The following is a 70,787-nucleotide window of genomic DNA, read 5'->3' as shown; positions in this document are numbered from 1 at the left end:
AGAAACAATCAACCTTGATCACTCCCCTACCCAACTCCCGTTGGAGAAACATGAGCAAGCAGGCAATATGAACCGATTCATTTATTGTCAATAAAACCCTTACTCATCTAATCTCTTAGGCTAAGTGAGTAAATCTCTAGCATTGATTGATTCAAGCATTTCATCTACCTCTCGGTGGTAAAACACCTTAGATCTAATCTCACCCTCTTGGTTTGTTGACAGCATTAAGAACACCAATCTAGAAGGCAATTTATAAAACATAAACAATCAAACTAAGACATCCTAACCGATCAAGAACACAAAATCATCTATCCCATCCCTTGAAACTTTACTTCACTACTCGTAAATAATTGCAAGAAACATAAAAGCATATATGAACGAAAATTGCATTGTATTAAAAGATAGAGTAGAGAATAAAGAGTACAAAGTAGAAATCTAAAGAAATGACAAAAAGATATAAAATAAATCCTAACAAAAATTGAAAAGTGTTATGAGTCGCTCAGTACTCTCACAGAAGCTCTCGCTCTATGGTTTGAGGGTCTGCAGCGTGCTAGGGCTAGAGGAAGAAGAGGGGGGTTTATATATGGAAACCCATTAACCCTAGCTTCCAGTCCTGCCCGAGTGTCTGCTCGATGGGGTGCACGAGGATGTGCTCGGGTTACTCTTCGGGTTGTTCTTCCTTCTCTCGGATCCTCCTCGATCATGTTGGGGTTCAGACTGTTCTTCCAGCTCGATGGCTCCTTCGGGTAAATGCTAGGATTTGTCCTTGTTTCTCCCCATTTTAGGTTCTAAAGCACATGTTTTCATCCAAATTATGCAAATGCAAGAATGCAACACCCTAAATGGCCTAAAAGTGAATTGCTACAGTTAATGACCGAAAAATGCTAAGGTAAAGGTATAAAAAATGCAAAATATGGACAAAAAAGGATGCTAAAAACATGTAAATGAGAGAGTTATCAGACCCCCAAACTTAAATCTTGAGTTTTAGAGAGAGAAGAAGTAAGATGAAAGAAGTTTAAAAGTTTTTAGGACTTATCGGTATAAAGGATACCTTTGGGACTTCCTCCCAAGTGAGCTTGTTTTAAGTCACTAAGCTTGACCCTTCATGCTCTTTAAACATGGGATTTAGGAGGGAAAGGTTCTGGAGTCCTTTCCACTTTAGTAAACTGATTCAATAGATTCTCAAAGTCTTTTCCAGGTTCCACAGCAAATGTAGTGTTGACTTCTTCAAGATGCTTGACTTTTCTCTGCTTTGTCTTAGTGGAAAAAACTTGACCGTCAATGGTTGGCCTTTTAATCCCTTTCTTGACATCAAATTCCATCTTGAAATGCTCTCCGTGCTCAATTCTGATCTTGCCTTGTTTCACCTCAATCACTGCACTTACTGTTGCCAAGAATGGTCTCCCTAGGATCAGTGGATCATCTGGTTCCTTATCCATGTCAAGGATCATAAAATCAGTAGGGACTTCCACTCTTCCTATCCTGAGAGGCAAATTTTCCAAGATCCCAATTGGATGTCTGATTGTTCTATCAGCTAGAACCAAATACAGACTACTCGGTTTAAAACTGCTAAAACCAAACTTGTTGGCAACTGACAATGGCATAATACTGACTGAGGCTCCTAGGTCATACAAGCAATTTGTCCTATCGAGCATGGCAAAGTAAAAGAGCCAGGATCTTCCAATTTCTCCTCGATTCACAGCTCAGGATCTAAGCATACTCCAATCCTGAGAATTTCATACCCAATCTCCTTGACAGCTTCCTTAACCTCAATCTCCAGCTGAACTGCCTCCTTGTAGATTTCCTCTTGAAGTTCGTGTGGTGGTAGAAGTTTAGGAGGTGGAGCTTTACGCTTGGCCATACGTTCTGCAAGCGCCTCCAGTTGGATGTCAAGAGCAGCATTGAACCTTTCCTCTAGTTCCCCTTCTGCTGCTACAAGTAATTGAGGTTGATCTGTCATCTGAACATCTACTCGATGTATCATCTGATCACCATCATCGGGTAAGTCATTGGGTTCTGCCTCGGGTGGTTCATCGATTTGTGATTCTTGAACAACTGCTCAATCAGTCTCCTCGGGTAAAGGCTCGGTTCGTACTCGGATATGTAGTACTGATACTCATTCATCCCATAATGATCCATAGCCTCCCCATCTTGAACATCACTGCCCTTAGTGAGGTAATCCTCATAATCATCATCAAGGAAAATGGTCTGGGCAGTGGCATAATCCTTTGGGTTCTGAACAGCTTTACCTGTAAGCTGGTTGATCTTTGGAGCTGGTTTGTTGTTGTGGTGGCCTTCTAGGTACCTCAGTTTAGTATTGAGCGAATCGTACTTGGCCGTCAAGTCATTGTAGCCAGAATCGATCTTGTTGCTCATCTCCGCTAATCGCTTTGCGGTGTCCATAGCAGCGGATGCTTGATTTTGAATCATCTGCTGAATTAGGCCGCGTAGGTCAGCGTCTTGGGATTGGTGCTGTGGGCCTTGTTGTTGTTGGAATCCAGGTGGTGCAATTGGTTAGTTATAATTGCCAGAATATAGCTGCTTAGGGGCATAGCCTTGATTGTATTGAACAAAAGGCTTTGGCTGGTTTCCCTTAACGGCGGATGGGTAGGTTTGGTCATGAGGATTGGCAACATTCGGATTACGGTAAGACAAATTCGGATTCGGCTTGTAGTTGTTGTACCCTTTGTTGTAACCTCCTTGATTGTTGATTTAGTTCACATCCTCTATTTGAAAATTTTCCCCATCTTGTTGTATAAACTGATCTTCCTCTGATAATGCATGAACATGCTGCTGCTGGCTGAGTAGTTTATCGAGCTTGTCATTGAGGGCTTTCATGTCCCTCTTGTACTTGGCATCTTCCTCGTCTGTAGATCGCACAGTACGATCGATTCCTCATTATAATGCTCATCAGATTGAGCCAAGTTCTCCACTAGGTCCCAACCTTCATCAACATCCTTGTTGAGGAAGTTACCATTGCTTGCGGTGTCCAGCAACATCCGTATATTGGGGACCACTCCTCTGTAAATTGTACTTAGCAATGAAGCATTGTTGAATCTATGATGAGGGCATCTGGTGGTGTATCCCTTGAAACGTTCCCAAGCTTCAGTGAACGTCTCATTGTTCTTCTGAACAAAGCTGAAAATGTCATTTTGCAGCCTTGCAGTTCTGGAGTTGGAGAAGAATTTGGGTAGAAACGCTTTCTTGCATGCTTCCCAAGTGGTGATGGACTCCTTGGGGAGTGATTTCTCCCAGAGGTGCGCTTTGTCTCCCAAGGAAAATGGAAAAAACCGGAGTTTGAATCCATCCTCACTAACTCCATTTATCTTGGTGAGGCTACAGAGCCTATCAGATTCATCCAGATGGTCCAATGGGTCCTCCATTGGCAGTCCATGAAACTTGTTGCTCTGTATCATCTGGATAAGACTACTCTTGATCTCAAAATTGTTGTTCTGGACAGCAGGTAGCACGATGCCATTCCTTTGAGTATGAGTAGATGGAGCATCCTCTGCTCCTATGTTGGTCCTTGCTTGAGGAGCTGGTGGACCGTTTTGATTGTTCATTGTCTCCTTAATTTTTGCTGGTTGCGGTTGCTGGACTTGTTGTGGATGAAGTAACATGGGTCTGTCGATGTTGTCGATAAATGGACCTAGGTTTTGGTTACCCTTGGATCGTGTTTGCATGCACAAGTAGGTGACCGAGTGTGTACATGAGGGTCAACCCGATCCAGGTGATCGAGTGACGGGTCGGGTGGGTGCTCGGGTTGTACCTGAAATGCAAAACGAACAAAAACGAAAGCAAACAAGTCAGATTCCAAACCAATGTAGATTAGAGAACTTGATCTAGCAAGTGCTGAAATCCTAAACGTAGCAAAATTAAATTCAACCAAATGGCAACGGCGCCAAATTGGTAACAGGATTTTTCACCCAGGGTATCAATTCCATATGCAGTTGTAGTACAAAGTGTTATCAATCCAAATGGTTGTTATGCTAGCAGATAGGATGCAATTAGAAGCAAGCAAGTCAAGCCAAGCGATAAATGGTTTTTTCTAACAATCCTAAAATATTAAAAGAAAAGAATATAAACAAGGAACCACACGACCTAAGCAGGTGATCGAGTAAACAAAGAAGGTATGAACAACTCGAGGGGTTACTCGAAGCAGGTGATCGTGTATCTGTGCGGGTAATGGATCAAGTGATGAATAAAAATGCAAACAATTAAAATACGAAAGCTTCTAAGGATGGGGTAATCGAATCCTAAGTGTTCCTGACCAATACAGATATCTTACATGCCTCAAGCAAATATTCCCTAGACAATGAATCTCTAAAATCTTGTTAAAACATCTCGTGATAGAAACAATCAACATTGATCACTCCCCTACCCAACTCCCGTTGGAGAAACATGACCAAGCAGGCAATATGAACCGATTAATTATTGTCAATAAACCCCTTACTCATCTAATCTCTTAGGCTAAGTGAGTAAATCTCTAGCATTGGTTGATTCAAGCATTTCATCTACACCTCTCGGTGGTAAAACACCTTAGATCTAATCTCACCCTCTCGGTTTGTTGACAACATTAAGAACACCAATCTAGAAGGGAATTTATAAAACATAAATAATCAAACTAAGACATCCTAACCGATCAAGAACACAAAATCATCTATCCCATCCCTAGAAACTTTACTTCACTACTCGGAAATCATTGCAAGAAACATAAAAGCATATATGAAAGAAAATTGCATTGTATTAAAAGATAGAGTAGAGAATAAAGAGTACAAAGTAGAAATCTAAAGAAATGACAAAAAGATATAAAGTAAATCCTAACAAAAAGTGAAAAGTGTTTTGAGTCGCTCACTTCTCTCACAGAAGCTCTCGCTCTCTGGTTTGAGGGTCTGCGGCGTGCTAGGGCGAGAGGAAGAAGAGGGGGGTTTATATATGGAAACCCATTAACCCTAGCTTCCAGTCCTGCCCGAGGGTCTGCTCGATGGGGTGCACGAGGATGTGCTCGGGTTACTCTTCGGGTAGGTCTTGGGTTGTTCTTCCTTCTCTCGGATCCTCCTCGATCGTGTTGGGGTTCGGACTGTTCTTCCAGCTCGATGGCTCCTTCGGGTACATGCTCGGATTTTTCCTTCTTTCTCCCCATTTTAGGCTCTAAAGTACCTGTTTTCATCTAAATTATGCAAATGCAAGAATGCAACACCCTAAATGGCCTAAAGTGAATTCCTACAGTTAATGACCTAAAAATACTAAGGTAAGGGTATAGACAATGCAAAATATGGACAAAAAATGATGTTAAAACATGTAAATGAGAGAGTTATCAACCCTCTTCACAGACACTCCTCCTTCGTCTAACTCACGGGAGCGGGAGAGCTTTCTCACAGAGGATTCGTTTACATGGCGCTTGGTTGTCACAAGCTCCACGAATTCATTCTCGGAAGCACCTTCTTTGGATCCAGATTAAGAGCCAGATTCGGAATCCTTTTCTGTTGTGGCAGCGAGAGTCACAACCTTCTCGGGTTCAGATTCAGAATAACTTTCGCGATCCTTCTCCGTTGTGGCGGCGAGAGAAGGCTTCGTCACAACCTTCTTGGATTCAGATTCAGAATCACTTTTGGAATTCTTCTCTTTTGTGGCGGCGAGAGAAGGCTTCATCACAACCTTCTCGGTTTTAGATTCGGAATCACTTTCAGAATCCTTCTTCGTTTCAGCGGCAAGAACAGACTTCATCATAACCTTCGCAGGGTCAGATTCGGAATCACTTTTGGAATCATTCTCCGTTGTGGTGGCGACAGAAGGCTACGTCATAACCCTCTTGTCCTTCTCCTTTGTGGTGGTGACAGAAGGCTTCGTCACAACCTTCTCGGGTTCAAATTCGGAAACGCTTTCGGAATCCTTCTCTGTTGTGGTGGCGAGAGATGGCTTCGACACAACCTTCTCGGTTGTTTAGAATCACTTTTGGAATCCTTCTCCGTTGCTGCAGCAAGAGAAGGCTTCGTCACAACCTTCTCGGTTCAGATTCGGAATCACTTTTTGAATCCTTCTCCATTGTGGCGGCGACAGAAGACTTCGTCACAACCCTCTCGTCCTTCTCCTTTGTGGCAGTGATAGAAGGCTTCGTCATAACCTTCTTGGAAACTTGCTTCTCCATTGCGGTGGCCAGAGCAGGCTTCATCACTGCTGATGGTTCTTTAGAAGACACTTCATTCTCTTCCTCCTACGAGGAAACTTCTTCGCCGCTTACAGAAACCATCGGCGGTTCATCTTGTCATTTCCTTGACATCGTGCAATTAATTGTTTAAGCGACTATCTCTCTCTCACAAGTGCCTTTTAAGATTTTTCTTTATGGCTTTACAACTTCTTCTTGAGATTAAGGCTTCGTCACAACCTTCTCGTCCTTCTCCTTTGTGGTGGCGATAGAAGGCTTTGTCACAATCAACTCGGATCTCAATTTGGAATCATTTTCGGAATCCGATCCCGATTCGGAATAACTTTTAGAATCCGATCCTGATTCGGAATTGGAAACTTGCTTCTCCTTTGTGGTGGCCAGAGCAGACTTCATCACGACTGATGGTTATTTAGAAGATACTCCATTCTCTTCCTCCGACGAAGAAACGTCTTCGCCGCTTACAGAAATCATCGGCGATTCATCTTCTCATTTCTTTGACATCGTGCGATTAAGTGTTTATGATATGTCTATATTTTGCATCTCCTTAGCATGTATTTTTCATGCATTTAGCTAGGATAACTAGTTGTGTTGCATCATTTTAGAACCTCTTTTATACACTTTGCATGTTTAGGAAGTTTTTGCATTATCCTTGCATACATTGTGCATTTTGGAGTATTTCAGGTATCTAGGAGACATCGGGAACACTCAATCGAGCCACTCTCAAGTCACCATTCGGAAACACTCAATCGAGCCACTCTCAAGTCACCACTCGAGCCACCACTCGAGCCATCAATCGAGCCACCGGTCGAGAGATTCTGTTTTTTACGTCTTCATCACAGTTGTAGATAATTGAGTCAGCTTTCCAATGCCGGTTATTTCAAGCCAATCGGAGGTGTGGTTCAAGAGTTATCATCGTTTTAGTGGATGTCTATACACCCAGCTCGAGCCAACCTCCCCGCGTCACCACTCGAGCCACTCTCGATTCACCACTCGAGCCACCACTCGAGCCATCACTCGAGCCACTCCTACTCACACTATTCGAGCCACTTTCATATACCAATCGAGCCACTGGACGCACACCGACTCGTTCGGACATGTTAGGAAGACGTGCTGTTTCACACGCTTCAGGAGATTCCCGAACCGACGCTCTATCTTGTCGTTTTCAGTTTTAGAGATTCACATGTTTTTACTATATATACATTTTGTTAAGTCTTGGTTTGGGACATCTTATCTTTTATCTCGTTTTCGTTTTGGTCTTTTCCTAAAGGTTTTACCTAGCCACCATATACGTTCTAAGACTTTGTAATCCGACAGCTTGGAGATTATTGAGTATTTGAATTTGATTTCTTTTACAAGTTGTTCATCTTATTTTTATCTACCTAATAATGCTTATTTCAATGTTTTCTGGATTTGTATCTTTGGTGATGATTTCCGGATCTGAGTAGTGTCATAGTTCTTGAGGAAGGGATAGATTAGGAGGAGGATCTTAGGATGTAGAGTGTTTGAGATTTGATTGTATGATTCCCTTTTGCACTAGAGTTAGAAATACTAGTTTCTCTCTGATCAATTGGAACTGGGTTTTAGACATCTCCGCACCCAAAAGGTGTTCGATGAAATGTCTGACCATCTAGTGCCAGAGACTTACGTTCCTAGCCTAAGAGATTAGTTGTCTTGGATGTTTGTTGACGTGAATGAACTTGTTTTTCATGCCATGTTTGATCATGTTTCTCTAGCGAGAGCTAGGTTTGGAAGTGGTTGAGTTTGAGTAGCTTCTGTCAAGAGATTGGATTAGCTTAGAAGTGATGTTCATTGTTTAGGGATGGTTTGCTTGTGGCACGTTAAATACTCTATTGACTAGGATACTCCATCGACATCAATTACTCTCATCCTTAGGACCTCTTTCTTTTTGATTGATATTACATTCAATAGACTGTTTTGTTTGTTCATGCTTAGAATCGTTTTCTGTTTTCATTCATTTTCGCTTCTTGTCATACATTCTCGTTTCTAGTCTTGTAGCTCATTTTTCGTTTTGCATTCTGATCATCCTAGGATTGTTAGATAAAAAAACTCTCTTTGGATTGGCTTAACTTGTGATTTCTTGATTGTATCTCAATTGTTAGCAACATCCCAACTGGATTGACACCTTAAGTATTACAACTGCATAAGGTTAATTGAACCTACTAGGATAGACGCACAAAAATCCTTGTATAAATTTGGCGCCGTTGCTATTTGGGATTCGTTTTGCTACATATAAGATTTCAAGTCTTGCAAGATTACGTTCTATTACACTTATCATTCTGAGTACTGACTTGTTTTGGTTGTCTGCTTGTTTGTTTTGCATCGCAGGAACCTTTTGATTGCAACGTTGCATGCACACCAGATCAAGAAGACATCAGAACCTCCTTCATGTTATCGACGATATCAGCCGATTACAAAGACCACGACAAGCTCGTCAACTCACTGATCATCCCGCACCCGTCACAATGGAACAACCAAATGGACCACATCCAGGACCGCGAAACATTGGTGTTGTGGATGCACCGAACACTCATACTCAGCATGCTGGAATCGTCTCTCCCACCATGCAGAACAACAACTTCGAAATCAAAGGCAGTCTGATCTCCATGATCCAGGGAAACAAGTTTCATGGGTTGCCTATGGAGGATCCACTGGACCATTTGGACGAGTTTGACTGTCTGTGTAGTCTCACCAAGATCAACGGCGTGAGTGAGGATGGGTTCAAGTTGCGCCTCTTCCCGTTCTCCATGGGAGACAAAGCTCATCAATGGGAGAAAAACCTTCCCAATGGATCAATCACAACTTGGGATGGTTGCAAGAAAGTATTCTTGGCCAAGTTCTTCTCCAACTCCAGAACAGCCCGTCTCAGGAATGAGATTTCTAGCTTTACTCAGTAGAGCTCAGAATCATTCTGTGAATCCTGGGAGCGTTTCAAGGGTTACCACAGCCAGTGTCCACACCATGGTTTCAGCAACGAGTCACTGATGAGCACTCTCTACCGTGGTGTACTACCAAAGATACATATGCTGCTTGACACTGCTTCTAACGGTAATTTCCAGAACAAAGACGTTGATGAAGGATGGCAACTGGTTGAGAATCTCGCCCAGTCTGACGGCAACTACAATGAGGATTATGACCGCACAGTTCGCGGCGACGCTGGGTCTGAGGAGAAGTACAAGAAAGACCTAAATATTGTCAATGAGAAACTTGACGTATCTTGCTAAGCCAGTAGAGAGGCGTCCACTTCGTATCTGAGGATGACCATTTCCATGTTCCAGATGGGGAGGGTGAGCAGACTGAGGAGATCAACTATGTCCAGAATAAGGGTGGGTACAACAATGGTTACAACCAATACAAGGCAAACCCCAATTTGTCTTACCGAAGTAACAATGTTGCCAATCCACAAGATCAGGTGTACCCGCCTCAACAACAACAACAAGGTCAATAAAAACCTTATGTGCCTTACAATCCGGGATTCGTTCCTAAACAACAGTTCCAGCAGGGTTATCAGGCTCCCTCAGGGCCACCACCAGGATTCCACCCTCAAAAAGTTCAGCCTACTACAGCCTCAGATCAAGAAATAAAGCAAATGATGCAACAACTTCTTCAGGGCCAAGCTAGCGGTTCTATGGATACCGCTAAGAAGTTTGCTGACCTTAGTCAAAGGATGGAATGTTCATATAATGATCTGAACGTCAAATTTGAAGCTTTGAATTCGAAGATAAGGTATACGGAAGGTCAATCCGCTTCCACTTTTGCACCAAAGCCTGGCCAATTCCCTGGAAAAGCAGTTCAAAACCCCAAGGAATATGCTACTATCCATGCTATCACCACCCAAGCTGTAGATGTACGGCTCACTAAGGACAATGAGAGTTTAGATGGGAAGGATTTTCTTCAAGATGAAGTTCAGATAAAGGATCCCGTCAAGGTTCTCAAGAATCCAATTGAGTCAGCCAAGCAATCTGATCCTCAAGCTACTAACGAACCCGTTGCTCCCAAGGATAAGCCTGTGAGATTCATTCCTCCATCATACAAGCCACCTCTACCATTTCCAGTGAGGTTTAAGAAGCAGCTTACTAATAAGTATAAAATTCTGTTCGAAAAACAAGTCAAGGAGATTGAATTGAGGATGCCATTTCTGGATGCATTCGCACTTGTTCCTCACTACCAGAAATTCCTCAACGACAGTGATGGAGAGATCAAAAGAAGTTCAAGCCATGTCGGTACTAAGTCTTGAGTGCAGTGCAATCATTCAGAAGAAGATTGTACCCAAGCAGCTCAAAGATCCTGGATCATTCACTCTATCTTGCTCCCTTGGACTTATGTCTTTTGATAGGTGTCTATGTGATCTTGGCGCTTCAGTTAATCTTATCCCACTCTCTGTGGCTAAGAGGTTGGGTTTTATAAGGTTTAAAGGTTGCAACATCTCCATCATCCTTGCAGATAGAACAATGATACTTCCAAATGGTATTTTAGAAGACTTACCCGTCAGGATCAGGGACGTGGAAGTGCTAACCGACTTTGTGGTTCTGGAGATGGATGAAGAACCAAAAGATCCTCTGATCTTAGGAAGACCGTTCCTGGCGACAGCTGGAGCCATCATTGATGTCAGAAATGGCAAGATTGACCTCAATCTGGGCGACGACTTCACTATGAAGTTTGACATCAAGGATACCTTGAAGAAGCCAACGATAGGAGGACAAGTCTTCTACATTGAAGAGATGGATAAATTGGCTGATGAGTTGTTGGAGGAATTAGTTGAGGAGGATCATCTCAAAACTGCTTTGACCAAGGGTGGAGAAGAAGGGTTTCTGCATGAGGAGACCACTTGTTACAAGAATCTGCTAGACTCCCACAGAGAAACGGATGGACCAGAGGAATTTGAGCAGCTATCTGACGCAGAGGAGGTATCTGCAGTTGAGACAGAGAGTTCAGAACGTGATATCTCCGACTCGACTGACGTCAAGACCCGACTCGAGACACCGATGTCCCGCTCGATCGAGTCGCACCCCTCCCACTCAACTGTGCTCATTCCAGACTCCCATACTGACGAATGGTCGGAACTGAAAGCTCCAAAGGTAGAACTCAAAACTCTCCCTTCCGGGCTCAGGTACGTTTTTCTGGGAACCAATTCTACTTATCCTGTCATAGTGAATGCTAGGTTGAGTGATGATAAATTGGGGTTGCTAGTGACTGAGCTTAAGAAGTATAGGAAGGCTATAGGGTATTCATTAGATGATATCAAGGGTATTTCGCCTAGCCTTTGCATGCAAAGAATCAATCTTGAAAATGAATCTTATGCTAGTATTGAACCCCAAAGAAGATTGAACCCTAATCTGAAAGAGGTAGTGAAGAAGGAAATCCTAAAACTGCTTGATGCTGGAGTTATATATCCAATCTCTGATAGTACTTGGGTATCTCCAGTGCATTGTGTACCTAAGAAGGGAGGCATAACTGTGATCAAAAATGAAAAAAATGAGTTAATCCCAACTAGAACCATCACAGGACATAGGATGTGCATTGATTATAGGAAGTTGAATGCCGTTTCCAGGAAGGATCATTTTCCTCTGCCTTTCATTGATCAAATGTTAGAGAGACTAGCTAGTCATCCCTACTACTGTTTCCTTGATGGGTATAGTGGATTCTTTCAAATCCCTATCCACCCAAATGATCAGGAAAAGACAACCTTTACTTGTCCTTATGGCACTTTTGCCTATAGACGCATGCCATTTGGTGTGTGCAATGCTCCTGCCACCTTTCAGAGGTGTATGACTTCGATTTTCTCGGATTTGATTGAGGAGTCAGTGGAAGTGATTATGGATGACTTCTCTGTATACGGTTCAACTTTCTCCTCTTGTTTGTTAAATTTGTGCAGGGTATTGACGCGATGCGAGGAGACGAACCTGGTGCTGAACTGGGAGAAGTGCCACTTCATGGTTGAAGAAGGGATCGTTCTGGGACACAAGATTTCTGAGAAAGGAATTGAGGTTGACAAGGCAAAGATTGAGGTCATGGTTCAGCTTCAACCGCCTAAGACAGTGAAGGACATCAGAATTTTTCTGGGACATGCTGGGTTTTACAGAAGATTCATCAAAGACTTCTCAAAAATTGCAAGACCATTGACAAGGTTGTTGTGCAAGGAGGTTGAGTTCAAATTTGATGCAGCATGTTTGGAAGCTTTCAGCAGGATCAAGGAGGCCATGGTTTCGGCACCCATAGTTCAAGCTCCGAATTGGGATCATCCGTTTGAGATTATGTGTGACACTTCAGACTTCACAGTTGGAGCAGTTCTGGGACAGCGTATTGACAAGAAGCTTCATGTCATCTACTACAAGACTCGCACCTTGTACGAGACTCAAGGAAGATATGCTACCACAGAGAAGGAACTCCTAGCAGTTGTGTTTGCATTCGAAAAATTCAAGAGTTACCTTGTGGGTTCGAAGGTCATAGTGTATACCGACCATGCTGCTCTGAGACACATCTATTCGAAGAAGGATACCAAGCCGAGACTGTTGAGATGGAGTCTTCTACTTTAGGAGTTCGACATGGAGATTGTTGACAAGAAAGGCATAGAAAATGGAGTTGCGGACCACCTGTCAAGAATGAGGATTGAAGATGCTGTTCCCATAGATGATTCAATGCCTGAGGAAAAACTTCTGGTCGCCCAGGTTTGTGAGCAGATGCATGACACAGAGCTTGACAACCTCAGAATCAGATGCATGGCGATCACTTCTGAGACTGACCATGGTATGCAGATGTCGTGAATTATAAGGTCTGTGGAGAAGTTCCTATTGACATGGATCCTTATAGGAAGAAGAAGCTTTTCAGAGAGGTCAACCACTACTTCTGGGATGAACCCTATCTGTACAAGAGGGGTTCTGACGTTCTGTTCAGAAGATGCATAGCAAAAGGAGAAGTGCAGGGAGTGCTTGAGCACTGTCATGGCTCCACCTATGGAGGTCACTTTGCCACATTCAAGACAGCTCAGAAGGTTCTTCAAGCAGGTCTCTGGTGGCCAACCTTGTTCAAAGATGCTCACAGCTTCATCACCAAGTGTGATGCTTGTCAGAGGATGGGCAACATCACAAGGAGGAACGAGATGCCTTAGAATCCAATCCTGGAAGTAGAGATTTTTGATGTTTGGGGGATAGACTTCATGGGTCCTTTCAACCCCCCATCAAATGGCAATGTCTACATTCTGGTGGCAGTTGATTATGTTTCTAAGTGGGTCGAAGCCATTGCCAGTCCTACCAATGATCACAAGGTTGTTCTAAAGCTATTCAAGAGCATAATATTTCCAAGGTATGGGATACCTTGAGCAGTGATCAGCGATGGTGGAACTCATTTTATCAACAAGGTGTTTGAGAGTATGCTGAGAAAGTATGGGGTCAAACACAAGGTATCTACTGCGTACCACCTCAGACCAGCGGACAGGTTGAAGTCTCAAATAAGCAGATCAAAGGTATCCTGTCAAGGATTGTTGGGGTTTCGAAGAAAGACTGGTCTGTCAAGCTGGACGAGACTCTTTGGGTGTACAGAACGCATTCAAGACGCCAATAGGCAGAACACCATTTCAGCTGGTATATGGTAAAGCATGTCATCTCCCTGTAGAGGTTGAGTACAAGGCGCTTTGGGCTATCAAGTTGCTGAACTTAGATATTGATACAGCTCAGGCTAAGAGGACTCTTGATCTACATGAGTTGGAAGAAATCAGATTTGATGCCTATAAGAGCCCAAAGATCTATAAAGAAAGAACCAAGAATTTTCATGATAAGAAAATTGTTGTCAAGGAGCTCAAGGCTGGAGATCAGGTTTTGCTTTTCAACTCCAAACTTAAGTTATTTCCTGGAAAGCTTAAGTCTAGGTGGTCTGGACCTTTTGACGTCAAGGAAGTTCTGCCATTCTGAGCCATCACTCTTCTGAACAAGGATGGTAGTGAATTCACTGTAAATGGTCAGAGAGTCAAGAAATATTTAGCTGACCAAGTCCGACCATAGGGGTCTTCTGTGCTCCTCCTTGAACCCCAAAAAGCATAAGGAACTGAAAAGTCAAGCTAAGGACTTTAAACAAGCTTACTTGGGAGGAAGTCTCAAAGGTATCATTGTAAATATTTTTTTTAGGATCCTTGTGTTTTTAATTTTTTGTTTTTGGTTTTCTTATATTCAGGAATCTACAGAAGGGAGTATGGACAACAGAGATAGAAGATATAGAGTGAAAAGGGAGAGTGGGATGAAACTTCTTCTTCTTTCAAAAAAAAAAAAAAAAAAAAAAAAAAAAAAAGAAGAAAACGCCCACGTCAATGTTCACTCCATCTCCACTCAATCTTCACTCACTCTCTTTCACTCCACTTGCTTTTCTCCCCCACCACGTCAATGTTCAATGCTCTTATTCCTGCATTAGTTCTGTTGTGAATCTTAAATCCTTCTACAAATTTTTCTTACACAGGAGACTATGTAATTTAAGTTTGGGGGAGGGTTTGAGATGATGTATCAGATGTTGTGTCTTGTGATTCTTATTTCAAAATTTTGCATCATATCCTGTTTGAGTTTGCATCCATCTATAAAAAAAAAAAAAAAAAAAAAAAAAAAAAAAAAAAAAAAAAAATTGAAAAAGAAAACGAAATTTCCACAAAAAAACAGAGTGTTCATGTAGTTTGCACTTGCATATTAGGATTGAGTATAGGGTTGTACATTTAGCATAGGGGTTGATGATGATTGTAACCTTGGTAGCATGTTGGATTCAATAGGATAGGATCAAAGCCCTTGTTATTAGTTCTTTGATGCTTGTTGATTGAATTTGAAAATGTAAGATTGAGGCATGTTTTGAATTGACGTCATTCCCTATCTATCTGAACCTAATCCTGACTTGCAATATCTTGTTATGCATTGAAGTTGAACTCATGGATACCATATACATACTTGGATTGTCTTCCACATTTTTACCACCCTTGTCAATCCAAGTTGTTGATTCCCATTTTTGGAACAGTTCCCCGCACCCTTAACGAACCGTTCTTTCAAGCCAATTGTATTCTTGAGTGTCAGGCCTTTTTCCGAGTTGAGCTTGTTAGAAAGTGTTAGGTTCTAACCGACAAGAGTAGGATCCTGTGTAGTTCTAGTTTGCGTTATCCGGACTAGTAGGACTAGGTGAGAACTTGATTTTAGGCATTGGGTATGGATTTGTGCAGAAAAGTGAAGAGTAAAAAGAAAGTAAAGGGTAGAAAGTCTTTAGGAGGGGATGTGTTCTAAATGTTTACAAGTCTAGTAAAAGATTTGGGTTGAGCAAAATACTGAGTTACTGGTTTTGGGCATAAAACGAAAAGATTAGACAAAGAAAAGAAAGTAAAATGTTTAAGATGTCTAGAGTCCTTCGAAGAAAAAAAAGAAGAACTTTACTGATAATAAAGATTTCCCAATCCGCTAGAATGATAAGAAGTGAACTCCTCCTAAGACCAAGTCTAAAGAATGAAAGAATGGGCTTGAGATGAAGTTTCTGATAAAGGGTAGAGATAGGACCAACTTCGGTTTGGAATGTTCTTTGGGTAGACAGGGCGCTGCTCTTGTATTTATCGGTTGGTTTCAACCTTTAGCCTTCTCTTAAGCTTAACTCCTTTTCGTGAGAGAACCTTCTGTATTGATAAAACCACTTGAGAAGGAGGCCATCTATGTCTCTGACCTTTTACCCTAGCCAAATGAGTTTAATGACGTTGCTTAGCTTGATTCACGGTTCTTTGTTAATGAATGTTAAAGGGAATGGTTGATAGGATTGCATGTGTAGATTAAAGAATTAAAGTTCCTTCACCATGCATCAAAGAACTAAAAACAAGGACCTTGATTCTAACTACTCTATTCAGCATGTTTTAGGTTCTGAGACCCCATCCTCACACCTCTCTTCCATACTTTGTTCTTGATTGTTTGCTTCAGGGCAAGAAAATAATAAGTTTGGGGGAGTTGATATGTCTATATTTTGCATCTCCTTAGCATGTATTTGTCATGAATTTAGCTAGGATAACTAGTCGTTTTGCATCATTTTAGAACCTCTTTTATACACTTTGCATGTTTAGGAAGTTTTTGCATCATCCTTGCATACATTGTGCATTTCGGAGTATTTCAGGTATTTAGGAGACGTCGGGAACACTCAATCGAGCCACTCTCAAGTCACCAGTCGGGAACACTCAATCGAGCCACTCTCAAGTCACTACTCGAGCCACCACTCGAGCCATCACTCGAGCCACCGGTCGAGAGATTCAGTTTTGTATGTCTTCATCAAAGTTGTAGAGAATTGAGTCAGCTTTCCAATGCCGTTTATTGCAAGCCAATCAGAGGTGTGGTTCAAGAGTTATCATCGTTTTATTGGATGCATATACATCCAGCTCGAGCCAACCTCCCCGCGTCACCACTCGAGCCACTCTCGAGTCACCACTCGAGCCACCACTCGAGCCATCACTCGAGCCACTCCTACTCACACCATTCGAGCCACTTTCATATACCAATCGAGCCACTGGACGCACACCGACTCGTTCGCACATGTTAGGAAGACGTCCTGTTTCACACGCTTCAAGAGATTCTCGAACCGACGATCTATCTTGTCGTTTTAAGTTTTAGGGATTCACATGTTTTTACTATATATACATTTTGTTAAGTCTTGGTTTGGGACATCTTATCTTTTATCTTGTTTTCGTTTTGTTCTTTTCCTAAAGGATTTACCTAGCCACCATATACGTTCTGAGACTTTGTAATCCGACAGCTTGGAGATTATTGAGTATTTGCATTTGATTTCTTTTACAAGTTGTACATCTTATTTTTATCTACCTAATAATGCTTGTTTCAATGTTTTCTGGATTTGTATCTTTGGTGATGATTTCCGGATCTGAGTAGTGTCATATTTCTTAAGGATGGGATAGATTAGGAGGAGGATCTTAGGATGTAGAGTGTTTAAGCTTTGATTGTATGATTCCCTTCTGGACTAGAGTTAGAAATACTAGTTTCTCCCTGATCAATTGGAACTGGGTTTTAGACATTTCCGCACCCAAAAGGTGTTCGATGAAATGTCTGACCAACTAGTGCCAGAGACTTACGTTCCTAGCCTAAGAGATTAGTTGTCTAGGATGTTTGTTGACGTGAATGAACTTGTTTTTCATGTCATGCTTGATCATGTTTCTCTAGCGAGAGCTAGGTTTGGAAGTGGTTGAGTTTGAGTTGCTTCTGTCAAGAGATTTGATTAGCTAAGAAGTGATGTTCATTGTTTAGGGATGGTTTGCTTGTGGCACGTTACATACTCTATAGACTATGATACTCCACCGACATCAATTACTCCCATCCTTAGGACCTCTTTCTTTTTGATTGATATTACATTCCTGGGACTGTTTCGTTTGTTGATGCTTAGAATCATTTTCTGTTTTCATTCATTTTCGCTTCTTGTCATACACTCTCGTTTCTAGTCTTGTAGCTCATTTTTCGTTTTGCATTCTGATCATCCTAGGATTGTTAGATAAAAACACTCTCTTTGGATTGGCTTGACTTGTGATTTCTTGATTGCATCTCAATTGTTAGCAACATCCCAAGTGGATTGACACCTTAAGTATTACAACTGCATAAGGTTAATTGAACCTGCTAGGATAGACACACAAAAATCCTAGTATCAGTTTACTTAATTTTCTCTCACTCACAAGTGCCTTTTGAGATTTTGCTTTACGACTTTACAACTTCTTCTTTTTTAATTCAATTGACCTAACGACATTCTTTGCTTTATGAAGCCATGAACAATACTAGTAAGTAGAATATGCTAGTTTGCTAATTGATAACAAAAAGTTCAAGAATAATTCTTTCAGCAAAGCTTAACGAAACAACAATTTCAGAGAGCAACAATAAAAGCTTAAACTCATAATAAAAGCATCTAACGAGATGCTTCATCCATCTGTCTTAAGAATTGATGAAGAAACCTGGTCTTCTCCAAGTGAAAGTTTAATTCCCTAGACTGCAAAGCTTTCAACTGCTCCTCAAATATATTCTTATCCTCTAAAGAAAGCCTACTTACACCTTTTTCAGCACCAAGTTCATCCATACCAAAACCCACTAAAGCTTCAACAAGAGAAGAAGACTCAACATCCGTTGACTTGCCATTCTTGGATTTCTTCCCATTGGACTTAACAGCTGATTCAGGAGCTCCTTAAACAAGCTTAGACAAGTCAAAGGCCTTGTGATCACGAGCTTTGACATATGTCGGATCATCACCTTGTTAAACAAGCATCTCATTATCTTCACTCCATAGACGTTGGAAGTATGGTTTCCTCTCCACTGACACGACCTTGACCCTCTTCATAGACAATCCTCCTTTGTCTGAATCTTGGGAGCAGGAACGCTTTCTCACGGACGATCCGTTTACAGGGCGTTTGATTGTCACAAGCTCCACGGATTCATACACGGAAGCACCTTCTTCGGATCCAGATTAAGAGCAAGATTTAGCGAGAGTCACAACCTTCTCAGGTTCAGATTCAGAATCACTTTCGAAATCCTACTCTGTTGTGGTAGCGACAGAAGTCTTCGTCACAACCTTCTCGGGTTCAGATTTATAATCACATTCAGAATACTTCTCTGTTGTGGCGGCGAGAGAAGGCTACGTCACAACCTTCTCGGGTTCAGATTCGGAATCACTTTTCGAATTCTTCTCTGTTGCGGCGGCAACAGCAGGCTTTGTCACAACCTTCTTGTGTTCAGATTCAGAATCACTTTTTGAATCCTTCTCCGTTGTGGCGGCGATAGAAGGCTACGTCACAACCCTCTCTCCTTCTCCTTTGTGGCGGTGACAGAAGGCTTCGTCACAACCTTCTCAGGTTTAGATTAGGAATCACATTCGGAATCCTTCTACTTTGTGGCGACGAGAGAAGGCTTCGTCACAACCTTCTCGGGTTCAGATTCAGAATCACTTTCGGAATCCTTCTCCGTTGCGGCTGCAAGAGCAAACTTTCTCACAACCTTCTCGGGTTCAGATTCGGAATCACTTTCGGAATTCTTCTCTGTTGTAGCACCGACAGAAGACTTCGTCACAACCCTCTCATCCTTCTCCTTTGTGGCGGTGATAGAAGGCTTCGTCACAACCATCTTGGATCCCAATTCGGAATCAATTTCAGAATCCGATCCCGATTTGGAATCGGAAATTTGCTTCTCTGTTGCGGTGACCAGAGCAGGCTTCATCACGGCTGATGGTTCTTTAGAAAACACTTCATTCTCTTCCTCCAACGAAGAAACTTCTTCGCCGTGTTCAAAAACCTTCGGCGGTTTATCTTCTCGTTTCCTTGACATCGTGCGATTAAGTGTTTACGCGACTATCTCTCTCTCACAAGTGCTTTTAGAGATTTTGCTTTACGGCTTTACAACTTCTTCTTTTTTAATTCAACTGACCTAACGTCATTGTTTTCTTTATGAAGCCATGAGCAATACTAGTATGTAGAATATGCTAGTTTGCTAATTGATAACAAAAAGTTCAAGAATAATTCATTCAGCAAACCAAGTTCATCCATACCAAAACCCACTAAGGCTTCAACAAGAGAAGAAGACTCAACATCCGTTGACTTTCCATTCTTGGATTTCTTCCCATTGGACTTAACAGCTGATTCAGGAGCTCCTTAAACAAGCTTAGACAAGTCAAAGGCCTTGTGATCACGAGCTTTGACATATGTCGGATCATCACCTTGTAAAACAAGAATCTCATCATCTTCAGTCCATAGACGTTGGAAGTATGGTTTCCTCTCCACTGACACGACCTTAACCCTCTTCATAGACACTCCTCCTTTGTCTGACTCAGGGGAGTGGGAGCGCTTTCTCACAGAGGATTCATTTATAGGGCGCTTGGTTGTCACAAGCTCCACGAATTTATACTCGGAAGCACCTTCTTCAGATCTAGATTAAGTGCCAGATTCGGAATCCTTTTCCGTTGTGGCAGCAAGAGTCACAACCTTCTGGGGTTCAGATTCAGAATAACTTTCGGGATCCTTCTCCGTTGTAGCGGCGAGAGAAGGCTTCATCACAACCTTCTCGGATTCATATTGAGAATCACTTTTGGAATCCTTCTCTTTTGTGGCGGCGAGAGAAGGCTTCATCACAACCTTCTCGGGTTTAGATTCATAACAAAAAGTTCAAGAATAATTCTTTCAGCAAAGCTTAACGAAACAACAATTTCAGAGAGCAACAATAAAAGCTTAAACTCATAATAAAAGCATCTAACGAGATGCTTCATCCATCTGTCTTAAGAGTTGATGAAGAAACCTGGTCTTCTCCAAGTGAAAGTTTAATTCCCTAGACTGCAAAGCTTTCAACTGCTCCTCAAATATATTCTTATCCTCTAAAGAAAACCTACTTACACCTTTTTCAGCACCAAGTTCATCCATACCAAAACCCACTAAAGCTTCAACAAGAGAAGAAGACTCAACATCCGTTGACTTGCCATTCTTGGATTTCTTCCCATTGGACTTAACAGCTGATTCAGGAGCTCCTTAAACAAGCTTAGACAAGTCAAAGGCCTTGTGATCACGAGCTTTGACATATGTCGGATCATCACCTTGTTAAACAAGCATCTCATTATCTTCACTCCATAAACGTTGGAAGTATGGTTTCCTCTCCACTGACACGACCTTGACCCTCTTCATAGACAATCCTCCTTTGTCTGAATCTTGGGAGCAGGAACGCTTTCTCACGTAGGATCCGTTTACAGGGCGTTTGATTGTCACAAGCTCCACGGATTCATACACGGAAGCACCTTCTTCGGATCCAGATTAAGAGCCAGATTTAGCGAGAGTCACAACCTTCTCAGGTTCAGATTCAGAATCACTTTCGAAATCCTACTCTGTTGTGGTAGCGACAGAAGTCTTCGTCACAACCTTCTCGGGTTCAGATTTAGAATCACATTCAGAATACTTCTCTGTTGTGGCGGCGAGAGAAGGCTACGTCACAACCTTCTCGGGTTCAGATTCGGAATCACTTTTCGAATTCTTCTCTGTTGCGGCGGCAACAGCAGGCTTTGTCACAACCTTCTTGTGTTCAGATTCGGAATCACTTTTTGAATCCTTCTCCGTTGTGGCGGCGATAGAAGGCTACGTCACAACCCTCTCTCCTTCTCCTTTGTGGCGGTGACAGAAGGCTTCGTCACAACCTTCTCAGGTTTAGATTAGGAATCACATTCGGAATCCTTCTCCTTTGTGGCGACGAGAGAAGGCTTCGTCACAACCTTCTCGGGTTCAGATTCAGAATCACTTTCGGAATCCTTCTCTGTTGCGGCTGCAAGAGCAAACTTTCTCACAACCTTCTCGGGTTCAGATTCGGAATCACTTTCGGAATTCTTCTCTGTTGTAGCACCGACAGAAGACTTCGTCACAACCCTCTCATCCTTCTCCTTTGTGGCGGTGATAGAAGGCTTCGTCACAACCATCTCGGATCCCAATTCGGAATCAATTTCAGAATCCGATCCCGATTTGGAATCGGAAATTTGCTTCTCTGTTGCGGTGACCAGAGCAGGCTTCATCACGGCTGATGGTTCTTTAGAAAACACTTCATTCTCTTCCTCCAACGAAGAAACTTCTTCGCCGTGTTCAAAAACCTTCGGCGGTTTATCTTCTCGTTTCCTTGACATCGTGCGATTAAGTGTTTACGCGACTATCTCTCTCTCACAAGTGCTTTTAGAGATTTTGCTTTACGGCTTTACAACTTCTTCTTTTTTAATTCAACTGACCTAACGACATTGTTTTCTTTATGAAGCCATGAGCAATACTAGTATGTAGAATATGCTAGTTTGCTAATTGATAACAAAAAGTTCAAGAATAATTCATTCAGCAAACCAAGTTCATCCATACCAAAACCCACTAAGGCTTCAACAAGAGAAGAAGACTCAACATCCGTTGACTTTCCATTCTTGGATTTCTTCCCATTGGACTTAACAGCTGATTCAGGAGCTCCTTAAACAAGCTTAGACAAGTCAAAGGCCTTGTGATCACGAGCTTTGACATATGTCGGATCATCACCTTGTAAAACAAGAATCTCATCATCTTCAGTCCATAGACGTTGGAAGTATGGTTTCCTCTCCACTGACACGACCTTAACCCTGTTCATAGACACTCCTCCTTTGTCTGACTCAGGGGAGTGGGAGCGCTTTCTCACAGAGGATTCATTTATAGGGCGCTTGGTTGTCACAAGCTCCACGAATTTATACTCGGAATCACCTTCTTCAGATCTAGATTAAGTGCCAGATTCGGAATCCTTTGCCGTTGTGGCAGCGAGAGTCACAACCTTCTCGGGTTCAGATTCAGAATAACTTTCGGGATCCTTCTCCGTTGTAGCGGCTAGAGAAGGCTTCATCACAACCTTCTCGGATTCATATTCAGAATCACTTTCGGAATCCTTCTCTTTTGTGGCGGCGAGAGAAGGCTTCATCACAACCTTCTCGGGTTTAGATTCGGAATCACTATCGGAATCCTTCTCCGTTGTAGAGGCAAGAGGAGGCTTCGTCATCACCTTCTCAGGTTCAAATACGGAATCACTTTTAGAATCCTTCTCCGTTGTGGCAGCGACAGAAGGCTACGTCACAACCCTCTTGTCCTTCTCCTTTGTGGCGGTGACAGAAGGCTTCGTCACAACCTTCTCGGGTTCAGATTCGGAATCACTTTCGGAATACTTCTCTGTTGTGGTGGAGAGAGATGGCTTCGTCACAACCTTCTCGAGTTCGGATTCAAAATCACTTTTGGAATCCTTCTCCGTTGCTGCGGCAAGAGCAGGATTCGTCACAACCTTCTCGGTTCAGATTCAGAATCACTTTTCGAATCCTTCTCCATTGTGGCGGCGACAGAAGGCTTCATCACAACCCTCTTGTCCTTCTCCTTTGTGGCGGTGATAGAAGGCTTTGTCATAACCTTTTCGGACCCCGATTCAGAATCATTTTCGGAATCGCGATCCCGATTCACAATCGGAAACTTGCTTCTCCATTGCGGTGGCCAGAGCAGGCTTCATCACTGCTGATGGTTCTTTAGAAGACACTTCATTCTCTTCCTCCTACGAAGAAACTTCTACGCCGCTTACAGAAACAATTGGCGGTTCATCTTGTCATTTCCTTGACATCGTGCAATTAAGTGTTTAAGCGACTATCTCTCTCTCACAAGTGCCTTTTGAGATTTTTATTTATGGCTTTACAACTTCTTCTTGAGATTAAGGCTTCGTCACAACCTTCTCGTCCTTATCCTTTTTGGTGGTGATAGAAGGCTTTGTCACAATCTTCTCGGATCTCAATTTGGAATCACTTTCAGAATCCGATCCCGATACGGAATCACTTTCAGAATCTGATCCTGATTCGGAATCGAAAACTTGCTTCTTCTTTGTGGTGGCCAGAGCAGGCTTCATCACGGCTGATGGTTATTTAGAAGACACTCCATTCTCTTCCTCCAAAGAAGAAACGTCTTGGTCGCTTACAGAAACCGTCGGCCGTTCATCTTCTCATTTCCTTGACATCGTGCGATTAATTGTTTACTTAGTTTTCTCTCACTCACAAGTGCCTTTTGAGATTTTGCTTTACGGCTTTACAACTTCTTCTTTTTTAATTCAATTGACCTAACAACATTCTTTGCTTTATGAAGCCACGAACAATACTAGTATGTAGAATATGCTAGTTTGCTAATTGATAACAAAAAGTTCAAGAATAATTCTTTCAGCAAAGCTTAACGAAACATCCATTTCAGAGAGCAACAATAAAAGCTTAACCTCATAATAAAAGCATCTAATGAGATGCTTCATCCATCTGTCTTAAGATTTGATGACGAAACCTGGTCTTCGTCAATTGAAAGTTTAATTCCCTAGACTGCAAAGCTTTCAACTGCTCCTCAAATATATTCTTATCCCTTGAAGAAAGCCTACTTACACCTTTTTCAGCACCAAGTTCATCCATACCAAAACCCATTAAAGCTTCAACAAGAGAAGAAGACTCAACATCCGTTGACTTGCCATTCTTGGATTTCTTCCCGTTGGACTTAACAGCTGATTCAGGAGCTCCTTAAACAAGCTTAGACAAGTCAAAGGCCTTGTGATCACGAGCTTTGACATATGTCGGATCATCACCTTGTAAAACAAGCATCTCATCATCTTCACTCCATAGACGTTGGAAGTATGGTTTCCTCTCCACTGACACGACCTTGACCCTCTTCATAGACACTCCTCCTTTGTCTAAATCTTTGGAGCGGGAGCGCTTTCTGACAGAGGATCCGTTTACAGGGCGTTTGATTGTCACAAGCTCCACGGATTCAGACTTCGAAGCACCTTCTTCGGATCCAGATTAAGAGCCAGATTCAGAATCCTTCTCCGTTGCATTAGTGAGAGTCACAACCTTCTCGGGTTCATATTCAAAATCACTTTCGGAATCCTACACTGTTGTGGCAGCGACAGAAGGCTTCGTCACAATCTTCTCGGGTTCAGATTTGGAATCACTTTCAGAATCCTTCTCAGTTGTGGCGGTGAGAGAGGGCTACGCCACAACCTTCTTGGGGTCAGATTTGGAATCACTTTTTAAATTCTTCTCCGTTGCGGTGGCAACAGCAGGCTTTGTCACAACCTTCTTGTGTTCAGATTCAGAATCACTTTCCGAATCCTTCTCCGTTGTGGCGGTGATAGAAGGCTACATCACAACCCTCTCTCCTTCTCCTTTGTTGCGGTGACAGAAGGCTTCGTCACAACCTTCTCGGGTTTAGATTCAGAATCACTTTCAGAATCCTTCTTTGTTGTGGCGGCGAGAGAAGACTTCGTCACAACCTTTTCGGGTTCAGATTCAGAATCATTTTCGGAATCCTTCTCCGTTGCAGCGGCAAGAGAAAACTTTCTTACAACCTTCTCGGGTTCAGATTCAGAATCACTTTCGGAATCATTCTCCGTTATTGTGATGACAGAAGACTTCGTCACAACCCTCTAGTCCTTCTCCTTTCTGGCGGTGATAGAAGGCTTCGTCACAACCATCTCGGATCCCGATTCAGAATCAGTTTCGAAATCCGATCCCGATTCAGAATCGGAAATTTGCTTCTCCGTTGCGGTGGCCAGGCTTCATCACGGCTGATGGTTCTTTAGAAGACACTTCATTCTCTTCCTCCGACGAAGAAACTTCTTTGCTTTTTGAGATTTTGCTTTACGACTTTACAACTTCTTCTTTTTTAATTCAACTGACCTAACGACATTATTTGCTTTATGAAGCCATGAACAATACTAGTATGTAGAATATGCTATTTTGCTAATTGATAACAAAAAGTTCAAGAATAATTCTTTCAACAAAGCTTAACAAAACATTCATTTCAGAGAGCAACAATAAAAGCTTAACCTCATAATAAAAGCATCTAACTAGATGCTTCATCCATATTTCTTAAGAGTTGATGAAGAAACCCGGTCTTCCCCAAGTGAAAGTTTAATTCCCTAGACTGCAAAGCTTTCAACTGCTCCTCAAATATATTCTCATCCTCTGAAGAAAGCCCACTTACACCTTTTTCAGCACCAAGTTCATCCATACCAAAACCCAATAAAGCTCCAACAAGAAAAGAAGACTCAACACTCTTTGACTTGCCATTCTTTGACTTCTTCCCATTAGACTTAACAGCTTATTTACGAGCTAACCAATCAAGCTTAGACAAGTCAAAGGCCTTGTGATCACGAGCGTTGACAAATGTTGGATCATCACCTTGTAAGACAAGCATCTCATCATCTTCAGTCCATAGACGTTGGAAGTATGGTTTCCTCTCCACTAACACGACCTTGACACTCTTCACTGACACTCCTCCTTCGTCTGACTCATAGGAGCGGGAGCGCTTTCTCACTGAGGATTCGTTTACAGGGCGCTTGGTTGTCACAAACTCCACAAATTCATACTCGGAAGCACCTTCTTCGGATCCAGATTAAGAGCCAGATTCGGGATCCTTTTTCGTTGTGGCAGCAAGAGTCACAACCTTCTCGGGTTCATATTCGGAATAACTTTTGGGATCCTTCTCTCTTGGGGTGGCGAGAGAAGGCTTTGTCACAACCTTCTCTGATTTGGATTTAGAATCACTTTTGGAATCCTTTTCAGTTGTGGCGGCGAGAGAAGGCTTCGTCACAACCTTCTCGGGTTTAGATTCGGAATCACTTTTGAAATCCTTCTCCGCTGCGGCGGCAAGAGGAGGCTTCGTCACCACCTTCTCAGGTTCAGATTCAGAATCACTTTTGGCATCCTTCTCAATTGTGGCAGCGACAGAAGGCTACGTCACAACCCTCTCGTCCTTCTCCTTTGTGGCAGTGAGAGAAGGCTTCATCACAACCTTCTCGGGTTCAGTTTCAGAATCACTTTCGGAATCCTTCTCTGTTGTGGCGTCGAGAGATGGCTTCGTCACAACCTTGTCAAGTTCAGATTCCGAACCACTTTCGGAATCCTTCTCCGTTGCTGCGGCAAGAGCAGGCTTCGTCTTAACCTTCTCGGTTCAGATTCGGAATCACTTTTCGAATCCTTCTCCATTGCGGCAACGACAGAAGGCTTTGTCACAACCCTCTCGTCCTTCTTCTTCGTGGCAGTGATAGAAGGCTTTGTCACAACCTTCTCGGATCCCGATTTGGAATCACTTTTGGAATCGTGATCCCGATTAAGAATCAGAAACTTGCTTCTCTATTGCGGTGGCCAGAGCAGGCTTCATCACTGCTGATGGTTCTTCAGAAAACACTTCATTCTCTTCCTCCGACGAAGAAAATTCTTCGCCGCTTACAGAAACCGTCAGCTGTTCATCTTCTCGTTTCCTTGACATCGTGCGATTAAGTGTTTACGCGACTCTCTCTCACTCACAAGTGCCTTTTGAGATTTTGCTTTACGGCTTTACAACTTCTTCTTTTTTAATTCAATTGACCTAACGACGTTCTTTCCTTGACGAAGCCATGAATATTACTAATATGTAGAATATGCTAGTTTGCTAATTGATAACAAAAAGTTCAAGAATAATTCTTTCTGCAAAGCTTAACAAAAAATCCATTTGAAAGAGCAATAATAAAAGCTTAAACTCATAATAAAAGCATCTAACGAGATGTTTCATCCACCTTTCTTAAGAGTTGATGAAGAAACCCGGCCTTCTCCAAGTGAAAGTTTAATTCGCTAGACTTCAAAGCTTTCAACTGCTCCTCAAATATCTTCTTATCCTCTGAAGAAAGCCTACTTACACCTTTTTCAGCACCAAGTTCATCCATATCAAAACCCAATAAATCTCCAACAAGAGAAGAAGACTCAACATTCTTTGACTTGCCACTCTTTGACTTCTTCCCATTAGAAATAACAGCTGATTCAGGAGCTCCCCAAACAAGCTTACACAAGTCAAAGGTCTTGTGATCACGAGCTTTGACAAATGCCGGATCATCACCTTGTAAAACATGCATCTCATAATCTTCAACCCATACACGTTGGAAGTATGGTTTCCTCTCCACTGACAAGACCTTGACCCTCTTCACAGACACTCCTCCTTCGTCTAACTCACGGGAGTGGGAGCGCTTTCTCACAGACGATTCGTTTTATAGGGCGCTTGGTTGTCACAAGCTCCACATATTCATACTCGGAAGTACCTTCTTTGAATCCAGATTGAGAGCTAGATTTAGAATCCTTCTCTGTTGTGGCAGCGCGAGTCACAACCTTCTCGGGTTCAGATTCAGAATCACTTTCGGAATCCTTCTCCGTTGTGGCAGCGATAGAAGGCTTCGTCATAACTTTCTCAGGTTCAGATTCGGAATCACTTTCGGAATCCTTCTTTGTTGTCGCGGTGAGAGAAGGCTTCATCACAACCTTCTCGGGTTCAGATTCGGAATCACTTTCGGAATCCTTCTCCATTGCAGCGGCAAGAGCAGGCTTCTTCACAACTTTCTTGGGTTCAGATTTGGAATCACTTTCTTAATCCTTCTTCGTTGTGGCGACGACAAAAGGCTTCGTCACAACCCTCTCGGATCCCGATTCGAAATCACTTTTAGAATCCGATCTCGATTCACAATCACTTTCGGAATTCGATCCTGATTCGGAATATGAAATTTGCTTCTCCATTGCGGCGGCCAGAGCAAGCTTCATCACGACTGATGGTTCATTTAGAAGACACTTCATTCTCTTCCTCCGACGTAGAAACTACTTCGCCGCTTACAGAAACCGTCGGTGGTTCATCTTCTCGTTTCCTTGACATCGTGCGATTAAGTGTTTACGCGACTCTCTCTAACTCACAAGTGCCTTTTGAGATTTTGCTATACAGCTTTACAACTTCTTTTTTTTTAATACAATTGACCTAACAACAATCTTTGCTTTATGAAGCCATGAACAATACTAGTATGTAGAATTTGCTAGTTTGCTAATTGATAACAAAAAGTTCAAGAATAATTCTTTCAGCAAAGCTTAACAAAACATCCATTTCAGAGAGCGACAATAAAAGCTTAAACTCATAATAAAAGCATCTAACATGATGTTTCATCCATCTTTCTTAAGAGTTGATGAAGAAACTCGGCCTTCTCCAAGTGAAAGTTTAATTCCCTAGAATGCAAATCTTTCAACTGCTCCTCAAATATCTTCAGTCCATCGACGTTGGAAGTATGGCTTCCTCTCCACTTACACGACCTTGACCCTCTTCACAGACACTCCTCCTTCATCTGACTCACGGGAGCGGGAGCGCTTTCTCACTGAGGATTCGTTTACAGGGCGCTTGGTGGTCACAAGCTCCACAGATTCATACTCGGAAGCACCTACTTCGGATCCAGATTGAGAGCCAGATTCGGAATCCTTCTCCGTTGTGGCAGCGAGAGTCACAACCTTCTCGAGTTCAAATTCGGAATCACTTTCGGAATCCTTCTCCGTTGTGGCGGCAAGAGAAGGCTTTGTCACAACCTTCTTGGGTTCAAATTCAGAATCACTTTCGAAATCCTTCTCTGTTGTGGCGGCAAGACAAGGCTTTGTCACAACCTTCTCGTGTTCAGATTTGGAATCACTTTCGGAATCTTTCTCCGTTGTGGCGGCAAGAGCAGGCTTCGTCACAACCTTCTCAGGTTCAGATTTGGAATCACTTTTGGAATACTTCTCCATTGTGGCGGCGACAGAATGCTTCGTCTCAACCCTCTGGTCCTTCTCCTTTGTGGCGGCGAGAGAAGGCTTCGTCACAACCTTCTCGGATCCCAATTCAGACTCACTTTCAGAATCTGATCCCTATTTGGGATCACTTTCGGAATTCGATCCTGATTCGGAATTGGAAACTTGCTTCTCCGTTGCGGCGGCCAGAGCAGGCTTAATCATGGCTGATTTTTCTTTAGAAAACGCTTCATTCTCTTCCTCCGAAGAAGAAACTTCTTCGCCGCTTACTTGAAACCATTGGCGGTTCATCTTCTCGTTTCCTTGACATCGTGCGATTAAGTGTTTACGTGATTCTCTCTCACTCACAAGTGCCTTTTGAGATTTTGCTTTACGGCTTTACAACTTCTTCTTTTTAATTCAATTGACCTAACGACATTCTTTGCTTTATGAGGCCATGAACAATACTAGTATGTAGAATATGCTAGTTTACTAATTGATAACTAAAAATTCAAGAATAATTCTTTCATCAAAGCTTAAAAAAACATCCATTTCAGAGAGCAACAATAAAAGCTTAAACTCATAATAAAAGCATCTAACGAGATGCTTCATCCATCTTTCTTAAGAGTTGATGAAGAAACCCGGCCTTATCCTAGTGAAAGTTTAATTCCTTAGACTGCAAAGCTTTCAACTGCTCCTCAAATATCTTCTTATCCTCTGAAGAAAGCCTACTTACACCTTTTTCAGCACCAAGTTCATCCATACCAAAACGGCAAAACCCACTAAAGTTCCAATAAGAGAAGAAGACTCAACATTCTTTGACTTGCCATTCTTTGACTTCTTCCCATTAGACTTAATAGCTGATTCAGGACCTTCCCAAACAAGCTTAGACAAGTCAAAGGCCTTGTGATCACGAGCTTTGACAAATGTCGGATCATCACCTTGTAAAACAAACATCTCATCATCTTCAGTCCATCGACGTTGGAAGTATGGTTTCCTCTCCACTTACAAGACCTTGACCTTCTTCACAGACACTCCTCCTTCGTCTGACTCACGGGAGCGGGAGCGCTTTCTCACAGAGGATTTGTTTAAAGGGGGCTTGGTTGTCACAAGCTCCACGGATTCATACTCGGAAGCACCTTCTTTGGATCCAGATTGAGAGCCAGATTCGGAATCCTTCTCCGTTGTGGCAGCGAGATTCACAAACTTCTCGAGTTCAGATTCAGAATCACTTTCGGAATCCTTCTCCGTTGTGGCGGCGAGAGAAGGCTTCGTCACAACCTTCTCGGGTTCAGATTCAGAATCAATTTCGAAATCCTTCTTTGTTGTGGCGGCGAGACAAGGCTTCATCACAACCTTCTCGGGTTCAGATTCAGAATCACTTTCGGAATCCTTCTCCGTTGTGGCGGCAAGAGCAGGCTCCGTCACAACTTTCTCGGGTTCAGATTCGGAATACTTCTCCATTGTGGCGGCGACAGAAGGCTTCGTCTCAACCCTTTGGTCCTTCTCCTTTGTGGCGGCGACAGAAGGCTTCGTCACAACCTTCTCGGATATTGATTCGGAATCACTTTCAGAATCCGATCCCGATTCGGAATCACTTTCGGAATTCGATCCGGATTCGGAATCAGAAAGTTGCTTCTTCGTTGGGGCTGCCAGAGCAGGCTTCATCACGGCTAATTTTTCTTTAGAAAACACTTCATTCTCTTCCTCCGAAGAAGAAACTTCTTCGCCGCTTACTTGAAACCATTGGCGGTTCATCTTCTCGTTTCCTTGACATCGTGCGATTAAGTGTTTACGCGACTCTCTCTCACTCACAAGTGCCTTTTGAGATTTTGCTTTATAGCTTTACAACTTCTTCTTTTTAATTCAGTTGACCTAACGACATTCTTTGCTTTATGAAGCCATGAACAATACTAGTATGTAGAATATGCTAGTTTGCTAATTGATAACTAAAAATTCAAGAATAATTCTTTTATCAAAGCTTAAAAAAACATCTATTTCAGAGAGCAACAATAAAAGCTTAAACTCATAATAAAAGCATCTAACGAGATGCTTCATCCATCTTTCTTAAGAGTTGATGAAGAAACCCGGCCTTATCCTAGTGAAAGTTTAATTCCTTAGACTGCAAAGCTTTCAACTGCTCCTCAAATATCTTCTTATCCTCTGAAGAAAGCCTACTTACACCTTTTTCAGCACCAAGTTCATCCATACCAAAACGGCAAAACCCACTAAAGTTCCAATAAGAGAAGAAGACTCAACATTCTTTGACTTGCCATTCTTTGACTTCTTCCCATTAGACTTAATAGCTGATTCAGGACCTTCCCAAACAAGCTTAGACAAGTCAAAGGCCTTGTGATCACGAGCTTTGACAAATGTCGGATCATCACCTTGTAAAACAAACATCTCATCATCTTCAGTCCATCGACGTTGGAAGTATGGCTTCCTCTCCACTTACAAGACCTTGACCTTCTTCACAGACACTCCTCCTTCGTCTGACTCACGGGAGCGGGAGCGCTTTCTCACAGAGGATTTGTTTAAAGGGGGCTTGGTTGTCACAAGCTCCACGGATTCATACTCGGAAGCACCTTCTTTGGATCCATATTGAGAGCCAGATTCGGAATCCTTCTCCGTTGTGGCAGCGAGAGTCACAAACTTCTCGAGTTCAGATTCAGAATCACTTTCGGAATCCTTCTCCGTTGTGGCGGCGAGAGAAGGCTTCGTCACAACCTTCTCGGGTTCAGATTCAGAATCAATTTCAAAATCCTTCTTTGTTGTGGCGGCGAGACAAGGCTTCGTCACAACCTTCTCGTGTTCAGATTCAGAATCACTTTTGGAATCCTTCTCCGTTGTGGCGGCAAGAGCAGGCTTCGTCACAACTTTCTCGGGTTCAGATTCGGAATACTTCTCCATTGTGGCGGCGACAGAAGGCTTCGTCTCAACCCTCTGGTCCTTTTCCTTTGTGGCGGCGACAGAAGGCTTCGTCACAACCTTCTCGGATATTGATTCGGAATCACTTTCAGAATTCGATCCCGATTCGGAATCACTTCGTCACAACCTTCGTTGCGGCAGCCAGAGCAGGCTTCATCACGGCTGATGGTTCTTTAAAAGGCACTTCATTCTCTTCCTCCGACGAAGAAACTTCTTCGTCGCCTAGAGAAACTGTCGGTGGTTCATCTTCTCGTTTCCTTGACATCGTGCGATTAAGTGTTTACGCGACCGTCTCTCACTCATAAGTGCCTTTTGAGATTTTGCTTTACAGCTTTACAACTTCTTCTTTTTTTAATATGATTGATCCAACAACATTCTTTGTTTTATGAAGCCATGAATAATACTAGTATGTAGAATTTGCTAGTTTACTAATTGATAACAAAAAGTTCAAGAATAATTCTTTCAGCAAAGCTTAGCAAAACATCCATTTGAGAGAGCAACAACAGAAAAATAAAATATGTAATAATATCCAACACTTCCATATGTTTTTTTTTAAGATTAGCTTAGGTTCTTGATCAGAATCTTGTGTTTTGAGATATCAAGAATTTATATTTAATTTATAGTTTTTCAAATATTGTTTTTATGGATATCATACTTGTTTGAAGTACTCATTTTCAATAAAAAAAAATGAAAAATAAGTACTCATTGTTTGAAGTACTTATTGAAAGTGAAGTATGAAATGAGTACTTATTTAGTTAGTTTCAAAAATGAAAAGAAACTCAAAAAAAAATATATATTAAAAAGTTTGTAAAGCTCTAAAAAAAAAATTCTCAAAAGCTCAAGAAGAGCTAGAAGATGAGCTGTCGGTTATCTGTAACTTATAAATTTAATCGGTTCATAAATATTTTTCCAACGTTTTTTATTTTATTTATTTAAAGTAGTAAGTAATTAATTACTCTAATTCGTGAGAACGAAGTGTTAATGACTTAATATGTAAACAAAGGTGGGGGACACAACATGGAATGAGTCAAGTTGTTGTCAAGTTGTACTACCTCATTAGAAAATTCAACAAATTTGGTCAAAATAAAAGACGATGATGAAGTGAAGTCTCTCTCGGGGTTCAGATCTAAAAGCCCATCGTGAGCTAGATGAGATCTACCACTTTCTTCTCAAGTCCTTGTCTGAATTGAATTCTCTTTCCGAAACCGCCGCCACCTGCCTGCTGTCTGAAGCCTCGGCGGAGGGAGGATGCATCTGCCGGAGGTTTCAAATGGCGGTGGCTCGGGTTTTCCGGTGGTCTCCGTCGGAAGTAAGATGAATAAGTATCGGAGAATGGACTCCGACGCGGATGAATCGCAGACTCATCTTGAAGCAGAGGCAAGAAACCGCAGAACCAGAAAATACGTTATGGCTTGTGCTTTTTTTGCGTCGTTGAACAATGTTCTTCTCGGCTACGGTGAGACTTTTACATATACAACCAATTCAAATCAGATTCTTCTTCTTCTTCTTCTGTACTTTTGTTAAAAGGTGTGTCCTCTGTTTTTAATATATGTCAGATGTTGGGGTAATGAGCGGTGCGGTGTTGTTCATTCAGCAGGATCTTAAAATAACGGAGGTGCAGACTGAAGTACTCATCGGCAGCCTCAGCATCATTTCTCTCTTCGGAAGCTTAGCCGGTGGTAGGACCTCCGACTCCATCGGTAGGAAATGGACCATGGCTTTGGCTGCTCTCGTCTTCCAGACCGGTGCTGCGGTTATGGCTGTGGCTCCGTCCTTCGAGGTCTTGATGATCGGAAGAACTTTTGCCGGCATTGGGATTGGGCTTGGTGTCATGATCGCGCCTGTCTACATCGCCGAGATATCCCCAACTGTAGCAAGAGGCTTTTTCACGTCCTTCCCTGAGATCTTCATAAACTTAGGGATCTTGCTTGGCTATGTCTCCAACTACGCCTTCTCGGGCCTTTCCGTGCACATCAGCTGGAGGATCATGCTTGCAGTTGGTATTCTTCCTTCCGTTTTCATAGGATTTGCGCTGTGCGTGATCCCTGAGTCGCCGAGGTGGCTGGTCATGAAAGGCCGAGTGGACAGTGCACGAGAGGTGCTCATGAAAACGAACGAGCGAGATGACGAGGTGGAAGAGCGTCTCGCAGAGATACAACTGGCGGCTGCACATACACAAGGCAGCGACGAGGAGAGACCCGTGTGGCGTGAGCTTCTAAGCCCATCTCCTGTTGTAAGGAAAATGCTGATCGTTGGGTTTGGGATCCAATGTTTCCAGCAGATCACAGGTATCGACGCCACCGTCTACTACAGCCCAGAGATCCTGAAAGAAGCAGGGATACAAGGGGAGACAAAACTGCTCGCTGCAACTGTGGCTGTTGGGGTCACAAAAACAGTCTTCATACTATTTGCCACCTTCCTGATCGATAGCGTTGGCCGGAAACCACTGCTTTATGTGAGCACAATTGGAATGACTCTGTGTCTCTTTTGCCTAAGCTTCACGCTCACATTCCTCGGCCAAGGAACTCTTGGCATAACCTTGGCGCTTCTGTTTGTTTGTGGGAATGTTGCCTTCTTCTCTATAGGGATGGGACCTGTTTGCTGGGTCTTGACTTCAGAGATCTTCCCATTACGGTTAAGAGCCCAGGCCTCTGCCCTTGGGGCGGTTGGGAACAGGGTGTGCAGCGGTCTTGTGGCTATGTCCTTCCTCTCCGTCTCACGTGCCATCACTGTCGGAGGAACCTTCTTCGTCTTCTCCCTTGTGTCTGCGCTCTCGGTTATCTTCGTGTATGTGCTAGTCCCAGAGACAAGTGGGAAGTCGCTGGAGCAGATAGAGTTGATGTTTCAGCCTCAGGGAGGGCTGGAAAGAAAAGACGGTGAAGTTGAGCTTGGAGACGCTGAGCGTCTTGTGCGCAAGTAACAGATTTTTTGAATGTTATATATACTTTGGGCGCAGAAATGAACATGTTAAAGTAGAAGAGGCAGAAGAGAAGAGATATTCGTGTTTTAGATCCAGAGAAAGTAAGACAGATCTTCTAAGTGCCTTTGATGATGGTATATAGAGTAATAGAACCATTGCATTTGCATATTCAAAATGGTTAAGGTTTCAAGATTCGGATTATCAAACGAAGAATGAGACAACATTACAATAACAACACTTTTATTACTTCTACTTCTTTTGCCAACCAATAACACTTACCTCTTTTATTGGTGTGAGTGAGACATATAGATAAAACGAATTTGTGTTATAAGGGTTGTTGTTATAAATAGATCGTTGGTTATTTATTTCTCGTTTAGAAAACCGGGTGTAAACCCAGACGCGCCAAACACTTTACTGCTTAAGGCACCCAACCAATGAACCAACCTTACTCTTCTTCATATATTTATATAAGACAACATGATAACATTCTTCTATTTATTTTACCACATCTTCATCTCACATCTCCCAACAAGAGTAATTAGTAAAGGTAAGGAGTTTTCATCTCAGAAGTCCACTAAAAGATTTTTGACAATCTCAAAAGTTCCTTTCTTTTTTGGTTTTTTTTTTTGATTTTTTTTAAATCGAGAATGTGTTGTTTTACATTCTTGTCCAAAAAAAACTAAGATATTTATAAAAAAATACATGGGTAGTATCCACCCAACCAAACAAAATCGGATCTAAGACCCAAAAAACTGAATCGGTTTTCTTTTTTAAAAAAAAACTGTAAATTAAAACCGCTCTCTCTCGTCACTCTTCTCTTTCTTCAGGAAACACGAATCGATTTGGGTGAAACTGTAGAACAAGGGTTTTCTCGTTTTCTTTCAATCAACCAAAAATCGAGTAAGAAGATGGTGAAAACAAGGGGGGGGTCGTGTGAGGAGGAGTGAGCGTTTGAAAGAGAAGAAGATCTCACAAGGAGATGGTGGTTCGAAAGCAAAATTTGATTCGCCGGAAGTAGGTGTGTCGGGTTTGAGTCCGGCGACAGTAGGAGGAGAGAGAGCTTTGAGTACGATGGCAGAAGAAAGTGAAAGTCGAGTTTCGGAGGAACCCAATCCGGTGGTCGGAAGAGAAAATGCGAACGAAGGAGAGAAAGCAAAATCCGGTACTCCGGAATCAAGTAATCGAGAAGAAGATGATGAAGAAGGAGGAGATAACGAGAGATCTACTTCTGTGGAATCAAGCGATGGAGAAGAAGAAGGAAATGATGGAGGGAAGAAGGAAACGATGAAGGGGAAGAAGAAAACGATGAAGTGGAAGAAGAAAACGATGAAGGAAAAGAAGGTGAAGAAGGGGAAGAAAAAGACGATGAAGGGGAAGAAGAAAACGATGAAGGAGAAGAATTGGAAGAAAAAGACGATGAAGGAGAAGAAGGAAACGATAAAGGGGAAGAAGAAAACGATGAAGTGGAAGAAGAAAACTATGAAGGAGCAGAAGGTGAAGATGGGGAAGAAAAAGACGATGAAGGGGAAGAAGAAAACGATGAAGGAGAAGAATCGAAAGAAAAAGACGATGAAAGAGAAGAAGAAGAAGAAGAAGATAAGGAGGGAAGTTCGAACTCGACAGGTAACTCGAGAAGGAGTACAAGCGAAAGTGAGAGGGAGCACGAGGAGCACAACGATGCAAGTGTAAGTACAACAAGTCTGTGTCATTCTTTCAGAATTGAATTGGAATTTGAAATCGATCTAATAGAACTGGTAGAACTGGTGCAACTAATGGGTGTAGAACTAGTAGAAATGGTACAACTAGGTGGTGTAGAACTAGTAGAACTGGTACAACTAGTTGTTGTATAACTGGTATAACTCATGTAAAACTGATATTGTTGCAGGAATCAGAGGAGGAAACAGAAGCGATGCAACCTTTAGGAATGCACTTTGAGCCTAGTCAGTACAACAAGAAAATCAAGCTATCGACAAGGTGTCATATTTTTGAAACTGTGGAAACGCTGGATAAATTAGAGCATCCACTGACTAGTTCTGAGAGGGATTGGTTTGAGAAACATCCACAATTCAAGCACATTTTCCACATGCCAAGGGAACCAAACCACAAGCTTATGGGAATGTGGTTGCTCTTACTTCGAACGGCTAAAATCGAAAAAAAGAAGGAAGCATGGTTTGTTGTGAATGGTGTTCCAATCCGGTATGGTCTGAGAGAACATGCGTTGATGTCTGGATTAGATTGTCGGTGCTATCCACTTGATTACAAGGAAGCCGGCGGTATCGAGTTTCGAAGGAAGTATTTTTTACGAAAAAAAAAAGATTACACTTCAAGATGTGAGGGGTAAGCTTTTTGCAACTTCATAAGTTAAAACTTATAATTCTATAACTTTTTCATGCTTATTTGGTAATTATTTACAAAGTGACATTAAAAGTGTAAGGAAACATTTGTTGAGATTCTTTTATAAATAAATTAAAATTAGTATATTTTCGAAAATTATTCATTTATAGTAGAAACCTATGTAGAACATTTATACACATGTATTATACAATATGTATTGGTTTTAGGTAGTACCAATTTTATTATTTTTACCAGTTTTATCTTAGTTGTGCCAGTTCTACTCTCTTATATACACATTTTGAAAGAAGAAAACATTAATAGACTTCAAATTAAGTTTCAAACCAATTTTTACATTAAGTTTCAAACCAAACACAATTGATACATGAAGAGGTGAATCAAACATGAACATTATCTCCAAATAACAACCATTGGAGTCCTTGTCTCCGGCGCCTTTTATTCTGCGTCCTAGGTCGATTTTTGGTCGTTTTTCCCTAGCAGATGCATACCTTTTTGTTTTCTTTCTTCCCCCTTTTATTTTCCGATTCGGAGGCATGATCTGCATATCTTGGACTTCATCTGGGACATCCCATCGAGACTTATCAGGTACTAAATAAATTGTCCTGCAATATGAAATTGCCCACAGCTCCGTCCAATAATACTTAGAACACAACTCATGTAACTCGATATCCTTACCTCCATACTTTTGGAATGTAATGAAAGACGCCAATGCATGCACACAAGAATACTTTTGTATATCAAAAAACCTGCAACTGCAACTTCTCAATCGCAACTTCACCAAATAAGGCTTTCCGTCACTGTCAATGACATTGTATTCAAGTTCGAAACCATTTAGCTCTATCACCTTTAGTTTCTCAGCAGTTGCCCATAAATCATGTAAGTAGTTCTCCACTAAAGGCACCAATTTATTTGCGACTGATCCAGACAAAGCATCTTTCCGATGTTCATTAAACCATTCAGAGAATTTTTGAAGTATTGCATCAAGCATGGGTATCAAGGAGTACCTCCTTGCATCTTTAAATACGTTGTTCAACGATTCAACACAATTGCTTGTGTCTCGGTTGTATCTATCTCCTGGAAAAACACATCTTGCCCATCTTTCTTTCTGGGTAGATTCTTCAAGATACTTGGCAGCAGAAGGATATATTGTCGTAAAAGAAGCGTAAGCAATGTTGAACTCAGCCACTGTGTAAAACCTACTACACTCCATGAATCTCCATGCAACAACGTCTTTGTTGACGTTACGAGCATAACCTTTCACATTTTGGGACAAATGCCATATACAAAAACCATGATGAGCCATAGGATACACATTAGCTATGGTTGTAATGAAACTTGTATTTCTGTCAGTCATAAATACTATTTCAGAAGAATCCCCAACAACGGTTTTCAAAATCTCCAAAAACCAATTCCAACTTGCATCATTTTCACCATCAAGAACACCAAACGCCAAGGGATAATGGTGACGGTTAGGATCTTGAGCCGACGCAAAAACAAGAACACAGGCAATTGCTAGTGTGATCCCACATATTGATGAAGAAATTCCTCTTCTCGATTTAATCATGGAAGAAGCTGAGGAAGACGATACCCATGATGTCGTAGTTGCCAGTTGGATGTGGCGCCTTCATAGAGGACTATCTGTACTTTTGGAGGAGATGTACACAGCCGATGTGGCTACTCGTTCAAGACAAAACGATGTGAATGAGGAAATAGACGCCAATGAACAACCGAGAGAAGATACTATTGAGTTGGTGGATCTTCTAAGGACCATGAAGCAGGATATGAAAACTCAGTTCGATAACATTTCGGCGAAGATTGATGGGCTTGAAAAAAAGATCGAACCGTTGGAAGTATATGTGAAAGAGCAAGAGAAATCAAAGGTAATACTTCGTAATACTATAGTAATACTTGGTAATACTATAGTAATACTTGGTAATACTAGAAGGTGTTAACAAAATTTGGTTTCATGTCAGGCGCCTGTAGATGATGAGCAACCGAGTACTTCGCAAGAAGGAGGGAGAGGGACGAAGAGAAAAAGGTCTAAGAAGTAGTAAAACTATGTTATTTTCTTTGATTTGTCATCGTAGTACTAGTAAAACTATGTAAAACTTCGTTATTTTCTTGGTTTTGCGATTGGTACTGGTATTACTAGTAAAACTATGTAAAACTACGTTATTTTCTTGGATTTGTCGTTCGTATTTTGGGTAAAATTACGTAAAACTAAACAAAACTAGAGAATTCATATAAGAAAAATATAGAACATGATTCAATTCAAGAAGGAGGCATAATCCTAGAAGTCACATAAAAGAGAGATAGAACATCATGATTCAACAAGAGAAGTCACATGAAAGATAAGAAACTGATTCAACAAGAGAATTCAAGGAAAAGATAAGAAACAGAAACTGATTCAACAAGTTTTAAACCAACGTAGAATGAGATCGACTCAGATAATATCAATCGAAACACAACCTATCCTGGAGATCGACTCGAGTGGTAAGAAACACCACCTCCTCCCTTAGTTTGGCAATCTCGTCACTCTTCTCCTTAAGCTGCATCTGCAAATTATAGATCTTAGTATGATGGGGTTCAAATTCCTTCAATCTCTCCCAATGGTTATCAACATCCTTCCTTAAGGTTTGGGTTTCTTCTTCAATTGCATCAGCCCAATTTTTCCGCCTGTGCAATCCATCATCCTGCAAAATATATCAACGAACAGCATCATACTCAGGTCTCTCAATTGTATTTGATTTAATTTAATTTACCTTATACTTAACGCAAGTAAACCATCTCTTTTTCTCTGTTTCTGTTGGAGAGATCTCATTAACGATTCGTTCGCCACATGGGCAAATTCGAGGCATGCCCAAATCACCATCGGCTATGGCTTGTCGCCACGCTTCTTACTTCCTCGCCCTCTTCTGATCAGCATAGTATGGGTCGGCCTCAAATTGTTCCATAGTTTGAGAAGGAGAGAAATAGATCTAAAATTCGACTTTGAAGATGAGAGAAGGAGAGAAGGTGTACTTTAGGTTTCAAAAAAAATGAATGAATGGCTGAGAATGAGGAAGATAAATCTTCGGGGCTGTGGTGAAGAAAGAAAGAAAAAACGAAATTCTGGCCACGTGTAAAAGATGTGTGCGTTCACACTGCGTGTTCACACACAGTTTTACCGATCAATGCAGTTGCACTAAACTTGCAAATAGTTGTACTTTAGAGGTTTCTCAGTTTAATTAGTTATACTAAACCTTAGCATTACTTTTTTTAGTTTTACAGTTGATTAAACTTAACTAACATACAATTACAAGCTTTTTGCAACTTCATAAGTTAAAACTTATAATTCTATAACTTTTTCATGCTTATTTGGTAATTATTTACAAAGTGACATTAAAAGTGTAAGGAAACATTTTGTTGAGATTCTTTCATAAATAAATTAAAATTAGTCTATTTTCGAAAATTATTCATTTATAGTAGAAACCTATGTAGAACATTTATACACATGTATTATACAATATGTATTGGTTTTAGGTAGTACCAATTTTATTATTTTTACCAGTTTTATCTTAGTTGTGCCAGTTCTACTCTCTTATATACACATTTTGAAAGAAGAAAACACTAATAGACTTCAAATTAAGTTTCAAACCAATTTTTACATTAAGTTTCAAACCAAACACAATTGATACATGAAGAGGTGAATCAAACATGAACATTATCTCCAAATAACAACCATTGGAGTCCTTGTCTCTGGCGCCTTTTATTCTGCGTCCTAGGTCGATTTTTGGTCGTTTTCCCCCAGCAGATGCATACCTTTTTATTTTCTTTCTTCCCCCTTTTATTTTCCGATTCGGAGGCATGATCTGCAAAACTTGGACTTCATCTAGGACATCCCATCGAGACTTATCAGGTACTAAATAAATTGTCCTGCCATATGCAATTGCCCACAGCTCCGTCCAATAATACTTAGAACACAACTCATGTAACTCGATATCCTTACCTCCATATTTTTGGAATGTAATGAAAGACGCCTATGCATGCACACAAGAATACTTTTGTATATCAAAAAACCTGCAACTGCAACTTCTCAATCGCAACTTCACCAAATAAGGCTTTCCGTCACTGTCAATGACATTGTATTCAAGTTCGAAACCATTTAGCTCTATCACATTTAGTTTCTCAGCAGTTGCCCATAAATCATGTAAGTAGTTCTCCACTAAAGGCACCAATTTATTTGCGACTGATCCAGACAAAGCATCTTTCCGATGTTCATTAAACCATTCAGAGAATTTTTGAAGTATTGCATCAAGCATGGGTATCAAGGAGTACCTCCTTGCATCTTTAAATACGTTGTTCAACGATTCAACACAGTTGCTTGTGTCTAGGTTGTATCTATCTCCTGGAAAAACACATCTTGCCCATCTTTCTTTCTGGGTAGATTCTTCAAGATACTTGGCAGCAGAAGGATATCTTGTCATAAAAGAAGCGTAAGCAATGTTGAATTCAGCCACTGTGTAAAACCTACTACACTCCATGAATCTCCATGCAACAACGCCTTTGTTGACGTTACGAGCATAACCTTTCACATTTTGGGACAAATGCCATATACAAAAACTATGATGAGCCAGAGGATACACATTAGCTATGGTTGTAATGAAACTTGTATTTCTGTCAGTCATAAATACTATTTCAGAAGAATCCCCAACAACGGTTTTCAAAATCTCCAAAAACCAATTCCAACTTGCATCATTTTCACCATCAAGAACACCAAACGCCAAGGGATAATGGTGACGGTTAGGATCTTGAGCCGACGCAAAAACAAGAACACAGGCAATTGCTAGTGTGATCCCACATATTGATGAAGAAATTCCTCTTCTCGATCTAGTCATGGAAGAAGCTAAGGAAGACGATACCCATGATGTCGTAGTTGCCAGTTGGATGTGGCGCCTTCGTAGAGGACTACCTGTACTTTTGGAGGAGATGTACACAGCCGATGTGGCTACTCGTTCAAGACAAAACGATGTGAATGAGGAAATAGACGCCAATGAACAACCGAGAGAAGATACTATTGAGTTGGTGGATCTTCTAAGGACCATGAAGCAGGATATGAAAACTCAGTTCGATAACATTTCGGCGAAGATTGATGGGCTTGAAAAAAGGATCGAACCGTTGGAAGTATATGTGAAAGAGCAAGAGAAATCAAAGGTAATACTTCGTAATACTATAGTAATACTTGGTAATACTATAGTAATACTTGGTAATACTAGAAGGTGTTAACAAAATTTGGTTTCATGTCAGGTGCATGTAGATGATGAGCAACCGAGTACTTCGCAAGAAGGAGGGAGAGGGACGAAGAGAAAAAGGTCTAAGAAGTAGTAAAACTATGTTATTTTCTTTGATTTGTCATCGTAGTACTAGTAAAACTATGTAAAACTTCGTTATTTTCTTGGTTTTGCGATTGGTACTGGTATTACTAGTAAAACTATGTAAAACTACGTTATTTTCTTGGATTTGTCGTTCGTATTTTTGGTAAAACTACGTAAAACTAAACAAAACTAGAGAATTCATATAAGAAAAATATAGAACATGATTCAATTCAAGAAGGAGGCATAATCCTAGAAGTCACATAAAAGAGAGATAGAACATCATGATTCAACAAGAGAAGTCACATGAAAGATAAGAAACTGATTCAACAAGAGAATTCAAGGAAAAGATAATAAACAGAAACTGATTCAACAAGTTTTAAACCAACGTAGAATGAGATCGACTCAGATAATATCAATCGAAACACAACCTATCCAGGAGATCGACTCGAGTGGTAAGCAGCGCCACCTCCTCCCTTAGTTTGGCAATCTCGTCACTCTTCTCCTTAAGCTGCATCTGCAAATTATAGATCTTAGTATGATGGGGTTCAAATTCCTTCAATCTCTCCTAATGGTTATCAACATCCTTCCTTAAGGTTTGGGTTTCTTCTTCAATTGCATCAGCATCTTGTAGCTTTCTTCTGGGCTACCTTTCAAATCAGTAACAGCTTGATTTTTCCCTCTCAACGCCGTGGAATATGATATATCAACACCTAATTTTGTCTTGACAAGATCCATGATTATTTTCGGAGGTGGAGTTTCCATTTGCCCTAGATAATCACCATGTAAAAGAGAAGCAACTAATTGTGGAGTGCCTTGTCTCTTACTGTTGCTTGAACTTTGACTAGCCCGAGAGCATGTATGCATCTTGTTGTGCCTTCTAATCGAGAAAATATATGTATCTCGAATCCTACCACCTCGTAAACCCCAGTTACATCCTTCTTTAGGACATTTGACCACATAACGCACCTTGTCCGACTTTACTATTTCAAAACTAAAACAGTTAGCGAATGAAGCTCTATCCACCACATCTTGCAATGCCTTCTTGTTTGGAAATTCTTGAAGTTTAGTCAGATCCAAACCGTCATCCCATGGTTCAATTCACTTACACGGTTCTACAACAGGGCGTGGCTCAGTATATTCATCACCTTCATCACGTGATTCAGCTTCACCCTCTTTATTATAATCACCCTCTACAGCCTTTTCTTTGCCTACGTAGACAACAATGGCGTTAGGTCCGATTTCACCATCCTTCGCATGTTGGTTTTCAAAGTTCATACCGACAGAACTTTGGTCCACTATGGGCATTGTGGGCACTGTGGGCACTATGGGAACTATGGGAACTTGCTCAGGCTGAGGCTCTGAAGGGATGACATTCACAAACAACATACATCTTCGCTTCTCATAATTAACAGAGTCTAGATAAACATTAACATCCTCATCATCATTAAGCTCACAATGCTCAAATGTTTCTACCAGTAGTGGCTTGTAGCTCAACTGCAACTGAACGTTACTTTCAACAAACCCAAGCTTCCTTTGTATCCTTGCTTTTAACATCAACAATGTTATATTCCTCATGAACATTATACTATACATGCGTCCTTCAAATTTAAAATGTAGGCTGACGTTCTCGCATATTGTATCATGTCAGACCAACCAATATAAAAAAATCATAATTAGTACTACTACTAGTTTTACTAGTTTTACTAAATATACCAGTATTACCAGTTTCACCACATTCTCTCTCTCCTATCAAAATCGAATCGAATGGTAAACGAGTTCTAATCTCCTTAATTCACTGAAATCGAAAGCTAAAATCATTTCTTATCTAATAGATAGCTCAATTGACCAATAAACCTTTGTAAAACACCCAATGTGCTAAGCTTTCTTCGATCTAAATCCAATTGAATTTCTGAATATAAATCAAAAACAAATTCAACCAAAAGCTACTCTAATGAGAAGTAACGCACCTGCATTTTGAAGAACAACTTGATTCAACTCGAGTTGGTGAAGAACGACAGCAGTAGGAGCTCCGACAACGGAAGAATCGCCGGCGGCTGGATTGAGACGTGAGTAACCAAGTAGGTTTCTCGGGTCGAAAACGAGAGTTGAATTTGTTTTTTATTTAAAAATTTAATCTAAATCAATGAAATTAGAAGGCTAAAATCGTCTCACCATCTCTTATTAAAAAAAAGTGAGGGTATGAAGAATAGAGAGGGAGATAGGAGATTTGTCAAAAAAAATTTAGGAACTTTTGAGACGTTAACTCAAAGGTAAGTGTTGGAGGTAAGTGTTGATGTGTATAACTTAACATGCTCTCCATATCATGATCATTCACCATATTAATTACACTTTCATTTCAGTTCCTAAGGTTTATCATATTCACTTTTGGTTCTTGGGTAAAACAGAATTACTCATGAAATTTTTCTTAGTTGGAAGAATATACTTATCTTTCATCACAATATTCTAACGTGATTCATTTAGTTGTTGTAGTGATAAGCGGCTTTAGAAATCAGTAACCTACAGGCTTTGGGCTTAGCACATATATAGATTCCAAAGGAAAATACCGACAAAGTGTCGTAGAGGACATTCCACAAAGTCAATTGTAAGATGGTTATTGAAAGTTTGTTTCAGCGATGGTAACTGGTAAGACTGTTTTCAAAATAGTTGCAGTTTGGATTTTTGATAAACTCCTTTTTTTTTAGCATCAGATGGTGTTTTGATATGTTGAATGCACGTCTCGAGATGAGCCTTACCAATGTTGGCGAAAAGAGAAGAAATATAATGCTAGCTAGAATTTTATGATTTCGCCAACTTTTGTTTCTTCGTTAAATATACATGAATGGTTTCTTGTCACCACCAATAGATTGACAAGATATACATGAATGGTGTAAAGCACCAGTGACTAACTGGAAGCCCAACTTCATTGGTAAACTCTTCCTACAAGTTTCGATCTACGAACTTTGGAGGAAACTAAATGCTAAGCTGCAGTCTTCTAAATCAAAAAATGGAAGTCATATCATCATAGACATCTTATCCTATAGTGCAAGATGGAATTCCTGGGCAGTTGCTTTCCATCAACTCAAACGATGCCGAACAAAGAAATCTCCTACCTCAGTACCTCTACTTATGGTTCCCCTTCTATAACTACTTTCCCTCAGCACTTAAATGTGTTGGAACTCAATTCATAGTACGAGATGCCTCCAAATTAAATTGCTCAGGGTTAATACCTCCCATTCGTTCCTTCTGTGCTGTGATGTTATGTAACAACCCGTCCTGTGGACCCCACTAGCCTCACTGCTAGATTGCCCCCATAGGCCCAAAGTTGGCCCTGGAGGGCATCGATCCTAACCCCTCACCGTGGCAAATGGAACTACTCATCCAAATCCACAGTAGGTTATTGGTACGCCAGGCGTTCCTTGAACCCTGGTCCTCACCCTTTATCAACCTTCCCACAGGACAAGTTGCCACCAATTGATCTGCAGCTCAATTGGTGGCAACTTGTCCTGTGGAAAGGTTGTTAAAGGGTGAGGACCAGGGTTCGAGGAACGCCTGGCGCACCAATAACCTACTGGTGGATTGGGATATTCACAGTGATGGGTTAGGATCGATGCCCTGCAAGGCCAGCTTGGAGTCCGTTTGGGCGGCTAGCAGTGGGCTAGTGGGGTCCACGGACGGTCCATTGGGGCAGCTAGCGGTAGACTAGTAGGGTCCGCGGGACCTGCAGATCAATTGGTGACAGCTTGTCCTGTGGGAAGGTTGTTAAAGGGTGGGGACCAGGGTTCGAGGAACGTCTGGCGCACCAATAACCTACTGGTGGATTTGGATATCCACAATGATGGATAATGATCGATGCCCTGCAGGGCCAGCTTGGAGTCCATTTGGGGTCCACGGACGGTCCGTTGGGGCAGCTAGCGGTGGGCTAGTGGGGTCCATGGGACGGGTTGTTATATGTTATGCTCGCATGCTCTGTTTTGTGTAAGTGCTCTAAAACAATCCCACTACAAAAAATATGTGTAAAAAAGTAAATCGGTTCATTTTAGAAAGAATTACTTAAATGTTATCCAAAAGTTGGTTTATTACTCATATCTATAAATCTTTTGAAAATTACTCAAATGTTTAGTGCCCTAGGTGTCATTACAATTTACCCCTTAGGTTTTGTTTTTCGATTTTGAATAAAAAAAAATACACATCAGCAAATTAAAATACACATTATTTTCGATTTTCCATGTCAGCAGTTTTTTTTCAGAATCGACAGTTGGATATTTCTTGTTTATGTCAAAGAGGGAAATCAAACAGTTTCCACTGTTCATAACCCTCAAAAAAAAAAACCCCCCTCTCTCCCCTAGTTCCGCCGGCTCATTGTATATTTATCTCGCTCACTAGTAGGGATGTTAAAAAGGATTTTTAAGCCCTGTCCAGCCATGGCCCTGTATAAACTCAGCCCTTTAAAACTCTGAATATGTAAAGAGCCTTGTAAAATTAATATTAAAAGGCTGAACCCTGTCCAGCCCTGGTCCTGTAACTTTTTTTTCATTTTATTTAAAACTCAAATCTAAGAGTTCTAAAAGTACAAAAATTTATCAATATCCAAATTTCATGCTATGTAAAACATTTCTAAAAATTCAAAACTCAAATATACTTCAAATCAAAACAAACTCAAATCTGTTTATCATTGCTATTTAAAAGCCAAACATAGTAAAATTGTAAAATAAACTCAGTTTTGATCTCCTCGCCAAACATAGTAAAATAAGAATCTCCGCTTCAGATTCTTCCATTTGCCCCTGAATTGATTAAGCTGAACAAAGAGACAATAGCATTACAAACTAGTTTCGGAATCCAAGTGAAAAGATAGAAAACAACAGATTCATATAAGACATAGTGGGAAAAATCTCACCTCATTTGTGTGGGACTTGTCCTCAACACCAGATTCATCTGCCTGCTTGAAAAAAGAAGATTTAAAAGTATCAGACCATGTTACAATAAACGGATTATCACAACCCATAAATACTAAATACAATCAAATTTTGTAAACATAATCACAACCCATAAATACTAAATACAATCAAATTTTGTAAACATAATCAAATTGTCAATTAGAGCTCAAAATCTAAGATCACAAAATTTAAACTGATAAAGAGAAAGATAGATTGAATCTTACTTGAACCCAATTAGAGCTTGAAGAGATTGTGAAGCATGAACTTGTGCGTTACTATGTTAGTGAACCAAGGAATCATCTTTTGTGGCTAGAGAAGAAGAGAAGAACTGAGGAAAAAAAAAGTTTTGTCGTTTAAAAAAAATGTAACAAGGCAACTCGAAATTTATTATACTCGACCCTTTATCAACTCGATTTAATTTTACATAAAAAACAGGGCCACCAGTTTATAATTTTGACACGAGCTGGGCCAACCTGTAAGTTTAAGCCCTTTTTAACATCCCTTCTTCTCCTCCAAAAATGGCGATGTATGTTCAGTACAAATCTTCTTCAGGCTATGCCATCTTCGAGGTGCACGGACTAGATGAGATCGGACAGAACACTGAGGCCGTTCGGACCTTCGTCTCTGACCTCAGTCGCTTTGGCCGTGTAGTTCAGCTCACAGCGTTTCACCCCTTCGAGTCTGCTCTCGATGCTCTCAACCAAATCAACGCCGTCTCCGAAGGTGACTCTTCATTACCCACTAACTAGTTCCTTGTTTTGTATCTTTATGTGTTGTGTTGAGTTTATCTTATTATATACACTGCTTGTTCTTCGATTTAGAGCTAGAACAGAGACTATCACTTAGTGTTTGGTTCAGCTTAAAAAGTAAACCCTTAGATTTAAAACCTCATAGTTCAAAACCCCCTGGATATATATTGTATAGAACGCTTCAATTTATTGTTGTTTCATATTTTTGTTTGCGTCCTGAATTTGTTTCATTGTTTTGATTATATCATTGATCTCTGGAATTGGATTTATCTGATGTTGGTAGGTGTTATGACTGACGAGCTAAGAAGTTTACTGGAGTTGAATCTTCCTAAAGTCAAAGAGGGAAAGAAACCCAAGTTCAGCTTAGGATTGGCTGAGCCTAAACTCGGTTCACATATTTTTGAAGCCACTAAAATCCCATGCCAGAGCAATGAGTTCGTACTTGAGCTTCTCAGAGGTGTACGCCAGCATTTTGATAGGTTCATCAAGGACCTAAAGGTGTGCTATCCTTCTTTGTATTTAAAGGCCTTCTCTTGTCTTCTATTAAAAATGAATGAGCATTGCGTCTTCTGACACTAAAGTTAGCATGGTTGACCTCTTATCAGATTCCATTTTGGGTATCAAGATACATAGCTGGGGGAGTAGGTGTTTCTTTTCCGACTGAGCAACTGTTCAGAAGTCTTGTAGTTACTCTGTTAATCCCTTTAATCATTGGCAAGGTGATAGAATCTTTCTGTTTGTCCTACTTTTTGTTCTTGCAATGATGAATCCATGTAAAATTTGGCTATATGGTACAACTGTGAAAGCGTTATGTTCACTGGCTGTTGTTGGAAAAACCTATAAGAATGCTTTATTGGAAATTTTAATAGCGTCTTTTGCATTACTCATAATTAAGAAAGCTTTGGTTGTTTATTTACATTGTTTCTCATGTGCTTGCAGGTCTGGTTTATGTGAGGGCTAATCCTCTTTATTCGTTTCTGCTTAGTTTTCATCTTCTCGATATAGTATATGACTTATCTTCCATTAAGAACATATCTGATGTGATTGGCTACATTCAATTATGTCTCTATGAACATTTCACAAATAGTCATTGCAGCATGAAGTATAGCACTTCAACATTTTGCATACGTCAATTAGAGTCAGGCTTTGACATATTTGGATTTTATCTGTTGTAGGTTATTCGGGAATCATTTCAAAGGTGAGTATTTTATTCTTTCCCTCTCTGGTGAAAGGAATTAAATATATAAACATTATGGTTATCATCTCTTATCTTTTTACATGGTATAACATAAACCATCTAAATAGTTTGAGCATACACCTTATGGTGACAATGAACTAGAATTGTTCTTTTTATAATTATACTGTCGGCTAATTGCTGCCAACTTTCTGACTATATAGAATCTCTTGTCACAATGTTTGATACAGGTTTTGCAAACTTAGTTGACAATAACCGTAGCCTCTTTTCAAATATCAACGCAATCTGCCTCAGTATGGTAAGATATGAAATTTCATTCTTCCATAGTTGCTAAACCCCTTTGAATAATTTTCTAAATTCGTGTAGGGTAGCCTTGGACTATCGCTTTGTTGCGGGTGTGGTCAGGACCTTTAACTGGTGACCGTATGGTAATCGCTCTCTGGAACAGTTGCTCTGAGCCTGCAACCATTACAGCATCATGGGGGTTGAATATAAAACGGGGGCCATAAAAAATGAAGAATATGGCTTTGTGATTGTTAATGTGGTTACGTGGGAGTTTAGTGATGTGATGATTTATGAGACTTCTTCCAATTTTGTTTAATTAATTTAGTCACATGTGTACAGTTTGTTAAATACAAATATTCGAATCGTAGCCATTTAAAAATTCTGAAAATCATACTTAATTTCCTGTATAGAAAATGGGAATTGTTGTAAAATGTAGGGATTTTGAAGCAATTTCCTTCTCTTTTTCTTTTTCTTTTGGTAAGAGTCAACCCTTAATTTTTTTTGTTGGGTGAAAGCTTCATTATTTTCCTTGGAGAAGAGAGGAGAAGATCAGATTAAATTAAATTTAAATTTATTAATATTGAGCTAAAATTGAAAACTAATGAAAACGATATAATAAAGATGATTCATAAGCATATTCCAGAACTAGTTGTTATATCAGATCCACACAAGTAATAAATTTATAAAGTTAGTTTTTTCACAATATATTATACAAAATAATTAAAAAATTAAATTCAAAATTTGAATAAAAATAAAAAAATTCTGACAAAGTGTTTAATTGATGACTAAGTTATTGACTTACACGACTGACTTATGAAATATTTGTAAATTTATATAATTATAACTCAATATTTAAATGTACAATTGAAATATGAATATTACAATTATTATAACCAATAAAAAGTAATAATTATAGAGAAAGATTGATTTTTACACATTCTCACCAGAATGTGTAAAACATACAACACATGACGTTTAGGGGTTAGGGTTAGGGTTGGGGTTTAGGGTTTGAGATGTAGGGTTCAGATGAGTAACATTATTTGTTTTTTTGGTTTTGGTTCTAATTTGTTTTAATGTGTTTGGTTTAAGGTGGTAATATGGATATACTAATATTATTACCATTTTAATATTTTTTTTTAAAAATCAAATTTTTTTTTGGTTATTTCCGGTTATGGGTCGGTTAGATTAATATATAACCATAAATAACTCAAAATATATTGTAATTAAGTAGATTAGCCTAATATAACCGAAAATAAGCCAAATATAACCGAAATTAACCAAACATACCAATTCAAAAATACCATATTGGAAAAATTATTTTTTTCGGTTCGGTTCGGTTTGGTCGGTTATTTAGTCAATATAATTTGAGGGTTGGCTGAGATATCGTTTATGACGGCTGAGTTATTGTTTAGGGTCTTCTCAATAAAATGAAAACGTATTATTCTTTCTTTCCTAGGTCTTTCGTTCTGTCAGATTCCTAATAAATTATCTAATTAAAATATCTCTCGATATCACAAAAAGTGTTGTTAGGGAAACGCGAAAAATCACTAATTTTGTGTCTGCTCAAATCCACACGCATAATAAATTCATAAAGTGAGTTTTTTTTCATGCATTTTTATTTTTGTAAAAGTATTTCTCCAACAATTGAATACTCCCTCCGTTTCATAATATAGGATGTTTTAGAGAAGATTTTTTGTTTCATAATATAAGATGTTTTCAAGTTTCTATGCTACTTTTAGATTAATTTAATATTTTTTATTATGCAGTCTTGTTTATGATTGGTTAAACTTTTTCAAAGTGGTGTTTTCTTAATTTGTGTGCTTTCACCCAAAACATCATATATTTTGAAACGGAGGGAGTATTAAAATTATTAGGTTAACTTATGGTTTCCCGCCAAAATATCTCTTTACGGCTGACTTATAATCATTACGGGAAAACGAAAGGTCATGTGACGGCTGAGTTATAGTGAGTTATGGCTGAGTTATCACAAGAAACAATTTGAATGTAAATGAATGATATATATAACTTGACGGCTGAGTTATAATATTTACGGGAAAACAAAAGGTCTCGTTGATTCATGTTACGGCTGCGTTCATGGGTGATATTGCTTCGTCTGCCTTGCGTTTTTGACGTCTACTGGAACCCTCTCCGTCCATAACTCGGCTATCAAAATAAAAACAACTGTCACCAACTGATAGGTGCAATGATCGGAAAATATGCAATAGATTGAGAGGGGATGGAGAGGAGACTTACATATGCAATGATCGAAGGAAATGCAATATATTGATATTGGATGTAGAGGAGATTTATAGGTGCAATATATTGTGAGGGGATTCAGAGGATATTTATAGGTGCAATGAGCGGTAAATGAAGAAGAAGTAGAAAGAACTAGGTGAAGAAGAAGTAGAAAGAAGTAGGTGAAGAAGAAAAGTGAAGAAGAAGTAGAAAGAACTAGGTGAAGAAGAAAAGTGAAGAAGAAGTATAAGAACAAGGTGAAGAAGAAGGTAAATAGTTCACTTATTTACCAGTTGAAGAACAAGAGTCGAACGACGTTTTGTATTTCCGGAAGAAAAAAATGATGACATGGAATGCTGACATGGATGCTGCGTCCGACGTGGCAAGTCAGCCATCAAACAATTAATAACTCAGTCTATATAAAACTCAGCCATCAAACAAATTATAACTCAGTCATAACATGAAAAACATTACAGTAATTAAAAAGCAAAAAAAATTGCTGCCAAATTCAGCCGGTTCATCAACTGAAAATATGTAACTCACCCGTATTGTTTAATAAGTCAGCCGTAACTGAATAACATTCTAGTAATTAATCTTTTGCTACTAAGTCAGCCGTCAAATGGCTGAGTTGTACGATAAGTCAGCCTATCACGGCTGAGTTGTACGATAAGTCAGCCTATCACGGCTGAGTTGTACAATAAGTCAGCCTATCACGGTTGAGTTGTACGATAACTCAGCCAGTCGGAAAATGGTAAGTCAGCCGTGTCGTAGTGATAACTCAGCCAAAATTTTAACAACTCAACCATCGGATGAAAACTCAGCCGTAAGGACGGCTGAGTTAGATCGTAACTCAGCCAATTTTTGATAAGTCAGCTGTAACGCTTGGATGAGTTATGCTCTAACTCAGCTAGATTTTGATAAGTCAGTCGTAACGCTTGGCTGAGTTATGCTCTAACTCAGCTGTCCGCTCTTACTCAAATGTTTTTTTTCCATAACTCAGCCGCAATATATCTATAACTCAGCCGCAACATACCTTTGTAACGCGTTATGGCTGAGTTATTGTTACACGTTAGCGTTTTTGTAATTACGTTTTTTCCGATAACATAAAACAAGGGCACGCTGGTTATTTTGAAAATACCCGAAATATTCTAGTAATAAAATCTTTGTTTGTACATTCTGGTAATATTACCAAATTTGGATAACATTTTGAGTAAATCACCCTTCATTTTATTATACAAATCCAACTCATCTACTCTTTTATGGTGACACATTCAAATCACTAGTAAAAACAGGTTATATTGCTACGTAGTAATGTTACTGAAAAAATTTGTAGCAAAAATTACACACAAAAAGTAACTAATGGAGACAAAATATTAGGCTTCAATTGGTGACCAAAATTTAGGAAAAGAATGAGGAGGAATATCACATTCCTCTCTATTCTACAATTTTTTTACCATTTGAAAGTAATATTTTTTTCCCCTACATTCATCTACATTCTTCAAAAAATAATGAACAATAGAACAAAAATGTTCCTCCCCAAAATTGATGAGGAACAAATAGAACAAAAAAAACAACAAATATTCAAATTTGTTTTTTATTTTAAAATAAATAAAAAAATATGTTTATTAATAAAATTTCAATTTTGTAATATAAAAACTTTCATATTTTCATAATGTATTGACAAAAAAAATATTTTTGATAGGAATTTTATGCTAAACTAATCTTAAGGCTCTATTTAAAAAATTTATTATATATACATTAGAATAATATTAGTATTACAATTGAAATTAAATTTATTTAATATTTAATATATTTTAAAAACATTTTTATTGTTTGGTTACCATTTACTATTTTGTTTATTCTCGGCAGATTTTTTTTTTATTCCTAAAAAACTGTTTATTCCATTTTGCATTGTTCTTTTTATTCTTTTTCTTTTTGTTCTTCTAATGGTTACGAGTGAGCCTTATATTATTTATTTAGTATCAAATTAGTGAGTACTCGTCGCAACATAAATACGAAAAGCTACTGTGTAGCTAATTTATTACAAGTTTTTTTACAAACTTATTTGTAGGAACGAGCCTCGAATAAATAAGTTTTAAGTGCCCCTATACTTTCCCTTCTCTATACAATGAACCAAAAAAAAAAAAATATCCCCAAACTGACTCCGCCACAGACTCCACCGTGAAGCTCGTCGCCGGCCTCATTTCGCATCCATTCCGTCAACTCCAAGCCTGAGACTGAAGACGCCAACGGAGAAAACACCAATCGGGGGAAAGATCGAGACTGAGATTGAGATGGGGACCGAATACGTGACCGCGACTGGGAGTGATAGGGGTGAGATCGAGATTGCGAAAGGAATATAGACAGAGAGCGAGAGAGAGACCATGAGCGTGACTGTTGAGGTTCGGATTGTGTGAAACAATCAAGAGTTTTAGGTTCGTCATATTCGTCCAAGTGACTGTTTACTTTTATTCTTGACTCTCAATTTATTTATTTTTATTAATCGAGCTTAAAAATTCTTAGCTTTGATGTTTGTCTGAATGTAAGGTTGTTCTGTTCTTCTGGTTATTAATCGAGCTCCAAGTTCGTAGCTTTGGATGTTAGTCTGAATTGAAAGTTGGATGTTAGTCTGAACTGAAGGTTGTTCTGTTCTTCTTGACTATTTAGTTATTTTGAAGAGGACTTTGAAACTTTGTTATTTGGTTTTCTTAATCCATTCTCGTGTTACTGTGCTATGTTGTGTATCCATTAAACCTCGGGGTGTTTTTGATGAGTTGGTTGCAGATTGGTTCTACTACGATTGAAGTAAGGACAAAAGAGGGAGGTGTTCTTGCAATCAAGAAGCGTAAGGAGATAATAAGAAGGTTTTGAGAACTAAGTATTTTTGTGAATTTTTGTTTATCATTTTCATGTTTGGATATTCTCTAAACATTTTGAATCTCATATAAGAAAGAAGAAGGCTGTTCACAAGACCATTACAACCGATGACAAGTTTAGAGAACATCCAAAATTCACAAAATTCATGTTTTTCTTCTCATTTTTTTTTTGTGTAGAAAGGAGATAAGAGAGCCAGTCAGCCAGAATTGCTAGGCCACAAGGTTAGATTTTTTGCTGTTATATTGTGTTACTGTTACTAAACAAGACCTTGAAACTCTTGGCTAAAGAGTCTGATTCCTACCAATTTGTATTGCTGCATTTGGTCTGACATTTACTTGAATGTGCAGGTTTCTAAAATACTTTCATGTCTAGCAATTCATCTAGTGTCTTGTCTTTTTTTTGTCCATTACTAGTTTTCTCTCTTTGCCTCTATGATCTAGTTCTTAAATTATATATTTTTTTCACTTCGCTTGATTCTTATTTCTTGGAATATGTTAGTGTCTCAGTGTCTTATTCATCTGTGTGTTGGTTATAGGCTGAAAAAAATAGATGATAAAGTTAAAATCCTTACATTTAGACTTCCACTTATCTGCTTTGTGAGAGCTTGCTTATAAACACTTATAATCTTTCTTGTTTGTGCAGTGTCTGACTATTTGGAGTTTCCAACATGGATCGGTTGGTGATACTCAGAATCATTTCCTCAAAAACAGAAGCTTCCAGCTTTTGGAGTAGTGGGTTCCAAGCTCTGTGAGAAAGTTTGAATCATGCCAAGGACCTCAGATCAGGAGAACATTAACATGAATGAAGAGTCTGGTATCCATCATTATATAGAAGGATGATAGTTTATAAGTATTTTTTCGAGACTGGGTGAATAATGTTTGTTTTATGAAATGATGTGTATCTTGTGGATGTTTATTATATATAAATTGGATATTTTGCAAATTAAGCAGGTTCAACCAAATTTATTAGCTTTATACAATTGCTAGCTGTGAAAAATATGCGACACACTACTTGTCCCAATTAGTAACAAGTTAATACACCCACCTTGAAGATTTTTGTGAGTATGTAGCCACAACAATTTTTGTCCCTTTCGTAACCATTTGCTACTAATACATTTGAAGGTAATTGTCTCAAACCGGCGTAGATAACTGTATCAATTAGTAGCAAATGGCTACAAGTTCGGCTGTATCTAATTTGTAGCTAGTAGCGACGAATTGCGATGAAGAGGTCAGTTTGTGACGAGTAAATAATTACTAATTGTTTTTATAACAAATTTGTAACAATTTCTTTTTGGCTATGGAAAACAAGTTATTCCTACACATTTTTTTTGTAACTATACAACTTGTTTTTACTAGTGAATTATCATCAACATAACAAGCACATATATCATATTGAAAGCTTTTACGTTATATACAACGCTAATACTTAATCTACTCAAATATTTACATGTAATACTTTTACTACTAAAATTTATCCTCTCCAAATATTTATTATAAAAAACACATTTTTTTGCCAAAATATTATATTTCAGAAATATGTCAAAATATTAATGTAAGTGTTTTAAGACATTTATTAATAGAAACTAGATTAAGATCTGTGCTAGAGCACGGGTTGAAATTCATTTTATTTATATTGTAATTTTTATATTAAATATATTTATGTGATTGTTTTTAAAAGTTTTTTTTAGATAAAACGTTATGCAATAAAATCATATGCTAAATATGATGGCTTGAAAAAAGATACATATTTTGTAAGTTTTATATTGTTAATGATTCTAGATAAGTATACGTGCTATAACACTGGTTAAATTTTATTTTATACAAATTTTTGTATATTGAATATTTTAAAATAAAAATGTAATATGTTGTATTAGTTTATGTATGTGAAGTTATTTCAACAATGTATATTCTACATCATGACTTGAATGTCATTATAAGACATAGTTTTGTAAATTTGGTTTTTAAACAGCGAGTTATTATATTATGAGTAATTTAATATATTGTTATACTTTTTGTTTTAATATACTTGGTTTCTTGAAATTTTTTCATATTATAGTGACTATTATTGACATTGCTATAACAAATAAATTTAGAGTGTTTATAGTTTCTAACTTTTATATCAATTTTCAATATTTTAAAAATATTTCAAAATAAATTATTTAAAGTTAATTATATTATATAAAATTATAAAATTCAACAAAACAATATGAAATTGAATTTAAATATTCAAATTTTGACTCGTTACTCAATAAATTTTTTAGTTCAATAGATAGTAATTTTAAAAGAATAATATTAGTAAAGCTTGAATATCTTATAGATTGAACAATTTATATATATTTTTTAAAAAATTCAACTTATGGTATATCCGGAAATCAAACTATTTTAAACATTTTATAAATAATATGATTTTTTATTTGTTTCACAAATTATTCTCATATATAAAAATGAGAGGTGAAGTATAATGATAATTAAAAATTTATATGTTAAATCAGATATCAAAAGATTTTAATATGGATGAATAATTTAATAAAGGAAATTTAATATGGTAAGTTAGATGATATCAAATGATTCTTTAGAATATTCTCTTTAAGAGTTTTGGAAATAAATTAAAGTTGCACCCACTATTTAACTTGTAATCAATTAATCTATAACCTATTTGTAATCAACTTATTAAAATTATATAGTTGTTGTAAATCACTTAGGATGAATCTCCATAACCGGCCCATATATTGTCTAAGTCCACAAGGCCCATCGGCCACTTTCTCTTTACTAAGTCGGTTTTAGGAATCCCATTGTACTTAGGGCTTTATCCTTTACTATATAATGTACTATTCGATTGAATCATTAATAAGAATAAGAGAATACATCCTTCGAGTATCTCTACTTTCACAACACGTTATCAGCATGAGTTTGCCCTAAACTCCAGCTGAGAAAATCCCTAAAACCCTAAACCGCCGCCGCACATAAGTTCCTGTTTGTTCAAATCTCGGCGATTGTTCAAACCCGTAACCAGTTCGTGATCGTTGCTTATTCGTGACCAGTCCGAGGTTCGCTGCTTGTTCGTGATCAAGCTCAAAGGTATATCCGAGGTCTTTAGCTCCCGGATCAATTCAATTCAACCCCAAAAGGTGTTAAGGTAAACAATCAAACCTTCTTAGAACATATGAATCGAATCTGGTCCTTAAATCCTATAAGAACTAAAATCTACAAGTAAACAATCAACAAACAAAACTCTAAGCTTTGAAACCCTAAAAACCTAAAACTTTCAAATTCGATTGCTATGAGGTTTTAGGATTGCTTAGATTGTTTGCAATTAAACTGATTACGCCATGTTTAAAATCCGGTTGTTATTGTTAGCTTGATTGCGATTGCATAAAAACCTTAAAACTAAAAACCTAAAATCGGAACCCTAGAGAAAATTTTATCTCCCTAAAACTCTTGTCATTATCCTATTCAAAGAAAAAGGAATATTATCTAGAAAAAGGAAAATTTCTAAAATTTAAAATTATGTGCATATTTTCCTGATTCATACTAGACTATAATTTATCTAGGATTGTTTTCATGCATATCAACCACGAAATTATGGATAAAAGCATGGCATGTTTCGGTCTCAAATACTGCATGGCCTAGTTTAATTTGATGGCATGTTTCGGTCTCAAATACCGCATGACCTGGTTTAATTTAATTGCATGGTTCGGTCTTAGAAACCGCATGATAATGATCAGATGCATGTTTTGTATTGTGTAGATGGCAAAGCTCAACAATCTCCAATATGCTGCCCTTAATGTTTCTGGAGACAACTATCTCCAATGGGCATTAGACACTAAGATCAACCTGAAATCAAAAGACCTATGCGAATGCATTGAGGATAATAACGATTGCACTGAAAAGAGTAGATATAAGGCGATTTTGCATATATGTCATCATCTTGCTGAGAGTCTCAAGAACCAATCCCTTACCATTGAGAATCCTTTTGACCTTTGGACAGAGTTGAAAAACAGATATGGACACTAAAAGATGGTGCTCCTACCAAAAGTTCAATTCGATTGGAAAAACCTAAAGATCCAAGATTTTAAATCTGTGGATGAGTATAATTTAGAGCTATTTAAGATAGTCTCGATCTTGAAGTTATGTGGTAAGGAGGTTACTGAGGAGGACTTGCTAGAGAAGACATTCTCAACCTTTCACACCAATAACATACTGCTTTAGCAACAATATCGTGAAAAGGGTTTTAAGACATATGCAAGCCTCATCTCTTGTTTACTACTTGCTAAGCAAAACAATGAGCTATTGTTGATGAACAGTGCAGTGAGGCCTCCTGGTTCTGCTCCATTACCAGAAGCCCACAAGGTTGACATGACTAAGAAAGAGCCTAAAGAGCCCAAGGAGACTAAAGGGTCTAACTACGTACATAGAGACAAGCGATGGTGTAAGAGGACGTTTTGGTTGTGGCAATTACCAAGGAAACCAATATGATAGTTATGGCCGTGGGAACCGATCTGACTTCGGTCGTGGTCGAGGTAGAGGCCACAGAATTTTCAAACCACAACACAAGACTAAATCGGTTTGTCACCGATGTGGTATGTCAAATCATTGGGCTAAAACGTGCAGGACACCTAAGCATCTTATCAAGAGAGTTTGAAAAAGAATCCAGAAGCAAACCTGGTTCATCTCGATCGTGAAGGAGATTTCGACTATGAGAATGATGACCAATTGGATTATGAGACTTCTGATTGCCTAAGAGAAGATAATTAAATTTACATTGGTTGTTTTGATTTATTTTAATTCTCTATGTTTTATGACTTTGAATTTTATTGGATTATAATTTTGGTTTAAATTCAATTATTTTATTTCATTCAGTATAAAATTGTTTATTTTATCACTTTATGTTTAAAACATAAATTCTTGTCCATATTAGAAATGGCTGAGGACAAGAACATACTTGTGGTGGATAGTGGATCAAGCCACACAATTTTGAAGGACAAGAGATATTTTGTTAATCTCACTTTGAAAAATGTCAATATTAGCACAATAGCGGGTATCGCAAGCCTAATTGAAGGCTACGGCCAGGCACATATTTTATTACCAAATGGCACACGTCTTGAAATAAGTGATGCCTTATATTCACCCAGCTCAACGAGGAGCTTATTAAGTTTCAAAGATATTCGTTTGAATGGTTTCCATGTTGAAACTAAGGGTGAAGGAAACCAAGAGTTCCTACATATTACTGAAATCACCCAAGGATCTAAGAAAATCCTAGAGACTATACCCGCATTATCCACTGGTCTTTACCATGCTAAAATAAATATGATAGAGACTAATTTGGCAATGAACAAGATGTTCAATGAACAATTCACTTTATGGCATGACCGACTAACATGATGCATAAGCTAATATTAAATTCAAATGGGCACTCTCTTAAAGAGAGCAGAGTTATCCCTAAAAATCTCACGTGTGTAGCATGTGCACAAGAGAAACTCATTATAAGGCCGTCACCAGTAAAGGTCACTAAAGAGACTCTAAATTTTCTGGAAATGATACAAGGATATATATGTGGACCAATACACCCACCTTGTGGGACGTTTAGATATTTTATGGTCCTTATTGATGCATCGACCAGATGGTCGCATGTTTGTCTATTATCCACAAGAAACCTAGCATTTGCTAGATTGTTAGCCCACATCATAAGACTGAGAGCTCACTTTCCAGATTTTCCACTTAAGACTATACGTCTAGATAATGCTGGTGAATTTACATCCCAAGCGTTTAATGATTATTGTATGTCCATGGGGGTAAGTGTGGAACATTCTGTGGCACATGTACGTACACATAATGGATTAGTTGAATCCTTCATTAAACGAATCCAATTAATTGCTCGACCATTACTCATGAGGTCGAAGCTTCCTGTGTCGGCTTGGGGACATGCAATATTACATACAGCAGAGCTTATACGCATCAGGCCATCTAGTAAGCATAAATATTCGCCATCCCAATTATTAACGGGTCATGAGCCAGACATATCCCATCTAAAGACAATCGGGTGTGCCGTTTATATACCTATTGCTCCACCACAGAGAACAAAGATGGGACCTCAAAGGAGGATGGGAATATGTGTTAGATATGATTCTCCCACCATTATTAAGTATCTAGAGCCAACTACGGTGATTTATTGAAGGCCAGATACGCGGATTGTCAGTTTGCTGAATCCAAATTTCCTATGTTGGGTGGAGAGACAAACAAGCTGGTCAAAGAAATATCATGGAATCAAACATCCTTAAATTGGCAAGATCCTTGGACTCTAGCATGTGAGGAAGAGGTCCAAAAGATTATACATTTACAAAAGATAGCTAATCAATTACCAGATTCCTTTGATGACCCAAAGAGAGTTATAAAATCGTACATACCAGCTTGTAATGCACCAGTACGTATTGATGCTCAAAAGGAACACAATCAAGTTGCTACAGAGTCTAAGGCACGTTTGAAACGTGGTAGACCAATAGGTTCCAAAGATAAGAATCCTCGGAAATCTAAGAAAGGTGCAAATAAAACCGAAGTTAAGGAAACCATAGACATGGCCGCGGCAAAGCCTAAGGTACCGAATGAGGTTTGGGACGCTGAACCTCAAAGTCTTGAAGGTATTGATAATATTGAGATCTCAATAAATTATATCATGTTTGAAATTCAATGGAACCGAAAAGATGTCAACATTGATGAAATATTTGCATACAAGGTAGCACTTGAAATAAATGAGGATCATGAACCCACGTCTATATTAGAGTGCACTCAATGAAAATATTGGTTAAAATGGAAAGAAGCCATTGACGTGGAGTTGAATTCATTAAAGAAAAGGAATGTGTTTGGTCCGATCTTAAGGACACCATTCAATATAAAGCCAGTTGGACACAAGTGGGTCTTTGTAAGGAAGAGAAATGAGAATAATGAAATCGTGAGATATAAGGTACGTCTTGTAGCACAAGGATTCTCTCAAAGACCAGGAATAGATTATAAGGAGACATACTCCCCTGTGATGGATGCAACGACTTTTAGATTTTTAAGAAGTCTGGCTGTAAGAGAAAAACTTGACTTGCGGCTAATGGATGTAGTGACCGCATATTTATATGGTCCACTGGATAATGAAATTTATATGAGATTACCAGAGGGTATTGAGCTCAAAGATAAGAGTGATTCTCGAGAACAATACTACATAAGGCTAAACAAATCCCTTTATGGACTGAAACAAAGTGGGCGTATGTGGTACAATAGATTGAGTGAGTACCTAGCCTAGGGCTATAAGAATGATCCCATCAGTCCATGTATTTTTATAAAGAAGTTTGCAAACAAAGGGTTTGTAATCATAGCAGTATATGTGGATGATTTGAATATCCTAGGAACCTCTGGGGTAATCGCCCAAACAGTTGAATATCTCAAGAAAGAGTTTGAAATGAAAGACCTAGGTAAAACTAAGTTCTGTTTGGGATTGCAGCTTAAGTACATAGATAATGGAATCCTTGTGCATCAAATGACATATACTGAAAAGGTACTCAAGAGATTTCATATGGACTAGGCTCACCCATTTCCTAGCCTGATGGTTGTGAGAAGCTTAAATTTGGACAGTGATCCATTCGGTCCAAGGAAGGACGATGAAGAGATTCTCGGTCTGGAAGTGTCATACCTCAGTGCTATAGGAGCGTTTATGTTATTGGCTAGCCACACTAGACCAGACATTTGTTTTGCCGTGAACCTCCTAGCAAGATTTAGTTCTTGTCCGACCCAAAGTGATGCAATCTTAGAAATATCGCCTCATCAAGAATTGGTTCAAGGAAAATCAAGATCAAAATATAAAGAAGTTTCTAGAAGACAATCAATTCATGGCTACATCAAGAAAGTGTTTAGATACAAAGAACCAATCTCCATCAATGATGATTGATACAATCTCTCAAATTTATTCTTGATTTATTTATGTAATTAATTTGATTTATTTTGTATTTATGTTATTGATTTGTAAATTGAGCCTATATAAGCTCATGTTTTCCGTCATTGTAAATATAGAATATTTTTGGAAAAATAAAAGATAGAGTTTTCTCACTTTGAAGCTTAGGCTTTTGTTTTACTTGTCTTTTCTATTGTGTGTGATTCCTTTAGAAAACAAGTTGAATCTTTATATTTGTGTGTGATTCACTTAGATATTGATTTGTGTTTTTATCACAAAGTCATTCCGCAACTTTGTGTGGCGAACTTCGATCCATCATTCATCTCCATCCTATCCGAGTTAGTTAGAGAGGTCTTTTAGACCAGCTATCGACTCACCCCTATTTAAACACTAATCAAAATAAAAGTTAAACAACGAACATAAATTTTTGGCATGTACTTAAATCAAGAATTAACTTTTTAACTACAAAAGTGGTGGGGAAAAAACTGAAACTAATATACTTATGAAAATAAAACTAATTCATAATATACCGGTATGATAATTCATTACATTTAAAACAAACTAAATAACTTACATGAGGTATATAAAATGAAAAAAAAATATTTAGACTAATCATAATATTAACAAAAAAATTAAATATTAATTGCAAAAGAAAAAAAATTATATACAAATACAGAGAAAAACATAGTCACATACTGTAAATTTTGTTGGTTAAAATGTTAATACATAGTCACATGATTTAAAAAGGAAAAAAAAAATTAGAAATATGAAATGTTAGTTATACCGGGCATAGCCATAAAGAAGTCGATAAGGAAGGATATTGCAATTATCAATGAAGTCACTCTAACATTACTTACTAACTAGGGATGATAACTTGCGCGGGGTTGTATGCTAATCAGTTTTAATTGTATTTTTATGTAGACTCACAGATATATCATTAATTAAAAATCTACATATATACTATTCTATAAAATTATTATAATTAACATTTTATTTTTTTGAATCTAGTGTTTTTGCACTCTTAGCACATGTGCTTAGTTGGCACTGATTATGAAACCCCGGCTTGAAATTATAAATTAGGGGTTAAAAATATATTAGAAATTAAATGTTCCCATGAAAGTGGTATTTACTTTAATTTTCTATTTTGTTTTTACTGTACAATTATATATGATAATATTTTGTCTGATTTACCATTTGGTTTAAATGTGCCATGTGTTAGGCAATTATCGAAAACTTTTTTTTCCCATTTAATGAGCCTATTTTTTTTTTAGTATTTGATATTTTTATGTTTTTTTTTTTGAGTTTTTTTCTACAATTATTTACTTCTTCTTCCTTTTTTTCTCTGTGATGGCATTGGCTTTGCTCTGTTTCTCTATCTCTTTCTTCTTTTTTCATCCATTCATCCTCTGTTTCCAGCTTCAACTTTCTCTTTTGTTGTACCAACTTGGATTGCAATTTATGATGTAGTGTGGATGTAGACTAAGTGAGTTTCCTATTTCCTGGCTGGGAGATTTTTTTTTTTTTTTTTTTGATTAAGTTTGTTTTTTTTTTATTTTAATGTTTATATTGTTTGATGGTAATAGTTTCTCCCCCCCCCCCCCCCAATTTGATTTATAGGATGAAGAAGGGAAGTAAAGATTTGGATTGTTTGTCAAATATTTTTTGTTTTTAATGCCAAAATATACATACACCTTACGTTATTTGTGTGGTTGGATTACAAATCTTACTATACAATTACAATTTTTTTTTCCTTTATATCTTCTTAACACAATCAATTTAATCCTAACAAAGTAACAAACTAACAATGTCGGTTAAAGACCATTATTTTTAATTAGTGAAATTGTCTGAAAAGTCAATCATGTGAGAGAACTAAACTTTACCCTCTTCTTTATTTGGAAGCAAGAACACATTCTTCTCGCCCGATACTCGCCGGCTGCAACACCACATTCTTCTCGCCCGATATTTGCTCCTTGTAAACACCGGTCGCTGTAGAAACGTTAGTTCTATTTCATCTCTATCAATATTCTCTGACTCGTTAACACCATTGATCTTCTCCATTGGTACCTCTGATTCAGTTTTCTCCGATCTCTGTGATTCAGCTTCACGTTGTTTGTTTTTTTCCCAGATTATAAAAGCCAGCAACGAGGATCTATATGGTCAATATCTGCTTCTCGTTATTTGGTTGTCGCAACAATGGGCAATTTGTAAGTATTTGAAGAATTTGATTGTTGGTTTGGAAAGTGATTAAACTTGATGGGATTATCATGAGTGTTTGTTTTGTTGTGTGAGGAACATCTATTGAAAAAGGCTTGTTGGATAAGATTTAACTGTTTAATGAGAAAAATTTGTTAAAATTGAAAGTTATTTTATTACAAAATATTTAGCTTTCTTGCTCCCTTCTTTGATCTCTCTTAGATCTTGTTGTTAACCCTTTTTGATTTGGAAAAACAGAAAACATGATTAGTTGAGTATTTGATTATCTGTTTTAAATAAACGATATGGTTGATTTGAATAACAAATGGTTTGATCTTTTACCGGCATATGTGGATTTTGATAATCATGTTGCGAAAATGTGTGTTTCTTGGTTTCATTTGCCACCTTGTTCATCTGCGTAAGAGTACATAAATAGTAGTTAGTTTCTTTCTTTATAGTGTCAAATATAATAGTGACCAGAAGGTTCATTGCTGTTTTTATTTGGTGTTTGGTAAGAGTCATAAAATGTCGTTAGTGGAGTTTCGGTGTTAATTACTTACATGAAACTGCTGGTAGACCTCTGAAAACTTCTCTGTAGAATATGTTTGTGACATAGTTCCCTTCGTTTTTTTTTTATGTGTCTAGGATTGTGAGACCTTTTGGGGATGTGACACGTGACAAAGCAATATATAGTTGGCCATGGCTGAACAATGGATTTGGGAGATATAATGCCACTTTTTTCAAGGTTTTCCCTTGGCTTTTATTTATTGTCATAGCATAGGACATTCTTACCGGGAACTGACGTCTTCTTAGAGTGAATGGATGCTTAGAGTCTTGTGGTGATAGTATAATCCTGGGGATTAACACTTTTTTTTTTCTTCTGTATCTGAAAGTATTTCAGCTTCTATTACTTTGTTTCCCAAATGAGTGACAATAAGCCTTGTTCCATTGCATAACCCTTCCTTTTGGTTGAGATTTCTAAGTAGCATGATAGGGACACCAACCTTTAGGCATAGTCGATGTACTGGTAATCCTGGAAACTCTAGTGAATTAAGATACTCCAATGGATATGACATCTCAAATCCTTCTTCTGTTTGTGTGTCATCTTGACCGATAGTATCTGCGCTTAAATATTCTTTTGCAATACCAGGCACTTTTGATAGCAAATATTCATTGATCTCATCAACAGTATCATTTCTTGGAGTCAAGATTGTTGTACCTTTAAGCTTATCCAAGTCTTGATATGTGTTGGCAAAATTCGGGAATACTGATTGGCATAGGACATGTAGTGGGTTATCTGTCTCTTGTAGCATTAGACTTTTGTCATTTATGATGTTATCTTCTTCTTGATCTTCATCTAGATCCTGGTTTTTTTGTGGTGCATCTCCATCCCCAACTTGCAGAATCCATTTTCCAAATTTCTTTTCTTCCGGGTCCACTCTCATATTATGTAATAACATGTATTTCTGACACGACTCCCATAAATATGAATGATTTATTGCTGCACAGACTGTTTCTTGTCTTGTTCCTTGTGGTATCACTGGTAAGATTTGACGAAAATCTCCACCTAGAAGAACTGTTTTGCCCCCAAATGTTTTGTTGATAGCTGTTTTATCACCAACTGATAAAATATCTCTCAATGTTTGGTCGACCGCTTCAAATGTATGGCGGTGTGCCATAGGTGCCTCATCCCAAATAGTAAGACCCACCATACTGAGTACCTGCGCTAGCATTGATCCTGCTTTAATTTCACAAATTGAATCCTCATGAACCGTGATTGGTATCTTGAACCTTGAATGTGTCGTTCTGCCGCCTGGTAGGAGTAAAGCTGCAATAGCTGATGCTACTAGAATCACACTTTTGCCTTTTGATCTTAGAGCAGAGATAATAGTCTTATACAGAAATGTTTTGCCTGTACCTCCAGCTCCATATAAAAAGAATAACTTGCCTTCTTTATTTGTCACAGACTTGAGCACATCATCGTAAACTTTTTTTTGTTCATGGTTGAGCTTCCTGAATAATTCATCATGTGTTGCTTTCTCCTTTTGTATGTTGAACTGAAACTCTTGCTGAAGTAAGGAGTTCTTTAGTTCTTCCAATATTGTTTTCTCTGGCTGAGGCATTTATGGATAATCTGTTAGTGACCTTTCATGCTGGTGTAGGAGTGTTTCAATTTCGATCAGTGTGTACAGCTTCAATTCTTCCAGTTTTAGTTCTAATCTAGGGAAATTTAGAACTCTTTGTTGCTTTCATAGTACGTCATCTGCCATATACTCCCAACAGTGATTCCATAGCTTTAGAGGTTGTGAAACTTCACAATATATCAAGATTAAGACAAATAGGCTTCTAAGTAGATATGATGTTGCCCATTGTGAGGCTTCATCCATAGCTTCATGCCATTCTTTGTCTCCATCTATCAAACCTCTTGCATAACATGCTGCTTTAAAAGTTTCATGTAGAACACCTCCAACAGTCTTCAAATCATCAAAACTTGTTGTACCCTTGACATTGTTGAGCATGATTCAGAGATAATACAAATCACCTGCTGTAGGGTGTATGTTTACGACCCTTCCCACGTTTCCCCGTTGCTTTCGTCTACGGTACATTTTGTTGTCACTATCCCACAAAAAACTCTAATGGCATCTGCACATATTTCAACTTCCGGCTACTTCACATATCTTATTCATTTCAAAATACTCTGTAAGCATCGTCCTCCCATGTCCGTAACAAAATTCAACACTTGGAAGTTTCTCTTTTCCGCCAAATACTGTGCATTGCTCCCCAGGAAGGTGTAGCGGTAGTTGTTGGACGACAGGATTGTGGTGGTGAATATTAAATTTAAATATTCTCCACATGGCTTCACATGCTGATAAATAACAACAATCGAGATACTCATTTTATCTCATTTCGTGGTTTTGGCTCAGAACCATTTCCAGATCCTTGAATATTTTCACCAGTTCCCTTCTAAATTATGAATGTTGCTCTATCCACGCCTTTTGTAATGTATTTGAAGAGATATTTGATAGCGCTTGACTTATTGCACCATTCTATATTGATATGGGTTTTGTACTTCTTCAAAATATCTAGATTGTGAGGAACAACATAAAGATTATCCAATCGTGTTTGCCCTTTCATCACAAATCTTTCGTTGTTCTGCTGCTGATATAAGATATACCCTGCATCGTTCATTTTTGTGTGTGGTACAAACTCTCTTGGGAATTTCTTACTGCAAACTCCTTTTTCCATGCATGGAGAGGATAGACGATCTTTTCCACATGTTCCATTCATCATGTGTTGCTCTACCAACTTGTAACCTTCTGGATCTTTATCTTTATCTGGTATTTCTGCTGATATGTAATTATCTATATCCTTTGGTGTAGGCTTTTATGATCTTCTGGCAGCCATAGAAGTATGTGTGCATGAGGCAGTCCTCTCTTTTGAAATTCGATAGTGTAGACAACTGTTTATACAACAATATTTGAAATTGTTTGAACAAATTATTTGATAGATATGTAAGTATAATAATTTATTTTGTCTAACCTGCAACTGGTCGAGGGAAAAAGAGACCTTTTTTGAAGTTGCGTAACAGCTTATCTAGTTTTGTTTTGAACACTCTGCATTCTATGCTAGGCCTGTCATTTGATGCATCGTTTCCATAAGTCTTCAAGTGTTCAGTGATTTCTTCCTACTTTGGGTTTGTTGTCATTGTGATAAACAAATCAGGGTTTCTATACCATCGACATATAGCCATTGCATCATGATATTTTTCAATCATGTAGCGTGGACTGCCTGTATAGCTTGCTGGTAATATTACTCTTTTTCCAATTGACTTGGCATCTGTGTCACCCCTTGAAACAGCATCTTTGACATTGTTGTATAGATCAGCCCTCAGTTTTTTCTGATTCAGTCGATACCACCGTAATCTTTCTTGCTCAATTGTCATATATGCATCAACTATATATTGGTGCAGCAAATGCTTTGATCTTACAATCGTCATGCCTTCTGTCAGTCTTGTTTGAATTTGGTAGGCGTAATATTCTCTCTTAGTGATGTAAGCTCTTTTTCTTGTATTTTCCTCACTTTTGACAAGGGGGATTGCTTCATGATATCCTGTTTCCCCATATGGGAACAAAAGTGGATATTGTAGAGTCATGTACAAAGGGCGTAGATCGCTTATCTTTTGAAGCCCAGTTGACTTATGATGGACTATCACATCTCTTTCCCCAATTTCAGTTGTAAAATCTCCCACAATTAACCCAGCTATTTCATCGGTTGTTGGCATATAATATTTTTTTCCTCGCTTCTTCTGCGCTATTAGCTTGATTCTAAACTCTGGACAATCATCAGCTTCATATATGTCCCTTGCCTTCCTGAAAACTTTTGCCAAACAATTGAATTGATCCACTGTGGTGATAAGGTCTTTGACTATTTTCTCGTCTAACTCTTTAGCCTTTGTGATCCTACTTACAGCTGAAATTTTGTTCTAGACCTCGTTAGCTGTATCAAAGATGTATAGTTGTAAGAACTTTGGATTTTTCCCTTCTTCTGGTACTAACGATCCTATCTTGTGATGATTCTGACCAAGAATCCTAAAAGTGAATGGGCCACCTTTGTGCATGATAGATTTATCTATTTGCGCACCCATTGACGTGAAGGCAAGAATAGAATTATAGGTTCTTATATTCTGCTGGTAGTGATGCGACGTTGTTAACAGCTTTTCCAACGTTGCTGGTGGTTGTGGCTCAGCAGGTAACTTTACTCGGCCTTGTTGACAGCACATTGTATATAATGGAACACTGTTTGGTCCTTTGGTTCCCATTCTTTCCTCTTTCCACACTAAAGCTTCACAAAATGGGCATTGTAGCAATCCATCTTCTCCATTTGTTTTAGTTGTTGATGATGTCTGGCCCTTCTCTTTCTTGTTTCCTATGATTTTATTCAAGAGTTTGTTAGTATTGGGTTACAATGTTTTTGCCATTAGAACATATTAGTTAGATTCTGAGGCGAGGAATATTGTTTTCACCTATATGAAGATTACTTGTTAGGTAAGCATGTTTTCATCATTATTGATAAGCAAATTACCTTTCTGCTTATTAGTTCTTCTTTTAGCCAATAATATTGCCTGACGAATTTGCCGTGCTTTTCTTTGTTCAACTGCAATTATACAATGTTAGTATAATTTCATTAGGTAAATAAATTTGCCCTCAATCAATAACTTATTTTTATGCTTTCGTTTACCTCGACGTGCGAAGATGCTTGATTTATAATCTGTACTTTGCAGTGGATTACCTATAACTGTTTTAAAGGAATTAATTTTAGTAGATTGTTGTTCTTCTTTGATTGGCGTGATCATAAGTGCATGATCTAATATATGATAACGATTGAGAAATGGTGAACTTACTTTGAGTTTGTTAGATGCGTCCAGCTTCTTCATGATTCTTTGTTTTCCTTTTTTTGGTTGTTTGAGTTGAAGTTTGTGAGATGGGTTTTCTCTTTCCTGGTGTTCTTTGCTTCATAACTTTTTAGTTTGTATACTTCTTTTTTTAAGATTGCATCACAATCTTCTTGTTATATTTTGTGAGATTGTAGTTTTAAGTGATGAT

At 38.9% G+C, this 70,787-nt stretch overlaps 4 protein-coding genes, 2 long non-coding RNA genes, 2 other non-coding genes and 2 pseudogenes across 15 annotated transcripts; 5 read left to right on the top strand and 5 right to left on the bottom strand.

The window, feature by feature from the left end:
- Window positions 1–3,054: 3,054 nt before the first annotated feature.
- Window positions 3,055–3,161, top strand: LOC147950398 (small nucleolar RNA R71). Its single transcript, XR_015565475.1, has one exon. It is a non-coding gene; the product is annotated as a small nucleolar RNA R71 (small nucleolar RNA).
- Window positions 3,162–9,045: 5,884 nt separating this feature from the next.
- LOC147950397 (small nucleolar RNA R71) lies at window positions 9,046–9,152 on the bottom strand. The gene has a single exon (XR_015565396.1). It is a non-coding gene; the product is annotated as a small nucleolar RNA R71 (small nucleolar RNA).
- Window positions 9,153–33,120: 23,968 nt separating this feature from the next.
- LOC147950396 (putative polyol transporter 4) lies at window positions 33,121–35,446 on the top strand. 2 transcript variants are annotated; one of them, XM_087463046.1, is made up of 2 exons: window positions 33,121–33,617; window positions 33,718–35,446. In XM_087463046.1, exons 1-2 carry the CDS (start codon window positions 33,410–33,412, stop codon window positions 35,079–35,081), a joined length of 1,572 nt encoding a protein of 523 aa, XP_087319172.1. In that variant the 5' UTR covers window positions 33,121–33,409; the 3' UTR covers window positions 35,082–35,446. The 2 variants fall into 2 exon arrangements, with proteins under 2 accessions (XP_087319172.1, XP_087319175.1); XM_087463049.1 differs by having other exon boundaries at window positions 33,142–33,617; window positions 33,759–35,446.
- A 2,246-nt stretch (window positions 35,447–37,692) lies between these two features.
- LOC147950395 (uncharacterized) lies at window positions 37,693–38,787 on the bottom strand. The gene has a single exon (XM_087513219.1). It carries the CDS (start codon window positions 38,785–38,787, stop codon window positions 37,693–37,695), a length of 1,095 nt encoding a protein of 364 aa, XP_087369345.1.
- Window positions 38,788–40,884: 2,097 nt separating this feature from the next.
- On the bottom strand, window positions 40,885–42,100 carry LOC104715066 (uncharacterized). Its single transcript, XM_087513216.1, has 3 exons — window positions 41,525–42,100; window positions 41,081–41,452; window positions 40,885–40,905 (listed from the first exon to the last, which is right to left on the bottom strand). The coding sequence occupies exons 1-3, from the start codon at window positions 42,098–42,100 to the stop codon at window positions 40,885–40,887; spliced, it is 969 nt and encodes a 322-aa protein (XP_087369342.1).
- A 5,306-nt stretch (window positions 42,101–47,406) lies between these two features.
- LOC147950394 (uncharacterized) lies at window positions 47,407–47,728 on the bottom strand. The gene is made up of 2 exons (XR_015596316.1): window positions 47,682–47,728; window positions 47,407–47,582 (listed from the first exon to the last, which is right to left on the bottom strand). It is a non-coding gene; the product is annotated as an uncharacterized LOC147950394 (long non-coding RNA).
- A 415-nt stretch (window positions 47,729–48,143) lies between these two features.
- On the top strand, window positions 48,144–50,338 carry LOC104766747 (nucleolar protein 56-like). 6 transcript variants are annotated; one of them, XR_015564479.1, is made up of 6 exons: window positions 48,177–48,444; window positions 48,754–48,968; window positions 49,076–49,189; window positions 49,410–49,668; window positions 49,896–49,963; window positions 50,037–50,338. XR_015564479.1 is itself a non-coding variant. In XM_087463040.1 (6 exons), exons 1-5 carry the CDS (start codon window positions 48,240–48,242, stop codon window positions 49,912–49,914), a joined length of 576 nt encoding a protein of 191 aa, XP_087319166.1. In that variant the 5' UTR covers window positions 48,177–48,239; the 3' UTR covers window positions 49,915–49,963; window positions 50,037–50,338. The 6 variants fall into 6 exon arrangements, 4 of the variants coding, with proteins under 4 accessions (XP_087319159.1, XP_087319161.1, XP_087319166.1 ...); XR_015564478.1 differs by having other exon boundaries at window positions 50,032–50,338; XM_087463040.1 differs by having other exon boundaries at window positions 49,646–49,668.
- Window positions 50,339–54,225: 3,887 nt separating this feature from the next.
- On the top strand, window positions 54,226–56,004 carry LOC104766748 (uncharacterized). Of its 2 annotated transcripts, XR_764111.3 has the most exons (5): window positions 54,226–54,620; window positions 54,733–54,825; window positions 54,970–55,049; window positions 55,239–55,283; window positions 55,705–56,004. It is a non-coding gene; the product is annotated as an uncharacterized LOC104766748 (long non-coding RNA). The 2 variants fall into 2 exon arrangements; XR_764112.3 differs by lacking the exon at window positions 54,733–54,825.
- Window positions 56,005–58,808: 2,804 nt separating this feature from the next.
- Window positions 58,809–65,239, top strand: LOC147950393 (uncharacterized; annotated as a pseudogene).
- Window positions 65,240–68,546: 3,307 nt separating this feature from the next.
- Window positions 68,547–69,844, bottom strand: LOC147950392 (uncharacterized; annotated as a pseudogene).
- Window positions 69,845–70,787: the final 943 nt, after the last annotated feature.

This window comes from Camelina sativa, chromosome 1, assembly GCF_030686135.1.
Source record: "Camelina sativa cultivar CO46 ecotype springtype chromosome 1, ASM3068613v1".
In the NCBI taxonomy this organism is placed as follows: domain Eukaryota; kingdom Viridiplantae; phylum Streptophyta; class Magnoliopsida; order Brassicales; family Brassicaceae; genus Camelina; species Camelina sativa.
The sequence above is the reverse complement of the archived record's forward strand: the minus strand, read 5'-3'. Positions and strand labels throughout refer to the sequence as shown.

Coding starts and splice junctions, on each gene's coding strand:
- LOC147950396 (XM_087463046.1), top strand. CDS start 33,410: ATGCATCTGCCGGAGGTTTCAAATGGCGGTGGCTCGGGTTTTCCGGTG. Junction 33,618..33,717: donor CAATGTTCTTCTCGGCTACG/GTGAGACTTTTA, acceptor AATATATGTCAG/ATGTTGGGGTAATGAGCGGT.
- LOC147950395 (XM_087513219.1), bottom strand. CDS start 38,787: ATGACTGACAGAAATACAAGTTTCATTACAACCATAGCTAATGTGTAT.
- LOC104715066 (XM_087513216.1), bottom strand. CDS start 42,100: ATGACTGACAGAAATACAAGTTTCATTACAACCATAGCTAATGTGTAT. Junction 41,453..41,524: donor GTGACGGAAAGCCTTATTTG/GTGAAGTTGCGA, acceptor GTGCATGCATAG/GCGTCTTTCATTACATTCCA. Junction 40,906..41,080: donor TGTTTGGTTTGAAACTTAAT/GTAAAAATTGGT, acceptor TGTTCTACATAG/GTTTCTACTATAAATGAATA.
- LOC104766747 (XM_087463033.1), top strand. CDS start 48,240: ATGGCGATGTATGTTCAGTACAAATCTTCTTCAGGCTATGCCATCTTC. Junction 48,445..48,753: donor AATCAACGCCGTCTCCGAAG/GTGACTCTTCAT, acceptor TGATGTTGGTAG/GTGTTATGACTGACGAGCTA. Junction 48,969..49,075: donor GGTTCATCAAGGACCTAAAG/GTGTGCTATCCT, acceptor ACCTCTTATCAG/ATTCCATTTTGGGTATCAAG.